This window comes from Gracilinanus agilis, chromosome 3 (assembly GCF_016433145.1).
Source record: "Gracilinanus agilis isolate LMUSP501 chromosome 3, AgileGrace, whole genome shotgun sequence".
Lineage (NCBI taxonomy): Eukaryota > Metazoa > Chordata > Mammalia > Didelphimorphia > Didelphidae > Gracilinanus > Gracilinanus agilis.
The window spans coordinates 417,581,104-417,649,949 of record NC_058132.1 but is presented as its reverse complement, the minus strand read 5'-3'; the positions used below and the strand labels follow the sequence as shown (position 1 = coordinate 417,649,949).

General features: G+C 38.1%; 1 protein-coding gene across 1 annotated transcript; it reads left to right on the top strand.

The window, feature by feature from the left end:
* The first annotated feature begins 12,542 nt into the window (after positions 1–12,542).
* On the top strand, positions 12,543–40,142 carry CHAF1B (chromatin assembly factor 1 subunit B). Its single transcript, XM_044666897.1, has 13 exons — positions 12,543–12,668; positions 13,317–13,449; positions 15,880–15,997; positions 16,354–16,457; positions 22,252–22,348; positions 26,123–26,207; positions 32,324–32,417; positions 33,083–33,152; positions 33,233–33,324; positions 34,464–34,626; positions 36,081–36,515; positions 39,436–39,530; positions 40,030–40,142. The coding sequence occupies exons 1-13, from the start codon at positions 12,543–12,545 to the stop codon at positions 40,140–40,142; spliced, it is 1,725 nt and encodes a 574-aa protein (XP_044522832.1).
* The last annotated feature ends 28,704 nt before the right edge of the window (positions 40,143–68,846 follow it).

Genomic DNA, 68,846 nt, shown 5'->3' with positions numbered 1-68,846 from the left:
TAATGGCTAACTTCAGACACTATTTTAGAAGTGATCTTAACTTTGGACTTTCTGGTGGCTTAATTGAAGTTGGTTAAGGTGGTGAAAGGAGTGTGTTTCAGTTCATGGCTGGTCCACCAAATGCCCTTTGTATCTGGCCTTCTAAATCTATTCCGTCTCTATTGTAGCATCTAGCTGCCTCAATGAGCCTAGGAGGCTACAGGTAAACCACAGTCACTTCATCTGAATCTGTCATTTTTTCCAAACCAAATTGAACAAGGGAGGGGAGGCAGGGAAGAACACAGATGATGGTCCAGATGAATAACAATTTGGAACAATTTGGCTGACTATAAGTTATGACCTCAGTCTATGCATCTTAGGTTTTTTGTTTGGTTTTCTCACTTACTACTATTTTCTGAAGTTTTTGAGCAGCAGCATCATGCAAGGTCTCCTGTAAAACCTGGAGTCAGGCAGCTCTGATTTCATATCCAACATCAGACACCTACTAGGTGTGTGACTCCAGGCAAGTCACTTGTTTGCTTCAGTTTCCTCAACTGTAAAATGGGGATAATAATAGCACCTACCTCCCAGGGTTGTTGTGAGGATAAAATGAGATATTTATAATGTGCTTGGTACAATATAGTATAGTGCCTGGCACAGTAGGCAATATTATCGTTATCATCATCCCAGGAAATCTAACAGCTGCTGAGATGAGGTGTCGTGTTGGAAAATAATTCTTGGTGTTATTTGACTTCTTTTTAGGAGATCTATACCATTTCTTCAACACAGTGAATTTGTTGTATTTGCAAATAGTCCCTACTGCATATTTACAAGATAGCTTTCAGCACTTTCAAATGGGTGATCATTCTCATCTTAACATTTTTCTTCAATCACATTGGCAATAGGCCTTGTGAGAAAAATATTGTGGGAGGTATTTTTAAAAATTGATTATCAGTGTTGGTTATCATTATCAAAAGCAGCCCATTCCCACCTTGCACACAGATAATCACAAATACTATTGCAAATCAGAAAAGCTAATATGACTTTAGTTTAACATAAGGCCCAGGTCTGGGATACTAGTAAACTTCCCATCACCTAAATTCATAATTTCAGATCTATTCTTTATGCTTCTCTCACTCTACTACATATCCACTGTGTTGCTATGTCTTTATCAGTTCCACTTATGCATCTGTGCCTTTCCACTCATGGGGTCATTACCCTAGTTTGTTACTTCTCTTTCTCTCTTTGTCTCAAATCCATCCTCCACAGAGCTGCCAAAGTAATATTCCTAAAGCATAAGTCTGAGTATAGTATTCTCTTGGACAATAAACTATAGTGATTTCTTTGATCCAATACAAATTCCTCTTTGTCCTTTAAATTCCTTAATGACCAGGCACAACAAAGAATTTGAAACTGAGGGGATGTCCATCAGTTAGAGAGTGGCTGAAGTTGTGGTATTTGGTTGTGGTGAAATATTGTGCTATAAGAAATTAGAAGCAGAATGATTGCTGAAAAACCTGGGTAGGCTTATGTGAATTGATGCACAGTGAACTGAATGGAACAATGAGAACATTGTACATAGTAACAGCAATATTGCAAGGATGATCAACTGTGAAAGACTTAACTACTCTGGCCAAGACAGTGATCCAAGACAGTTCCAAAGGACACATGATGAAAAATGCTCTTCACTTCCAGAGAGAACTGATGAACTCTGGGTTATGTCAAAGAAATACTTTAAAATTTTTTATTTGTTTTTCTTGTGTTATGTGTGTGTATTTTATTTTTGAACATGGCTAATATGGAAATATGTTTTGCATGACTTTACATGTATAATTGATATTGCTTTCTCAAAGGATGGGGTAAGGGTGGAAGGAAAGGGAGAATTTGGAACTCAATTTTTAAAACATGAATGTTAATTTTTTTAACATGTAATTGGGAAATATTTAACAAAATTATATTGGTGTGGGGCAGCTGGGTAGCTCAGTGGAGTGAGAGTCAGGCCTAGAGACAGGAGGTCCTAGCTTCAAATCTGGCCTCAGACACTTCCCAGCTGTGTGACCCTGGGCAGGTCACTTGACCTCCCATTGCCCACCCTTACCACTCTTCCACCTATCAGACAATACACCGAAAGTACAAGGGTTTAAAAAAAAATTTATATTGGTGTATATTTATTTATAAAGGGGAAAAAACAACCAGGCCCAAATTTACCTTTCAAGGCTTATGCATAGCATACTCAAAACATTACTGTTTAATTAATGATTACACAGTCAGGAAACATTTAAGTGCCTTCTTTGTGCCAGGAACTATGCGAAATACTGGGGAAACAAAGTATAGAGAAATGTTATTTTAAAAACCTTCTTTTTTAACAACCTTATATTCTAACAGTGTTGTGGAGGGAGAAGATATGCAAGTGACTATTTTAAAGTTTTTTTCTGTCTATCTTCTTCCCCCTCCCCTTCTGTCTATCTGTATGTGTATATGTGTATGCATGATAAATTGTAGATAATCTCAGAGGAAAGGCACTATGGTTAAAGAGGACTGGGAAAGATTTAGTGCATAAGTGGAGACATTAGCTGAGATGTGAAGGAAGGTGAAGAAGCCCAGAGGTGGGAAATGAAGCATGAGAAAATTCTAAGCAGGGTGGATATGGTCAGAATTAGGTGTAATGGTATGTAGGAAAGAGGTCAGTATCTCTAGATTGTAGAGTACATGGAGGGGAGAATAAGGTGTAAAGAGATCAAGATCTGAATGAATTTGAATGCCAAAGAGATGGGTTTGGGTTTTTTTTTTTTTCATCCTGAAATTGGGAGCCATTGAACTTTATTGAATACAAGACTGTAATGGGCAGCTGGGTAGCTCAGTGGATTGAGAGCCAGGCCTAGAGACAGGAGGTCCTAGGTTCAAATATGACCTCAGACACTTCCCAGCTGTATGACCCTGGGCAAGTCACTTGACCTCCACTGCCTACCCTTACTGCTCTTCTGCCTTGGAGCCAATATTGGCTTCTTTCTTGAGTGACTGGGAAGATAAAGGTACCTTAGAGCAGTGATGGGCAAACTACAGCACGGGCCAGATGCGGCCCCCTGAAATGTTATTTCTGGCCACTCTACATTATTCCTAATCTGACGAATACAATGAGTAGGATACAATACATGAAACTTCGAAAGAGTTGCCTTAGAAACAGACTGACAAGTGAGCATTTCCTTTCCTTTGGCCCCCTCTTTAAAAAGTTTGCCCATTACTGCCTTAGAGGATAATTGGGAAGTTAAGAGGGATGGATTTTAGGGAAAACATTATGATTTCAGTGTTGTATGTGTTGCTTTTAAAATGTCTACAAAATATCCAATATATGTGGAGATGAGACTAGAGATCAGATGAGAAAGGTTAAGGGCTGGATGAGAATCATCTAGAGATGATAATTCAATCTGTGGCAGTTGAATTAAGTCACCAGTGGAAATAGTATGGAGTAATAGTTGAAGTGCAGAGTAGACAAAAAGTGCAACAAGCTGATCTCCATTCCCACTCCTTCAGACTGATCTAGAAAAAGCAAATATTGAATCCTTGATTTGGAAATCAGAGATTACAGTAATATATTTTTCCAACCAAAGTTGGCCTAGGAGGGTAGACCCTCTGGACACAGAATAAAATCTGGCAAGGAGTACAGTGTATTCCAACACAGAAATTGATGTACCACAGCAAGAAGAGGTCCCAGATCCAGCACAGAGGGTTCTAAATGAATGTAGAGTGCAAGAATAGGTGCCAACTGGCAACTCTATTTGCTCCCTACCCAGTTCTAAATAATTGATTAAGTAGAGACTCAGGAGGGTTTCTTAGTGGAGGAATGACATTTGAGGGTAAGGAGTGGTCACACATCCAAGATGTAGATTGAGCAAAGATCAAGGTCAGAAGCAGGCAGCACCTTTGTGGATTAGATCCTCTTCTGGAATCCTAGCGACATCTTCTAGCCCAGTCTGAATTGTGTAGAGCAATGATGGGCAAACTTTTTAAAGAGGGGCTCAAAGGAAAGGAAATGCTTATCTCTCAGTCTGTTTCTAGGGCAACTCTTTAGAAGTTTCATTGTATTGTATCCTACTCATTGTATTCATCAGATTAGGAATAGTGTGGAGCTGCTGGATAGAACATTCCAGGGGGCAGCATCTGGCCTTCGGGCTGTAGTTTGCCCATCATTGGGTAAGAGGTATTACTAGGAAGGAAATCGCAAACCAAAAAGGTGAAGCCTGTTTGTCACTGAACCAGCAGAGCTCCCCATCTAGCTGATAGTAACTAGTCCAGCAATGGTCTACTGAAACTCCAAATGGAGTTAAGGTGAATAGGGGTGGTACTCAGACCCCAACTGAGTCACAAAATTGCTTAGCTCTGAGCAGGGGACAATAATCAAACCTTGTCCTGGTCCCCAGCCTGAGCTTACCCTGAGGTTAACTGGAGACCCCAGAATAATGTTCTCCAAGGAAGTAGCAACAGGACCCTCTAGAAGTGTGCAGATCCTGGCCTTAATATCTGAAGTTAGCAGGCTGGAAGAATGAACAATCCAAAATCTAACCTTAAAAAAAAAAAATCCAACCTTAAAAAGTAGTTATGGTGAGAGGGATGTTCAGGACACAAACAGAAAAGAATAACTGCAATACGTTGATAAGAAAAGCTTCAAAGAAGGACTTAGCGTGGGCACAATTAACTTAGAATTCATGGAAGAAATGAAGCATGAGTGTCTTTAAGAACACTAGAGGAAAAATACTGGAAAAGAAACAAAAGCTAGGAAAGAAAGAAATAGGGAATTAATAGCATGGCATAAGAATACAAAACCTACCCAAATTTACAAACGCCCTGAAAATAAAATGGACCAAATAGAGTGTAAGGACTCCATGTGACAATAAAAAAATAAAACCCAGGGGAAATGATAGGGGAACAAAATTATTTCACAGTAAAAAAATTAACTAGAAAACATCGAAGAGAAAAAAAGTTTTAAGAATCACTGACTACCTGAATGCCATGACCCCACCCACCCACCTCCACTCCTAAACATTTTTTAAATTTAATTAATTAATTTAGACTGTTTTTCTATGGTTACATGATTCATGTTCTTTCCCTCCTCCCTCCTGGAGCCAACGAGCGATTCCTCTTAGTTTTACGTGTATCATTTATCAATACCTATTTCCATATTATCAATATTTGCAATAGAGTGATCATTTAAAGTCAACATCCCCAATCATATCCCCATCAAACCATGTGTTCAATCATATGTTTTTCTTCTGTGTTTCTACTCCCACAGTTCTTTCTCTGAATATGGATAGCATTCTTTCTCCTAAGTCCCTCAGAATTGTCCTGGATCATTGCATTGATCCTAGCAGAGAAGTTCATTACTTCTTTACAGTTCAATTGTGTCATAGTGTATCCATCTCTGTGTGTAAGGTTCTCCTAGTTCTGCTCCTTTCACTCTGCATCAATTCCTGGAGGTCGCTCCAGTTCACATGGAATTCCTCCAGTTCTCTCTTCCTTTCAGCACAACCATCCCGCTGCCACTCCTTAAAAAAAAAAAAAGCCTAGACTTCAAATTTAAATATTAAATGTAAGCTGTCCAGATCTCTTCAAATCAGAAAGTAATGTAACTAGAATCAACCAGTCACTGATGCAAGAAAACCAAATTGACAACTCTCAGAAATGTGATTGTCAAAATCAAGAGCGTCCAGGTGAAAGGAAAAAATACTGCCAGCAACATAAAGCATAAATGAACAGAGCTCTTGGAATATGAAAGAATATAGGCTTATAGCAAAGAATAATTTACTCAGCAAAACGATATATTTCTAAATCTTATTTATTTATTTAAATTTAAGTGTTTTCCCATCTTTATGTAATTCATTTTCTTTCCCTCCCCATTTCCTCTCCCCACCCCCCCCAGCCAACAAGCAGTTCCACTGGGTTATACAAATGTCACTTCATACCTATTTTCAGATTATTCCTTTTTTTTTCTATAGAGCAATCTTTTAATGCCTAAACCCCAAATCACATACTCATATATACATGTGATAAGTGATATGTCATATGGTTTTTTTTATGTGTTTCTACTCTCATAGTTCTTTCTCTCAATGTGAATAGCATTCTTTAGCATAAGTCCTTCAGGAGTATCCTAGCTTGTTGCATTGCTCTGAGTCCATTACAGTGAGTTTTTCCACAATGCTTTAATTTCTGTGTACAATGTCTCCTGGTTCTGCTCATTTTACTCTGCATCAGTTCATTGAGGTTCTCCCAGTTCATATGGAAAGCTTCCAGATCATCAATCCTCACAGCACAATAGCATTCCATCACCATCATATACAATTTGTTCAGCCATTCCCCAACTGAGGGAGACCCCCTAATTTTCCAATTTTTCCCCACCCACCAAGAGAATGGCTGTGAATATTTTTGTACAAGTATTTTTCCTTATTATCTCTTTGGGGTACAAGCCTAGCAGTAGTATGTCTAGATCAGGGCATGCATTCTTTTTTTTTTTTTATTGTTTAGAAAATTTTTTTCCACGGTTACATGATTCATGTTCTTAACCTCCCCTCTCCCCAACACCCTCCTCCCCCCACCCATAGCCGAAGCGCATTTCTACTGGTTTCTTCATGTGTCATCAATTAAGACCTATTTCTATATTATTGATAATTGCACTAGGATGGTCATTTAGAGTCTACATCCAAAATCATGACCACAGCAACCCAATGTGTTCAAGGAGTTGTTTTTCTTCTGTGTTTCCACTCTTGCAGTTCTTCCTCTGAATGTGGGTAGCGTTCTTTTCCATGAATCCCTCAGAATTGTCCTGGGTCATTGCATTGCTGCTAGTACAGAATTCCATTACATTCAATTTTACCACAGTGTATCAGTCTCTGTGTACAATGTTCTTCTGGCTCTGCTCCTTTCACTCTGCATCAGTTCCTGGAGGTCGTTCCAGTTCACATGGAACTCCTCCAATTCATTATTCCTTTGAGCACAATAGTATTCCATCACCAACAGATACCACAATTTGTTCAGCCATCCCCCAATTGAAGAGCATAGCCTCGTTTTCCAGTTTTTTGCCACCAGAAAGAGCACGGCTATCAATATTTTTGTACATCTTTTTCAGGGAATGAATTCTTTTAAAGCCCTTTGTTCATAATTCCAAATTGCCTTCCAGAATGGCTGAATTAATTCACAACTCTACCAGCAATGCATTAGTGTCCTCATTTCTTTTTTTTCCCCCCATGGTTACATGATTCATGTTCTTTCCTTCCCCTCTTCTCCCCCAAACACCCCCCTCCCCTGTAGCCAACGAGCAATTCCACTGAGTTTTACATGTCATTGATCAAGTGTCCTGATTTGTAACAAAATTTTATAATCCCTATGGAGCGGGGAGGGAATGGATTTTTCATGAGAGGACTTCCAAATATTTTGAATGAAAGTACTAGAGTTGCAAAGAAATTTTGAGGTGCAATCAGGAGTTGAGAAACAAGAAGATAAACATAATGAACAGTGATGAAGGACTAAACAAGGATGAAAAACTGTTTAAATTCTAATAAGAGGAGGAGATAAGAACTGTATCCTCCTAGGGTCAGAGAGAGAACATAATTAGAAGGCCTGGCATTGGTTCTATTATGCTTTGATGATCTTAAAAGAAACATCAGAAGGATAGGGAAAAGGAAGGTTGGGGGAAATTATCTCAATGATTAATGTATGGTAAAAGGCTTATACAAACACGTTACTGAATTGGTCAAAGGAGAGAAGTAGGTTTTGTGTGTGTGTGTGTGTGTGTGTGTGTGTGTGTGTGTGTACATACAGAAATATATTTCACTCAACAATGAAACAGAAAAGAGCCTAACAGGGAAAGTAGGTTATGTGGAAGATCAATCCTAAGCAAAATAAATTCTGAAGGCCTGTACAAAAATATTGGTAATTGAATTGGAGAGCGAAGGACTACTCATCAATTAGAAGATGGTTGAACAGGTGTGATATGTGATGGAATACTGTTGTGCCATAAGAAATGATGGAGATCATTTCAGAGAAACTTGAGATTTGTATGAACTGATGCAGAGTGAAGTGGACAGAGCCAGAAGAACAATTAATACAGTGACACTATAACAAAGAAAAGTGAATTTGAAAGATTTAGAAACCGATCCCCAGAATGATCAACCATGATTCTAGAAGATTTCAAATGGAACATGGTATGTACTAGAGATGGAGAGGTGAAGGTCTTAGAATGTAAAATGAGACTTTGGGGGAAGATGGTTAACATGGAAATTTATTTTGCTTGACCATATAAGTTTGTAGTGGAGATTTTGTTTTCTCAATTGGGAGTATCTGGGAGGGAGAAGTAGATTTTTGGTCATAGAAAAACATTTTAAGGAAATATAAAGAATAAGAGAAGAGAGCCCAAGACAGAACCTTGGGGAAAATACTTATGGTTAGCACACGTGACTTAGATGTAGATCTAGGAAAAGAGATTGGAGTGGTCAGAGGTAGAAAAGCTAGGAAAGTACTATACTAAAACCTAGAGAAAATAGATTATCAATAAGATAATGCTTGTTAGAGGCTGCAAAATGGTCAAGGAGGAATTTGAAAAGGTTATTAGAGTTGGGTCAAAGATACAACTATTAAGGCAAAGTGGCACAGTTGTTGGGCCCGGAGTCAGGAAGACTTATCTTCCTGAGCTTAAATCTGGCTTCAGATACTTAATAACTATGTGACCCTGGGCAAGTCACTTAACTCCATTTGCCTCAGTTTCCTCAAATTTGAATGAGTTGGAGAAGGAAATGGAGAATCACTCCAGGATCTTTGTCAAGAAAACCCCAAATAGTATCACAAAGGGTCAGACAACACTGAAAAACAATAACAAAATGACTTTGTGTAACTGAGTTTGGGTGGAGGAGTAGGTCATGGGCAAAAACTAAGTTGAGGAATTGGGAGGTTAGGGCATTTAAAGGTGAAGATATTCTTAATATGGGGAAAGAAACTGTAGAAGATTGAAAGGACTGATCCAGGCACTGAACTCCTTAAGGAAGGGAAGAGAGCATCTTTAAGGTCAGCATGATTTTGATTGATAAACTCAAGATTAAATGACCAAATTGGCAACCTCACTGTTCCTCATACACAACATTCATCTCCTGTTTTCTTACCTTTGTGATATAATACTTGTTTTGAAAACATTGGAGAATAGTTTAGCATAGTCCAAATTCACCTTTGCTTATGTGTGATTTTGTTACTGTGCATAAGAAAACTGCATCATGGTGGGGAAGGGCTTTCATGGGGATGGAAGTGAGTTTTATGGAGGGGGGAGGGTTGGAGGAGAAAAGCAGAGATATCTGGCTCCAACTAGGGGGAAAGTGCTACTTGGGTCATCTTCCTAGACCCAGGATTGGGTGAGAGCTACTGGTAGATAGGGTTCATATAACTTATCTTGGGGATGATTGAGAATTGGGATATTCTGAGACAGGCATGAAGGGAAGAGAAGACAGACACTCTCCCCACCCCTCATGCCCTGCAAGGCATACCACCTTCTCCAAGAGCAGACACTTAACAGTGACCCTCTGCCTGCCTCCCAACATGCCTAGGGATAAGCCAGCCTGAGAGTACCTTTAGGGAAGTAGGCCATTGGGGTGAAATTAGGGTTTCAGTGGCTGTCCGCTTCCAACTTCAGGTCTTTATCAAGGTAAAGTGCCATATTTATTGTATATCTTCAGGGGCCCATAAGAGCTGTGAGTGGAGAGAGGCTGGCTCATACCAACACACTCCACCTTCCCTATTTGCTGTGGGAACCAGGATGCAGGTTGAGCCACAGCCTGAGGATCTCTTCATTGTTTATTGAAGTACTTTTGTATTAATAATTTTTATATGTATAATAATTATATAATGACTTTATATATAATTTTGTATTAATAATTATATGTAATATAATTTATATTAATAATTATATATGTAATCATTTTAATTAGGTTTGTATCTTTTTTATTTTTTGGTCACTGACTTTTAGTACCCCAATCCTATTTTCTTCATAAAACATGGGGGTTTTATTTAATGATAATTCACAGCCTCAGGATTTTTAGGAATGAGTATTGCCTGTACTCCATCCTTACCACCTAGTAGAATCCCTTCATTTTTTTCAAAGCTTAGCCAAATCTCCAAATTCTCCAAATGAAGCCTTTCTTGATCCTCTCACAGTTTAGTGCTTACCCCATATAAAAGTACTCTGTGTTCATTTTGTATATTTCGCATGTTCATATTGTCTTTCCCTATCTTTTTTTTTTTTTGAGGGCAAGGACATTTTTGTTTTTGTATTTCAAGCACAGTGGTACAGAGTAGTGCTTAAGTGTTTAGTGATTGATTTTGTAAAGATTTGAACTATCCAAAAATCAAATGTTCTGCCTTGGATGGAAAACAAGCAAAGGCTGAATGCCCATTTGTCAGGTAGGTTGTAGATGGAGTTTCTTTAGACACAGTTTGTCATAAGTCCTGAGATCTGTTTCAATTCTGAGATTATAGGAACATAGATTTAGAGCTGGAAGTGGGTAAGGAGCCATTTATTCTGTCTCATTTTACTGATGTGGAAACTAAAGTCCAGATATGCCCTTTTTTTCCCTAGGTCAAATGGGATTTGAATACAGGCTCTGCTACTTTCTACCTGTTTGACCTAGGGAAAAATTGACTACTTCAGTTTCCACATTTGTAAAAGGAGGAAAAAAGGCTACATTCTTGCTTCTCCTGGAACCTGGCCGTTACCCCCATCCCCAGGAAAATCTCTAACAAGTCAAAAGGGGAAAGCTAGAAATTCATCTTTGGAACTGACAGCCACCTTCTTAATAATGGATAAAACCTGTAGGCACACAAAACTTCTTCCTGAGGCTCTGATGAGCTTTTAACAAATCTCATTTGGACACCAGAGTTTGAGTTTCCTTGCATTATTTTCCCTAGGGGAGATAATAAGTTATCACAAAATTACTCCTTTTGGATTGGCCCTTCTGCCAAATGTAGGAATTGAAAGGAATAGGTGAAAATGATGTCACGTGGGCAATTTCAAAAGTTATTTTTCTTACTATTTTTAAGTCTAACTTTACATTCAATCTTTTATATACTTACTAAAGAAGTAAAATCCAGGACAGAAAAATTCAATAGACAAGGGGTACCCTTCACAAGCTAGGTCATCCTGCCTTTCTGGACTTTACTCACTTATACATTCCAACTAAATTGGCCTACGAACTGTCCCACTAATTAGGCACAGCCTCCTTGCACATGTCTGGAACGCACTCTTCATCTCTACCCATTTTACTTCCTTGAAACCTCAGCTCTGTTGCCCCAAAGGAAGCCTAACCTTGTTTTTTCCTTCCCGCCATTCGTGCCTTTTCCTGTGGAGAACAGGGGTGAAAAAGTCATATTTAGCGGTGAGATGCCCCGACTAGTGCCTAGGGATCGCAAGTTTAACAGAAATATGAGACAAGAGAGTTGACTTCCTATGTCACCAACTTCACTCGCCACTCAAATGCCATGCTTTCTTTTATATAGACCGCATTAATTTGCACCGTGATCCTTAACAAAGAACCTCTAGGCTTCAATTCCCTAAGGCCCCAAACTCCAATTGCTGCACTGTTCGCCAAACTGGGCTGAAACCTTTAAATTTCGGGTAAGTGACGCAAAGAACCATTTGAATGTAAAACTACTACGGACTGGGGCTTGGGATACGCCGATCCTCTTCCTCCCCATCAGCCCGTTTAGGGAAGTGGGCAGTGCGAGGGCCGCCTCTGGCCCCGCCCCTCCGCTCCCGCCATTCGCAGGGCCAGTGGGGCGGGCCACCGACGTGAGCGCGGGAATCTGGTGTTTGTGGCGGCTGCAGTGAAATTTCCCGGTCTCCTGTTTTTTGACTTCGGGGCCTTTCTGTGCCTTCCCAGCTTCCCTCAAGGCAAGGCTGCGATCTGGGGAGCGGAGAAGAACTGAGGTTTGTTTCGCTGAGATGTATGCCTCACAGCGGGAGGAGTTTGGACTCTGGGATGGGTGGGTTTGGTTCCGGCTTCCCTGAAACTAGGTCCTTGGAGGACCGTAGCGGAGTGTGGGCAGGAGGAGGGGCTTCATCCCCCTCAGGGCACACATCGCACCCGACCAGTCTCTGATTTGAAATCTCTCGGGCTAGGGCCGGGGTTGCGGACCAGTGGCCTCCTGGGCCTGAGACTCCCGACCCCATATTCTCAGAGAGAGATCGCATTTGCTCAGTTTCCTCTCACCTGGTCCTCTGCTCCCTTCTCAGCGCCTCAGGTCAGGCCCCCGCCGCTGCTCCTTCCGGTCTCCGTCCCTTCTGACCCTGCTCCTGCTCCTGCGCCTGCTGGTGGGAAAGCCGAGCGGGTCTCTGTGTGGAGAGGCTTGGGGTCCTTTTCAGGGCCGAGCCCCAGGATAGGCAGGTGCTCCCACCCCTTAACTCAATCCCAGGGTAACTGTGGCTGAGCGTACCACCTCTTGAGACCTGTGTATGGTGTATGTGTGTAACCGGGCTTCGGTGTTCTCTGTAGTTCCAAAAAGAACCTGTGGCCAAGGATTTGAGGTTCTAAAGGAGAATGAAGGTGATTACTTGTGAGATAGCATGGCACAACAAAGAACCAGTGTACAGCCTGGATTTCCAGCATGGGACTGATGGGAAAATTCATAGATTGGCTTCTTCAGGAGTAGACACAGCTGTGCGGGTAAGTTCAAAACTTGCAGGAGAAAATGTAAAATGGGGTAATATAAACGAGGAGATCTAGCTCCTGAGGTTGGGATTTTATTAGTTGGAGGGATTTCCTTCCCTCATAATCAGCACCTTAGTCTTAGACCTGGGAGCGCTGCGGAGGCTAATGCCTGGTCCAGGGTCACAATGACATTAGCTATCACAAGTAAGACTGTGTCTCTGAAGCCAAATCTTATTTAGTGCCTATTATAATTTTTATTCATCTAATTAGAATTAGACCCTAGTTTGAGTATGATGAGCCTAGTGATGCTGTCTACTTCACAGTATTTTTAGGATTAAGGGATATAACATTTCTGAAAGTACTTTTTAATCATAATCTAATAGATACATGATCTCTACTTCCAAGTTGTACAGATCCTTACCTATCCATCTTATCCAATTTTTGTCCTTGTTTTTTCCCTAAATCCGACAAAAGTCCACCTGTGGTAGATTCCAAGGGTCTTCTCATTCTTTTGACATTGCATGGATACCTATGTATACCCTAACCATTTTTTCTCATAACACCATAAAAGTCATTCTTATTTCAAAGGGACCTTTATTTTGCAATTTAAAAAGGAAATCTTTTTGTTTCTGACATTAATGATGCCTTTTTTTTAATCAATAGATCTGGAAAGTAGAAAAAGGACCAGATGGGAAAGCCATTGTAGAATTTTTGTCCAATCTTGCTCGCCATACAAAAGCAGTAAATGTTGTTCGGTTTTCTCCTAATGGGGAAATCTTAGCATCTGGGGGAGATGGTGAGTACTGTTACATTTAGCATTTATATCTAGAAACTGTCTACCTCAAGCTTTAAGTAGATGATGGAATTTGGGCTTTTGGCTTGATCTAGTTTTTTAAAAATTCAACATTTCATATAGCAAATATAGGTATCTCTAGACATATTGACTTTTCCTAGCACATTTTTGATATATCATGGGTAGGCATAAGAAATTAAATGGGAATCTTTGGGGAGTTTTGCAGAAGCCATAGACAACGTGCAAAGACCGGCAGATGACACAGGAAAAGTTTAGAAACTCAGAAATGCAGAAAACACATGTATTGTATGACAATAATATATTTTATCTTTTAATACTATAAATATACACAATTTCTTTTTTAAGGTTAAAGAAAGTAAAAAATTAATGTTTACCTTTGAGATATGGAAGGGAAACCTGTACTTAACACAAATTTTACAATCAGGTACTGTAAAAAATCCATAAAAGAAAAAGAAAAATTTATTGCAAAAATTTTTATGCAGATTTCTCATATCACAGAGGTACGTTCCATGCCCCTAATCCCTGAGATGTGGAAGGAATACCTGTATAATCATCTATATAATGGATACTTATGATTTTCTATTAGATGATAAGGATTCAAAAATGAAAAATGACAATACTTTTCTTGAAGAAATTATAGTCTAATAGGGAGAGGACATGATATACTAGATACCTTGGTTCCTTAGAACTTTAAATTATTTGATCTTCTGATAACAGATAGAATGTGATAGGCAAAGAGAGAACATTTAAATTTGGGATGATTGTGAAAAGAAAACATCTAAGCTAAGTCTTAAAAGCAAAAATAGGAGGCAGTTAGGTGACTCAATAGATTGAGAGCCAGGCCTAGAGACTAGAGGTCCTGGATTAAAATCTGTCCTTAGACACTAATTGTGTAACCCAGGGCAAGTCACTTAATCATCATTGCCTAGCCCTTACCCCTCTTCTGCCTTAGAACCAATACTTAGACTTACTTCTGTCTTAGTAAGACAGAAGATAAAGATTAAAAAAAAAAAAAAGATTTCTATAGACCAAGATAAGCAGCTGTATTCCAGACATGGACTTAGTCTTTATGAGTGCTTGGGAGTAGGAAGGTTTAGGTTAAGGTCAGTTAATCTTAAGTAAATTTCAGTGCCTGCTCTGTGCCTGTCACTATGCTAAATGCCAAGGATAAGGAAGAAAGATAAAAGACAGTTCTTGCCCTCAAGCAGTGCACAATCAAAAAGAGAAAGATAACACATAAAGTTAGAACATTTGTTCTGTCTTCTCCTGGGTCATCAATAGACTGAAATTGACAATTGAAAGGATCGGATATATTTTTTTGTGACTTCATTCTCTTTTTTTTTCTGGAGTAGGAGGTAGATATTGATCCTCCTTATCATTCTTTTGGAATTCATAGGCACCCATTCTAAATAGTGAAAAAAAGTACTGAATACATAGTTTCATAATAAGAACTAAATTCCTTGTCTTGGCTGGATAAAGTGGTTTAACACCTTTATCTCTTGAGTTGACCTTTCCCTACTTAAAAGTAGATAACAGATAAACTGATTTTGTATTTTCTATGTGTGCTTAATAGAAATGAAGAGTTTGAAGGTAAATTTAAAAACAATTATCTTCCATTTCCACTAAAAGTTTCTAGTTTTCTCTAAGTGTTTCCAAAATAATTTCTGGTAATAATGTGCATAATGAATAATGAATAATATAGAGATGTGTAGTATGCTGGAGTTGGAAGAGAGACTTAATTAAGTTAAAATTTTATCTCTGAAGTGATCTGAGGGAATCCTTTCACCTGTGTGGGCTTTAGACAGCTTTGTGGCATTTACTTATGTACTGAGGGATACTATCTATAAAGCAAAAAGAGTTTACACTCTGGGAGTTCTTTATGGTTATGTAATGACAGATCTTTTATTTTTTTAAAACATTTATTAATATTCATTTTTTAGTAAAGTTAACATGGTTACATGATTCATGCTCCTACTTTCCCCTTCACCCCTCGACCTCCCCCCACCCCTGGCCGATGCGCATTTTCCCTGGTTTTAACATGTGTCATTGATCAAGACCTATTTCCAAATTGTTGATAGTTGCCTTGGTGTGGTAGTTTCGAATCAAAATCCCCAATCATGTCTGTCTCAACCCATGTGTTCAAGCAGTTGCTTTTCTTCTGTTTCCACTCCTGCAGTTCTTCCTCTGAATGTGGGTAGCGTTCTTTTCCTTAAATCCCTCAGAATTGAATGACAGATCTTTTTTGATGAAATCCCAGATCCTTTCTGAAAGATCTTGTTCTTTTCACATGTGCTAACTATACCAGCTTAGTATTCCTCTCACTTCCCTTCTCCCCAAAAAGTCAGAAAGAAGTAATGTTTGCAGAAATAGTGAATAAAATATGGATCTGTCATTAATTTAAATACCTCATAGATGCTGCCATTTTGTTGTGGAAAGTTAATGATAACAAGGAGCCAGAACAAATTGCATTTCAGGATGAGGATGAGGCACAACTGAATAAGGAGAATTGGGCTGTCATTAAAACATTAAGGTAACATTTTTTTCTCACATTTCTATTTCAACTTAATACATATTTTGGTAAATTATATCTGCTTTAAACATTTGCTTAAATTATGAAGGAACAATTTTTGAATTATAAAAGAAAATAAAATATCCTTATACAAAATTGAATTAAATTTGCTTACTTTTTAAGTTACAAATTTCTTTTAATGTAGCTGACAGTAGCTATGTATATGTAGTCTCTAATCTAGTAGTATTTTATTTAAAGAAATCTTGTTCTAATGTGCTTAATAATTAAAACAACTATGTTTTAAAACAATTTATATATTTAAAACCATGATGCTAAGATAATATGTAATCTATTTTTGCCTCTAATTTGTTTTTCAGAGGGCACTTAGAAGATGTCTATGATATTTGCTGGATGACTGATGGAAATTTAATGGCTTCTGCTTCTGTAGATAACACAGCTATTATATGGGATGTTGGTAAAGGTAACTGATAAATATTTCTTTTGTCATTTCTTTCTTTGGGAATCAAGGTGAATATCAAATAACTACATGGAAATTAAAACACCAAGAAAAGAAATTTAAAAACCCTTTAGTGTTCTTACACAGGTGGTCAACTTTCCACTGGTAAAGATTTTTCATTCTAATGGAAGCTGATGGGTGAGCTAGCAATAAGGGGTTGTCCTCATTATTTGGGCACCAGAATATTGCCAAGAACTCTAAATAACCATTAGTGTATGGAACTAGGTTTCATGAGTATTCCGTGCCTGGGGAATCATTAGATAACTGTTTTGTGGAGACCTTGAACCTCCTTTTACCTACTCTTCTCCCATCTACTGAAGCCATTTGCCAAGAGCTTCCTCTTCTCCCATCCCAGTATCCCTATGGTACTGTCTCTTGTTATCTCCTCTTTTACTCTAATCTTTTGATGTTGAGTTGGTAATTCTTGCCAAGGCTAACCCTATTACGTCTCCCCTAGATCCCATCCTCTCTAGAAGATTACTTGCACTATTGTCCTTTTCTCCCAAACTTCAGTGTCTTGCAAACTGATGATTCGTTCTCTGATGTCTACAAACATACCCAACTCTTCCCATCCAAAGTAACCCTTACTACATCTTACCGTGACCATAACTTGAATATTTGCTCCTCTTTCTCAGACAAATGCCTTTAAAAACTACCTGGACTTGGTGCTTTCTTGGTCCTTGTAAACCTCCTCCTGGCTACTTTCTTATCTCATTTAACTGAAGATGCTCTCTTCATAATTACATAGGATCTCTTGAAAGCCAGATCTAATGACCGTTTCTCAGTCTTCATTCCTGATTTTTCTGCAACATTTTAACACTGACTACTTTCTTCTGCTTATTTTCTCTACTGTGTATTTTCTTGACACTTTTAATGCTGCATGTTCTCCTGTCTCTGAATGTTTCCTTTCAGAGTCCATGTTATGCCCACTGTCCTGTGCCCTCCCCTCTTTACAGTCTATATTTTCTCAGTTGATATCCTCAGCAACTCCCAGGGATTCCATTATCATCAGTTCCCAAATCTCTTTGTGTCTGCTGAGCTACGATCCTGTACAACTAACTGGTCATTGGACATTTCAAAAAGAATGATCTTTAGGATTCTCACATTCAACATTTTCTTTCTCCTCTCCCACCTAAACTCATCTATCTTGTGAACTTTCCTTTTACTATCAAGGGCACAGCCTTCTACCCTGCCACCCTGGTTTGCATTTATTTTTTCATCCCCCATTCTTGTCTCACCCCCTGATCCAGGCTCTCGTCCGGTCTTGCTGCTTCCATCTCCACAGTATCTTTTGGACATGTCCCTTTCTTCTAACTTGCCCCTGTGGCTCAGGCCATCATTACTTCAGGACCAGAGTATTGTCTCCTAAATGGTCTCCCTGCATCCTCTTTTTTCCCTGCAACCCATCCTCTACACATTTTTACAAAATTACAAATTGCAAAATTACAAAAGTAATTTTCCTAAAAGGCAGCTGTAGCCATGCCATTCCCTATTCCAGTGATAGGCCGCCTTTTGAGCTTGGTGTGTCAAAATTTGTCAAAAAACCCAAACATAACTCGGATGGTGTGTCACTTCAAGAAAAAAACCATAATTTTGTGATATTTATAGTTTAAATAACAAAAATGTATGATTGTAAAATATAACTATTTAATAAGCCAAAATAGGTAAATTAATATAGGTAGAATTGTCATCTATAGTGCACAGTGTCTACACTACACTACAGCAAATGTTTCATCCTTGGCATGCGGCCTCACACTTCTCTGTATGTGGCCGCATGTCATCGAAAATGGCTACGTGTGTCAGTGCTGACACGCATGTCATAGGTTTGCTATCACCACCCCTATTCAGTAAGCCTCCAATAGAAGCTTTAATTCTTAGTTAAAGTTCTTCCCATTCTGTCTCCTTATTGTCTTTTCAATCTTGTCCATTCTCTCCTTCTCTAAATACTCTTTAAAATTTTAAAATAACTATATTAGCCAGCTTCTTATTCCAGACACGTGATGCTTTTTCCCTTAGTGTTTTGAATTTATGGAATTTTCCTCCATCACCTGCATCTCTCAAAATCCTTGGCTGCCTTCAAACTTCAATTCAATAATTATCTTGCCCAGGAGGCTGCTCCTGGGCCTCCACCTCCCGTGCTTTCTACTCTGAGATTTCTTTTCTTTTTCTTTTTTCTTTTTTAAATCCTTACGTTCTGTCTTAGAATCAGTACTGTGTATTGGCTCTAAGGCAGAAGAGTGATAAGGGTAGGCAATGGGGGTCAAGTGACTTGCCCAAGGTCACACAGCTGGGAAGTGTCGGAAGCGAGATTTGAACCTAGGACCTCCTATCTCTAGACCTGATTCTCAGTCCACTGAGCTACCCAGCTGCCCCCTGCTATAAATAATTTTGGATATATTAGTCTTTTTTTTTCTTTCGTCCCCTTAATAGTAATTCTATTTTTGGGTGAAAGAGTATGCACAGTTTAGTAAATTTAGGGCCATAGTTCCAAATGCTTTTCAGAATGACTGGAATAACTCACAGCTCCACTAATAGTACATCGGGTTTAATCATCCTCACTGCCTTCCATTGGAAGACCTTCTTTTGAATAAATATCAAGTAAAACAGATCAACACATGGCTGTGTTTAAAAATGTATATTGCATTCTGTACTTTTTATCTATTACTTTTTTCCAAGATATCTTCCTGCTAAGTAAAATAGCCTTCACAATTTCCTTCTTCATAAATCCATTTCCATTTGAACTAAGTAAAACCATGTTAACCTCTGATGCAACTGCCTATTAATAGTGTTTACATGCATATATGTGTATATAGATATATACACAGACATACATAGATATATGGGTTTATGTATAAACACACACACACATAAAATTTGTGTTACAGCTGTCTGTGACTGGTGAACCCAAGTGTTAGAACTGATAAAGCCAAGGTTATATAGATTTATTCCTTGTGGTGAAAACTAATTTCACTGTCCTCTTTGGTCAGAGAGATGACTACTAAGACATTTCATGCTTTTCATCACCTGACTAGGATAAGAATATGGATGGGTCAGCAGAAGCCCTTAACCATCAACTACTTAGTCTGTGTAAAGAATTACATATCTGCCAAGAGATTCATAAGTCAGGGTTTGGTTTTAAACTTGTGGTGTGAATGATAATTATTTTTTATATTCTCTGCTATATTCAGGTTTCATTACAAGAAAATGTTCACTAAGTATGAACTTGCGAAATCCAAAGTATAATGAAAATAGGACTTCTTAGTTAAGATAAATAACTATGTTTACCAGTAGAACTTTATTTATGTATTTATTTATTTGTTGAGGCCCTTACCTTCTATCTTAGAATCAATACTGTGTATTGGTTCTAAGGCAGAAGAGTGGGAAGGGCTAGTCCAGTGATGGGCAAACTTTTTAAAGAGGGGGCCAAAGGAAAGGAAATACTCATCTGTGAGTGTTTCTAAGGCAACTCTTTCGAAGTTTCATTTATTGTATTCGTCAGCATAGGAATAATGTGGCACAGCCCATAGAACATTTCAGGGGACTGCATCTGGCCTGCAGCCTGTAATTTACCCATCACTGAGCTGTCAGTGGGGGTTAAGTGACTTGCCCAGGGTCACACAGCTAGGAAGTGTCTGAGGTCAGATTTGAACCCAGGACCTCTCGTCTCTAGGCCTAGCTAGCTCTCAATCTGCTAAGCCACCCAGCTGCCCCCTCCAGTAGAACTTTAAGTAAATCCCAATTAATTTTGTTATTATTTTTCTTCCTTACATAGCATTATAGAAAATTCTAATTCTAAGTAGAATACAGTTACCACATGAACTCACATATTATTGAGTATTATCCTGTTTCTTTTGCTCCTTTACAGAAGTTTTGTTTTGTGTAAAATCACCCTATGTATCCCAAACTTGTAATTTTTGTTCATTTATGTGTGACAGATGGATAGTGTATCTGGCATAGATTTTCTTCTCCACCTCCCTCCCCTCCAAATACACAAATACATACAAGTTAATATCTGAAACTAGGCACAGACAGCCACTTTTACTGGTTTGGTTTACTCATCCCAAGTTGTCTTCACTCTAGTAAGTCTGGGTTCCCAGAGAAAGGCTTTCTCTAGGTGACTATACCTAGGGGGGATACATTCCCTCTACTTGTCACCATAGTTCTTGAACCTCCAACAGTTTTTTTTACCATTTACATAAAATGAGTCACAATAATTACACTATTAAGTTCTCAACATAAAATTACTTACAATAAGATAAAATCAGTAATATTCAGTACATCATTTATTGTATAAAGCAATGCAGAAATAATAAATACAACAAAATTAACTCATAAACCTGGCTTCCATTGTTCCACTAGTGGACACAATCTCTGTTGGAGATAGTGCAAGAGGCATGGACATTATGTGTCCCTGGGAGGCAACGGAGAACTCAGCCTTGATGCCCTTGGTCCCTTCATGAATAATGTGCATCTCAAGAAGCTGTTTCTCTGCTCTGAGCTCTCTTTCTTATCCTCACTATTCCTGCTGAATAAATCTCTCCTCCTTTCAATTGATGAAGAGGGACAAATTTTTGTAGCTGGCAGTTACCCTGAAGTTGATACTGGGGGGTGGGGAGTGGGATGCAACTTGCTAGCCCATTTCCTGGCCCTTACCATTCTTTGCCTTGGAACTGATACATAGTATTGATTCCAAGATGGTGAGGGTTTAAAAAAAAAGACCTACAGAGGTAGTTACACTATCATGATAATAATAGATAGTTCCTAGTGAATTGTCACTCTCTTCATTTGGACTTTCTAGGCATTGCAGGCAAGCAAGCCCTCTCAGCTCATTTATGAGGATGCAGGTTTGTCCACTCAGCTTCATCTGTTTTTATAGCAAAGCAACTGCAACATCTGGTTTTCTTTCTGCTTTTTCCCTCTGGCCAGAGGGGAGCAGCAGAAGTCAACTGGAAGCTTTTGAGAAAATCACTTCTCAATCTTTAGATAGATTTAAAGGGCAAATAGCTGAAACTACAGCAGAGTTCAGCTCTCTTCTGGTAAGAAGGCTCCCATCATTTCCTCTTGCCAATCCCCAAAATGAAACAGGTTAAAGTCAGCAGCCTCCTAAGTACAATAGCTGAAGCCTGCTTGCCTGGTTTGGTCCTGCTTTGCCACCTTTTTAATCGTGTCTGTCCCTCCTCCTACTCGGTGTTTCATTTTGCTTAGTGGCTCAAGTCAGAGATCCTGGTGCTCAGTAAAAGAAGCTTTTCTTCAAGAAAAATCCCTACTCTTAGTTATGAACCCAACAGCCCTTATTTAGACATCTCATAGTCTCCAAAATTGATTACCACCTTGTGATTTTAACTTCTTGTTCTCTTAAAACCAGATATGTTCAGGTGAGTAAACTACAATGCTGTGTTGTCTCAGTCAGTTCTCTGTCCTTTTCTCTATTTGGTCCTAGCAGTCTTTGGGAAAAACTTTCTTCACACTAGAATTTTATCAGTTTTCCATAAATGTATATTCTTTATCTGCTTCTTTTTGCTACTGGACTCTTCACATACCCTTCACATCTTTATAAATTAGTTTAATTCTTTTTTTCTATACCAAAGTTCCTTTTCTGCTTCAAAATAATACAAGACGAATGACAATTCACGAACAGTAACAAATTTCACAGGCAGAAGAACATGGTTAGTTTCTAGATGAACTCTTCATAGTGAATATTAATTTATGTCATTTAAACTTGAGTAGGGGTTTTATATTATTTTATATGCTTTTCTAGGTCAAAAAGTTTCCATATTTAATGAGCACAAGAGTTATGTACAAGGAGTTACCTGGGATCCTTTGGGCCAATATATTGCTACTCTGAGCTGTGACAGGTGAGTTAGTGTTTTGCACTTGAAATTATTTGTAGTAACATTTCATAATAATTATTTTAAATTTAAGGCTATATGCCATATTTTTGGATGTTATTATCAATATTTTTACCAATATTAATCTTAAAGCTTTAATGCTTCTGTCATTTTATCTTTTTTCTTTAATTTTCAATTTTCTAAATAATCACATTGTTAATATTTTCCTCTGGTAGAACAAAAATTCATTATAAAGCATATAGTAGAGGACAGTGGACAGAACAGGTGCTTAATAAATATTTGTTCAATGAATTCAATAGATGTAGCTTCCTAGCTTTAGTCTTTTTTTAAAATTTGGAATATTTTTCCATGGTTTACATGATTCATGATCCCCCCCCCCCCAAAGCTGACAAGCAATTCGATTGAATTATACATGTATCATTGTTCAAAACCTATTTCCATGTTATTCATATACATGATTGATCATGTTTTGTGGGAAGCCGTTCGATATATTAAAGCCTTTGGAGAAATAGGATCAAATTTAGGGCCTGTTATCTGGATTCCCTACGTGACCAATCCAGACTGAGGCAGTCTTTGTGTTTGGTTCTGGTCACCTGAGCCCCGAAAAGCTCTGGTACCAGCAGGTAAGTTAATCCAAAATCACCTTGATCCCTCCAAGAGGCTATTAGGAGTCATTTAGAGAAACAGAGTCTATAACAGATATTTTATCTGGATCCCATTACAAAATCATCGGCAAGTAAAACTGTGTGTATGATTTTTCTGCACTGCATGTCAGAAATGCAGACAGAATGGGCCATCTAAGATAAAAATCTGAGGCTCCTCTTTTGACTCAGTTTTGATCCCCACCTTTGTTAGAACTCCTATTGGAAAACTTTGAAGTGGCAGACCAGCATCTACTGAGTTAATGATTCCTCTCCTTGATAATTAAGAAACTTGAACCCTAACAAACATTACTTAAGATAAGACTGCATACTTAGATAAGTATGACGCTTTTAGTCATGACTTTATTTGTCCAGGTGCCTATAATCCTGGAAGACAGAACTCAATAAGTGAGCATCTCCATAAAAATATTTCCTCTCCCAGAATTATCCTTACTAATTGATGGTTGGAATTTGGCCATTGTCTTGGTACTTATACCTTTACTCTTTAGACTTTAATGGGTTATGTATGATCTGTTACCCCTTCATAGCTGTGTTCTTTGTTTGAAATCAGTATATAATAAACTCCCAAGCCCACAGACTTTGGAACAGCATGGGCTAACCACTAGTCTAGTTCTCATTTTCTTTCTCCTGCTTTAACCATCCTATGCCACCATGCTGCTCAGGACCCCAAAAAATCATATAGAGGCATGGCTCCCTATAATGTTTTCCTTCTGCGTTTCTGCTCCCATAGCTTTCTCTCTGGATGTGGATAGCATTCTTTCTCATAAGTTCCCTAGATCATTGTATTGCTGCTAGTAGAAAACTCTGTTACATTAAATTGTACCACAGTGTATCCATCTCTGTGTACAATGTTCTCCTGGTTCTGCTCCTTTCACTCTGCATCAATTCCTGGAGGTCGTTCCAGTTCACATGGAATTCCTCCAGTTCATTATTCCTTTCAGCACAATAATATTCCATCACCAACAGATACCACAGTTTGTTCGGCCATTCCCCAATCGATGGACACCCCCTCATTTTCCAATTTTTTGCCACCACAAAGAGTGCGGCTATAAATATTTTTGTACCAATCTTTTTCCTTATTATCTCTTTGGGGTACAAACCAACAGTGGTATGGCTAGGTCAAAGGCCAGGCAGTCATTTTTTTTTTAAACCCTTAACTTCTGTTTATGGGCTCCTAGGTGGAAGAGTGGTAAGGGTGGGCAATGGGGGTCAAGTGACTTGCCCAGGGTCACACAGCTGGGAAGTGTCTGAGGCCGGATTTGAACCTATGACCTCCTGTCTCTAGGCCTGACTCTCAATCCACTGAGCTACCCAGCTACCCCCGGCAGGCAGTCTTTTAAAGCCCTTTGTACATAGCTCCAAATTGCCCTTCAGAATGGTTGGACCAATTAACAACTCTACCAGCAGCGTGTCCCAATTTTGCCACAGCTTCTCCCTAGCTTTAATCTTTATATATTTTGAACATTATATGAGGGGCATTATAAAATAGGGTCTTAGAGCAATTCTTAATATTTTACTTTTTTTTACTGTATTCAGTAAACTTATTATTTTATTGCTATAAAATATAAAATAAAATAAACTCCTTCCAGGAAACATTCTGAACCTATTTATGTCTTCTCAACCTATTCATATCCTCCTGTAAATCATCATGAAGTTTAGTCTCTAGATTTTGGGAATCTTCTTTTAAATCTTTTACATTTATTGGATATCAGTGATATCTATAAGCTTTTCATTAATTAGGCATGTAATACTTATAATTAATGACAAACTTACAAAATCAGGATAGAAATCTTACATAAATGTTTTAGCATATAACAATAATCACCCAAAATAATGAACAACAAACCATTTTTTGCATGCAAAATATTTTTGCTCTTTGGTCCCTTACTTACTACTATGTTTTTGTTTATTTGTTTAATATAGTTGCCAATGAATATATCATTCTAGTCTTGTATTTCTTCTTTTTTTTTACCACTTCATACAGATTATTCCATATTTACCTTTATGTTTTACATTTTCTGTTTCTTGCATTATATAATAGTAATATTAGCATAGCATAAAATGCGAGTATATTAATAATCAATTAATGTATTAATATATACCATGAACAGTCAGTAATACATTAATATAAATTAATATAAAATATGATGTAACATTAATATACCAGAACTTATTTAGTCATCCTCTAATTTTTAAGTGTGTAGATTAATTCCAGCTTTTTGTTTCACTCTGTGTAAAGACATCCCACACATTTTGAAGTTCTCCAAATAAATCAGGTGTGGAAGTTTTTATAAAACTAGGTCCCTATTTTCCTAGTATATTGTATTTTAAAGACAAAGTTCAGTAAAGGAATCATTGAATGACAGATCCTGGAGCTAATAAACTAGAGTTTATTGAGTAGGAGGAGTAACATGGTCAGGCCTGTATTCTGTCATTCAATGCTCTTCAGTACCTAGCCCCTCCTACCTTTCTATCCATCTTACTACTTTCTCCCTGCCATATTCTTTTTTTTTTTTAAACCCTTACCTTCTGTCTTAGAATCAATACTGTGTATAGGTTCCAAGACAGAAGAGTGGTAAGGGCTAGGCAATAGGGATTAAGTGACTTGCCCAGGGTCACATAGCTAAGAAATATCTGAGGCCAGATTTGAACCCAGGACCTCCCATCTCTAGGCCTGGCTCTCAATCCTCTGAACCACCCAGCTGCCCCCACCATATTCTTTTTGATCCACTCACATTGGTCCTCCTGGCCTGTTCCAAGAATAAGACAATCTTATCTCTTGGCTTATCTCTGTTTGATCATAATGTGAACCAGGGAGCTAGAAAGGACCCATGGCTTCTACTGCTATGGCCATATCCTCCTGGTCAGACCCCCTTCTAGAGCTCACAGACTTCTGTTCTTTGCCCCAAGTCCTCTTGGTTGCCGTGACTCCTTTTTTTGCCTTTCTCTGATCAGAATTCAGTCTGGCACGTTTGGAAGATTTTTTTCAAGATCTTTTGTTAGGGAGAGCCAGACTTTCTCTCCCTCTTCCATCTTGGTGCTTTTAAGTTCTTTTTAATGAAGCAAGAAACGGCTCATTGGTGAGAATAGATAAAGCTAATACCTGTCATTCTTTTAGGGTATTGCGTGTATACAGCACACAGAAGAAACGTGTTGCTTTCAATGTTACAAAGATGTTATCTGGTGTAGGAGCTGAAGGCGAGGTAATTATTTTTTAAATTTCCATTTTGACATTTTACATGGTACATTTAGGAGCTCATTGAGCTTAGAAGTTTTCCTTCTGGTTATATTAGATTCAGAAATAGGACATCAAAACTCATAATATTTTATCTCTGATTCTTGGCCAGATTAAAGGGAAAAATTAAATATAGGCATGGTTAATCTTCTGTTCCCATTGAAGTTTATAAGTTTATTATTTATGGGGGCAGCTGGGTAGCTCAGTGGATTGAGAGCCAGGCCTAGAGACGGGAGGTCCTAGGTTCAAATCTGGCCTCAGACACTTCCCAGCTGTGTGATCCTGGGCAAGTCACTTGACCCCCATTGCCTACCCTTACCACTCTTCTGTCTTGGAGCCAACAGAAGGTAGAGGTTTAAAAGAAAAAAAGATTTATTATTTATTGTAAGAATTTGTTCATCATAATTAGATATCACAGAGCAAAATCTTTTTTTTTTAAACTTTTTACACTTTTTAAAAATGGAAACTTGCATCAGTACCAGCAGAATGGGGATGAGAACTACTGTTTTTTGATTCCTTATCCAGCATTTTTTCTACTTCATCACAACATTCAATGTGAGGGAATTCTTGTGAATCCTATGGCTCATTATTCCAGTTTAGGGAGCTCCCTTAGAGAAAAGTAGACTATGAACTCTGCTATCTAACACCCAAATTAAGCAATTTGGATAAGGTCACAAAGGTAGTATTGGACATGGATTATAAATGGACAATATTTTCTCCAAAACTTTTCCCCAGCATCCAAGAATCATCAAGATACTGTTTCCTACTTCCTTAACTACTATCTGCTCAAGGAATGTCTACTAACTTACAACCAAATGGCATACACTGCCATAAGAAAAGAATATGTTAGCAATTTTTAAAGTACCGATAACTTGTTTTTATCCTTGTGCTTCATCATACCTTGTTTTTGTTTTTGTTTTTTGACTACAGAGGGCAGGTCCTTAGGATTGACAGGAGTATATGCTATCCCAAAGCATCTCTCAGCTCTGAATATCTCACAGCTGTTGGAATGTTACAGAACTCAAACTTAACACTTTGGTCCAATACTGTGACAACCCTTATCTAAATTATTAGATGTTTGCCATCCTTACTTTTCCTCTTTCAGGAATCTTTATAGTATTTCCTTAAAACTGACAACCCATTTACTAGAAATGATGATGGGGTGGAGTGGGGCGGTTTGGTAGCCCAGTGGATAGAGTGCCAGGCAGGAGTTGGGAGGACTTGAGGTCAAATCTGGCCTCAGACACTTCCTAGTTTTTTGACCCTTGGAAAGTCATTTAATTCTAATTGTCTAGCCCTCTATTTTCTGTCTTAGAATTGATACTAAGAAAGAAAGCAAGGATTAAAAAAAAGAAAGAATTAGAGAAAGAAAGGAAGGAAGAAAGACACCAAAGACTCTCCAAGAAAGAAAGAGACCAGAGACCCCCAAAGATTCCAGAAATCTGTGCCTTCGAGGCCATCAGTCACTGGTTTTTAAGATATCAGATCAGGGGGTAGCTGGGTGGCTCAGTGGATGGAGAGCCAGACCCAGAGATGAGAGGTCCTGGGTTCAAATGTGGTCTCAGACACTTCCTAGCTGTGGGATCTGGGACAAGTCACTTAACTCCCATTGCCTAGCCCTTAACACTCTTCTTAGTATTGATTCTAAGATGGAAGGTAAGGTTTAAAAGAAATCAGTTCAATTCTGCAAACATACAAGCCTTTAAAGCCACCTTGAAGGAAGAGCCAATGTTGATTTACTTTTCAAAATTTAAAAAAAAATACTAGAATTCTGTTTATTTTGACTAGACCTATGATTTGATCAGTGTAGGCAGTTCTTTGAGATACTTCCTTTATTCGTGCAGATCAATATTTTCTTTGTAACTGACAGTCTAAGAGGTTTTTTTTTTAGTTTCTTGAAAGATAGGTTGTTCACAAGAAGCAGAACCTGAATTCAGATCTTTTATCTTTGTGACCAACACTATGCCAAGTTATCTTTTCTTTCTTATTAAAAAAAATTTTTTTTTCAATTATCAAGCATTTATTTCCTCTCAATCTCCCCACACTTACTGAGGGGGGGGGGGGATTGGGAAGAAGAAAAAATTGTAATATATATATGCATAGTCAATTAAAACAAATTCCTATTCCATCCCTTCTCTGTGAGATTGCCTCCTCTCTTATCCCCATTCTCTTACTAATCTTCAGTCTTTCCATATCTATCAGCTGCTTCTCTCTGGCCCACAGACATGCCCATGTTTCTCTGATCCTCAATAAAACTTCATTTGATCTGTCCATCCCCCCTTAGCAGTTTTTTCCTTAATCTCCTTCCTTTTGTGGCTAAATTATATGAAAGGCTGCCCCTCTTACAGGTGCTTCCCCTTTGTTTCTTCTCACCCTTTTCTTAATTTCTTCTGTCTAGCTCATTCAACTGAAACTGCTCCCCTCCAGTTACCAGTCCTCTCTTAATTGCCAAGTCTAATGGCTTTTCTCAATCCTCATCCTTCTTGACCTTTTCTCAGCCTTTGACATTATCAAGCACCCTTTTCTCCTTCATACTCTTTTCTTACTATCTTACCACTCCCAGGTTTCTTTTCCTGCGTCTTCATCCAGCCCATTCCTCTTAATTGTTGCGGCCCCCCAGGGTCCATCCTCAGTCCTCTGTATGGCTTTGCCTGGTGATCTCCTCAGCACCCATGCATTCTATGATCCTTTCTATACAAACGATTCTCAGCTTTTTATCTAGCTCTTACTTCTCTGGTAGCTAGTCTTGTTTCCGATGTACCAAACTGGGCTTCCTATAGTTAATCAGTCAAGTAAACATTTATTAAATGCCTGCTAAAGCACTGAGGATACAAAAAGAAGCAAAAGATAGCCCTAGTCCCTTAAGAGCTCCCAAAACGAATGGGGCAAGATGACAAGCTATATACAGGACAAATAGAAAATAATGAAAAGAGAAAAGATATTAGAATTAAGAGTGGTCAAGAAAAGCTTTCTATAGAAGACAGGATTTTAGTTGTGACTTAGGGAAAGCCAGGAAAGCCAGGAGATGGAGATGAGAAGGGAAAGCATTCCAGGAATGGGGACAGAGAGAAAATGCCCAGCACTGAGAGAGAATATCTCATGTTTTAGAACAACCAGGAGACATGGCAGAGGGAGTAAGCTCTAAGAAGACTGGAAAGCTAGGAGAGGGCTTTGTCCACTAAACAGAACATTTTGTATTGGGGCCTGGAGATAGTAGGGAGCCACTGGTGTTTCTTGAGTATAGAGGTAGCATCATACTTTAGAGAAATTATCAGAGACATCTTAACTCAATCTGTCTAAAACTGAACTCATCTTTATCTCCAAATCCCTTCTTTTTCTAAATTCCCTGTGCCTGTCAAGGGTGGCATCATCCTCCCAGGCACTCAATCCAGGCTCAGAATTTATAGACTCCTTATTCTTTCTCATGCCCCACATGCGTTCCTTTGCTGAGGCCTAATGTTTGATGGCGTCTCTCATGCACTCTTTTTCTCCTCTGACCCTGCTATCACCCCATTTCAGGTCCTCACTTTACACTTATCCTCTTGCAGTAGTCTTTTGGTTATTCTTCCCTCAAGCCTCTCTCCATTTTAGTTTATCTTTCTGTAAAGCCCTCCTCTCACCCTCTCTCCAATCCCCCTTCAATAAACCAGCGTTTCTTTATACCCTCCAGGAACAAATAGAAAAATCCTCTTTGGCTTTTAAAACTTCTCAACCTGACTCCCTCTTCCTTTTTTCCAATCTTCTTACACCTTTCTCCCCTCCATGGATTCTGATTTTTATTCCTTGCTGCACCTTTGCCCAGCTGTGGGCATTTCATGGGCTGACCTTCGTGCCTGGTACTCTCTCCATCCTTGTTTCTGCCTCTTGACTTTCCTGCCTTCCTTCAGATCTCAGTTAACATCCTGCCATCTGTAGGAGACCTTTCCTGGGCCCCCTTAAAGCTAGTGCCTTCCCCCTGGGATCATCTCCCATTTATCCCTTGGAACATTGGGTTAGTGCATAGTGGCCCAGAGCATCATCTACCTCATTAATTAGACTGTAAGCTCTTTGAGAACAAGAACTATTTTTGTCTTTCTGGGTATCCCCAGGGTTTAGCATGGTCCCTGGCACAGAGTAGGTGCTCAACAAATGCTTCTTTACTTGATTCCCAGGTTGGCCATATCAAAAAAATGTTTCTTGTTCTACATTTTTAGTCCCTCACCTCTCTGCTAGGGGATGGGAGTATTCTTTATCAGTCTTCTAGAATCATGGTGGACCAGTACAGTGGTATTAACTTTTTTTTAAACTTTGCATATCTGCCCAGGTATATTTTATTTTAATAACAAATTTCCACATAAGTTTTCTGAAGTTATACGATCCATATTGTCTCCCTCCCTTCTTCCCTCCCCCCCCACAGCAGACAGGCAATTTAATCTGGGTTATACATGTATAACCACACAAAACATTTCCATGTTGTTCATTTTTTTTATAACTTTTTTTTAAATTTTTTTTAAACCCTTAACTTCTGTGTATTGGCTCCTAGGTGGAAGAGTGGTAAGGATGGGCAATGGGGGTTAAGTGATTTGCCCAGGGTCACACAGCTGGGAAGTGACTGAGGCCAGATTTGAACCTAGGACCTCCCATCTCTAGGCCTGACTCTCAATCCACTGAGCTACCCAGCTGTCCCTCCATGTTGTTCATTTTTGTAAGTGAATAATTTTATAAAACCAAAACCCCAAAACATATAGGGTTCTTAACTTTTGCAAAATTGTTTGTTTTTACAATTAAAAAAAATGTAGGGTCAACTAGGTGACTTAATGGATAGAGAACCAGGCCTGGGTTCAAATTATACTTCTGACTGTGTGACTCTGGGCAAGTCACTTAATCCCAATTGCCTGATCTGTACCACTTTTCTGCCTTGGAGCAGATTCTTAGTATCAATTCTGAGGTAGAAGGTAAAGGTTTAAAAAAAAATGTAAATCTTCTTCTGATTCTGTTCATTTCATTGCATAAGTTCATACAAATCTTTCTGAATTTCTCTGAAACTTCTCATAGCATACTCATAGTATTCTTTGACATTCATATACTATAGTTTGTTCATCCATTTCCAATCGAACTAAGGGTATTCCCCTTAGTTCCTAGCTCTTTGCCACTATAAAAACAGTTGCTATAAATATTTTGGTACATAGAGTAACTCTTTCTTTGATCTTTCTGTATCAAAGGACATGCACACAGTTTAGTAACTTTTGGGGAATAATTCTGATTGCTTTCTGGAATGGTTGGACCAGTTCTCATCTCCAATCCAGGGATCTTGGTCAAAGGACATGCATAGTTGAGTGACTTTTTGGGCATAATCCCAAAATGATTTACATATTGACAATTTACAGCGCCACCAATATGCTTTAATGTGTCTATTTTCTTAAAGCTCCTCTCTTTGTCATTTTCCTTTTTTTGTTTATTTTGCCATCTGAATGAGTATATAGAGAGCCTCAGAGTTATTTTTATTTGAACATTATTTTTCTTTGTGGCTATTGATAACTTAGATTTTGTCTTTTGGAAATCTTATTCATTTTACCGTTTGTCAATTGTGAAATGTTGTAAAGAGCTCTTAACCCACATACATATCATCATCAGAAACATTATGCATTTGTTAAAATATAGGTAGAGGAAGTATATAGTGGCAAGAGCCCTGGATTTGGAGTCAGAAGACCATCTTGATCATTATTAAACTATTTGAGTGTCAGAGAGTTACCTAGCCTGAAAGAGTCTCCATTTCTTCATCTATGAAATGAAAATCAAAATATTTGTACTACCTTTCTTAACATGGTCCCTGTGAGAGAAGCACTTTATCACTGTATATGTTGAATGATCTGACTTGAATTTACCTGGGCCTCTGCATCCAGTGGGTGTTTAATAAATGTTCATTAAGTCAAGTTCGATTTTCAGAATGTGCTAAAGTCTAGAAAAACTCAGGAGGAAGAACAAAGACACCTATAAAGAAAGGCAATGTAATCAGAATGAGTAGGTCAGCATAGCATTCTTATATTACTTATATTCATGTAATTCAAATTGGTAGTACTATTTTAAATTCTCTTTGTTTTGTAGGCAAGAAGCTACCGAATGTTTCATGATGACAGCATGAAATCATTCTTTCGTAGACTTAGTTTTACTCCTGATGGATCTTTGCTTCTCACACCAGGTAATGAAAGAATAATCTTTGCCCTTTTGTATTCACTCCAGGAGTTCTTAAGAAATCTTAATTTAGAATTGTGGTTCCTATTTGGACTAATAGTGTATATAGAAATTATATTAACAAAACTAAAGCTATGAGACAAGGTCATCCTAATGCTCTTCAGTAATGAAAGGCATATTTGTGTTCATAGAAACACACGCTACCCACCCACTAATGCACAGAACATTACTCTAGAATTTGTGTGGCAAAAGGCATAGAAGTGAGGGTAGTTAGGGGGCTCAGTGGATAGAGCCAGGCTTGGAGACAGGATATCCTGGGTTCAAATCTAGCCTCAGACACTTCCTAGCTCTGTGTGACTCTGGATAAGTCTCTCCATTTGCCTAACCCTTGCCCTTCTGTTTTAGAGTTGTTACTAAGACAGAAACCAAGGGTTTAAAAAAGAAAAAGAATATTTAAGTGAAGTTGAGGAATAAAGGGAAAGGAAAAAAGACCCACAGTCACAGATAAAATCTCAGGCACAAGAATCTTGTTCAAGAGCATAAAGCATCTTTAGGGGGAAAAAAAACCAACTTTTTTAAAACAAAGAAAGGAGAATACTATTGTTTTGAAGTGAGTGTAGTAATGTTGAATTTTTTTTTCTAAAATCTTTTCTCCTTTTTCCATTAATTTAGCAGGTTGTGTTGAGTCTGGTGAAAATGTAACAAATACAACCTATGTTTTCTCTAGAAAGAATCTTAAAAGGTATGATATATAGAAAAACATTAAAAAAAATTTTATGTGGTAATTGTTGCTCTTTTCTAAAATTATGATGGTTTCTTTAGGCCTATCGCTCATCTCCCCTGCCCTGGAAAAGCAACCCTTGCTGTCCGTTGTTGCCCAGTCTACTTTGAATTGAGGCCAGTAGGTAATACAGGTAGTATAATAACACAAGTAACTGAGGTGTATCATGAAAAGCAACCATATGTGGTCTCTTTGTTATTAGAAAAGAGGAGTTTCTGGGGTTGGCTTAATCACAGTCTTGACTGGAGGCCAAGATTGAATGATTTCCAAGTTCTAAGAGCCTGTTTTGTAGGCAACATTCAAGTTACTTTGCGATTTTTTTTCTTTCCAAACAATGGATATTGGGACTGTAGTACCAAGTACTAGAAGATCTCTCTTTAGTTATTTTAGGTTTCCTGTATTTAACAAGAATAGCTTTTTATCTATTTATTTATTAGTGTTTCCTTTTTGTTTTTCTAAGTTACAGAAATCTTACTTGAGTTATTTTCATCAACCTTTAAAATTGACATGAATAAATGTTAAATAATTTGTCTGGGCACTAAAATGTCACTCAAAATGTAAGCTTCTTGAGGAAAGGAATTGTTCCATTTAAAAAATTTGTGTTCTCCATATCTGGCACATAGTAAGTTATTTACTTATTGATTGAGCCTTACTCTAATTTCTCTATTTCAAGGAGGCTCTCATTCTTCTTGTTATATTCTGACTTGCTAAGTATTAAAAAATGCATGAGTACATAAATTAATAATTAAAATGTTTGAAACCAACTTTCAATTAATTTATGCTAGATGAAACTCCTCATCTGAGGTTTCAGTTTTGGTAACTTGTCTTCTCATTTATTTTTTTAAACTTTAGCTTCTGTCTTAAAATCAATACTAAGAATTGGTTCCAAGGCAGAAGAGTGGCAAGTGCCTAGACCAGTGATGGGCAAACTATTCCCCGAGGGCCAGATCCAGGCAGTAGTTTGCCCATCACTGCCTTAAGCAATTCCCTAATCACTATATCTGGATGTGGGGGCGTGGTGATAAGGAAATTGCTTAAGGCAGTGATGGGCAAACTACTGCCTGGATCTGGCCCTCGGGGAGTAATTTGCCCATCACTGGCCTAGACCATTGGGGTCCCACAGCAAGGAAGCTTCTGAGGCCAAATTTGAACCCAGGTCCTCCCTTCTCCAGGCCTGGCTTTCTATCCACAGAGCTACTTCACTGCCCCAACCTATCATTTCCTTTAAAGGTTTTAAATTTCCTTTTCCTTGTGATTTTTCTTCTCCTTTAGATAAAGCTGCACAGGAATCAGGATCGGAAATCATTCACTTGCCCTACCGGTTGGTGTTTGCTGTGGCTTCCGAAGATTCTGTGCTTTTCTATGACACTCAGCAGTCCTTTCCTTTTGGTTATGTATCCAACATACATTATCACACACTGAGCGATATTTCATGGTGAGTTAGTTGGGGAGGGATAGGATAAATGTAAATGCATGGTCCCAGTCTATCTTGGCCCTTCTCCGTGTTTGCCTTCTAAGGAGTCCGTCACGGCCATTTCTAGAATTATATTAAAAGTAGATTAAAAAAAGCAGAGATAAGACATGACACGCACCTTGCCAAGGTAGCAACCTAAGTTTGGTGTTTGCCTACCTGATCTTTGCAGTCACTTTTGATCAATGATGAAGGTTGACACAGAGTGTCCCAAAGGTCTTAGTGCAGCCTTAAGCTATCATTTATTATTATTATCTGTAAGCTATTAAATTTGTTCATTAAAATTATACTATTGCAGAGGGCAGCTGGGTAGCTCAGTGGATTGAGAGCCAGGCCTAGAGACAGGAGGTCCTAGGTTCAAATCCGGCCTCAGACACTTCCCAGCTGTGTGACCCTGGGCAAGTCACTTGACCCCCATTGCCTACCCTTACCAATCTTCCACCTATAAGTCAATACACAGAAGTTAAGGGTTTAAAATTTAAATATATATATATATATATAAATTATACTATTGCACTTAAGCTATTAAAGCTGCTCTAAGACTTTTGAGACACTTGTAAACTTTAAACTGCTATATAATTGTTTATTGTTATTATTATCATTATTTGTACAGGGAGAAGTCCTTGGGGATAAGAGTGTTTTATCTGATGATGAAAGATGTGTTTTTTCCCCTACTCATTCTTGATTTTTTTCTTAAACCCTTACCTTCTGTCTTAAAATCAATATTATGTATTGGTTCCAAGGCAAAAGAGAGGTAAAGGCTAGGCAATGGGAGGGAAGGGGGGTTTAATTGACTTGCCCAGGGTCATACAGCTAGGAAATGTCTGAGGCCAGATCTGAACCTTCTGACTCTCAATCCTGCCCCCTTGATTTTTTTAAGGAGCTGATTTTTAATAAGGAAGCTACTATATTGTTTGCCTTCCATCACACTATTAGGAAGTGAACAGATAAGACTAAATAAATTAATATTACTTATGATAACTTCTCTTTCTAACACTTTTGAGATTTACAAATTACTTTCTTTATAGCAACCCCATGCATTAAAGAGTACAAGTATTATCTCCATCTTTATAGATAAAGAAACAGGCATGTAGAGGTTAAATGAATTATTCAGGATTATACAGGATTAAAACTTAGTTCTTGTTGTTGGAAGACCAGTGCTCTTTTCATCCAGTTAAACTTTAATGAGGAACACATTTAGATCCTGTTTTCAAGATATAGCCATGATTTTCCTAGTTATCTGCTTAATTATCTAGGTGAAATCTGATAACATAAAGAAAGCTTTATAGGGTACAGATCTATCCTTGGTAAATAGACTAAGTTGTATCTTGGTTTTTAGTTTTATTTTTAACTTCTTGACAAGTGGAACAACAATCTCCATAAAACATTGCTTTGTTTTCTTCTCTTTGAAAAAAAAGGTCCAGTGATGGGGCTTTCCTGGCCATTTCTTCCACAGATGGGTATTGCTCCTTTGTGACCTTTGAGAAGGATGAACTTGGAGTGCCATTAAAGGAGAAACCCATTTTAAATGTGAGAACTCCTAATACAGCAGAGAAGAAAGTCAAGAATCAGACACACCGAGTGACTTCTCCAAGCCCCAGGCCGGTGGAAGGAACCCCTACCAGCAGAAATCAAGACCCAAACCCTTCTGTCACACCCCTCCAGGCCAGGCAATCTCCAGCCCAAGCCATGAACAAAGACTCTCCCATGAGTCCTCTTGGGGTTAGAAGCTCCCCAAATCTGTCCTCAGAAGAGAAGAAAACTCCACAGGCTTGTAGTCAGAACACAAAGTTGAGCCAGCCCCGGAGAATTACTCTGAATACCTTACAAGCCTGGAGTAAGACAACTCCCCGGTAAGAAAAACATTAGCCGAGTTAGAAAATTGTGATTTAAAAAAACCCAAAAAACATTGAGGAGAGGGGGAAAAGACTCATGTTAGCACAAAATGACAACAAATATTACTGAAAACAATAAGAGGTTTGGGGGGTAGGTAGGTGGCTCAGTGAATAGAGAGCCAGGCCTAGAGATGGGAGGTTCTGAGTTCAGATTTGGTCTCTGGCACATCCTAGCTGTGTGATCCTGGACAAGTCATTTATCCTCTTGTGTCTAGCCCTTACTGCTCTTCTGCCTTGGAACCAATACTAGTATTGATTCTAAAAAGGTATAAGTTCAAAAAAAAGGAATTTCTATAATGAAGATATCTGTGTTTCAATACATAGCAATATATATAAATTTTTTAAATTTAGTAACAAATTTCCACCTAAGTTTTCCAAAGTCATATGTTCCATATTATCTCCCTCCCTCCTTCCCTTCCCTCTCCTGGAGCTGACAAACAATTCAATCTGGCTTATACATGTATGATCACACAAAACATTTTCCATATTGTTCATTTTTGTAAGCAAATAATCTTATAAAACCAAAATCCCCAAATATATACCCAAATAAACCAGTAATAAGTCATGTATTTTCACCTGAGAGCACTATTTTGTGATCTAAATAACAATTTAGCTATGACAACTAGTCCTTATTTACCCTTCGCTTTCATTTGACTCTGTATTATAGTCTTTGTGGCTGCTGTCTGTGCTGTAGACAGGAGAACCACTTAATTGACCTTGAGTTCCTCATAAGGTTTCTCTCTTCAAATAGCAATTCCTCTTCCTCCTTTCTTGGCTCAGATATACTTCAATATAATCTCGCTCATGTGGGTATTCCTTCTGGTGCTTCAAAAACTTGAAAGCTTTTCACTTTCTTACTCAAGAGATGACATCCCCCCTCTGCAGGAAAAAAGCCCTTCAAACAATCAAGCAATGGATTTCCAGATCAGAGTTAAAAGTAAACCAAAAAAAAAAGATTTGAGAATTGAAAGAAGAAAAACAGTCCTAGTGGTAACTGCACTCCATTTTCAAAATTCCTACTCTCCTTTAAAGCAGCTTCTTTTACACAGAGAATAAATAATTGTTAGGAAGTGGGAGCCTTTCTCCTTTTCTCCCCTTTCTTCTTCTTCTTCCTTGCATGGCACCTCACTTTGACAAACGGGGCTGCGCAGAGCAATTCTAAACTTCCTCCCATCTGACAGTTCATAAGTATTTGGACGTGGCTCTTGTGGCCATCTGTTTTTGACCCCCCACGCCCCGATTCCCCCCATCTCTTCCCCAGACTTCTGGGTGACACGGTCTCGAGGCCTCTTGGCCCAGCCCCTCTTCCCCAAGCCTTTTAGCTCGCCGATGAGGCCCTTTAGAAGAGTCTTCCCACTGGTAGCAGTGTCCGTCGCCCTCTGGTGGTCCCCATATTTTGCCTCTCCATGCTGAGTATTCCCTTTCTTTGGCCATGCCTTGTCACCCTGTTGATTGGTTTTAAGCTTGCCGTTCAACAAAACCTCCAGTTTGTGGTTTTTGGTTTTTACACAAATGGTTGTCTCCTTGTTCTTCTGGCCTGTTGAGATCCTTGTAGATCCCTCATGGCTATATGTCTGCCAGGTTTGTGGCATTTTCCAGTTTGGTAAACATGCCATTTATACCTGCAAGTCACCGAGAGTCATCTTGAACACAGATCCCCATTGGCATCCGCTAGCGTCCTCTCTCCAGATTGCCAATAAAGGAGTAGATTACAATTTAGGTTTGTTGGGATGATGATAATGGATAAAAGGCAGAAACTATTTGATTCTGATGATGATGATGATGCCTCAGAATGATATTTGGCTATGGCAGCTGGATGGCGTATGGAGAGAGTCCTAGTCTCGGAGTCAGAAAGTTTTAAGTTTGAATCCTGCTCTAAACATTTAATAGCTATATGATTCTGATAAGTCACTTACTTCCTCTTACCTCAGCTCCCTCACTAGGATAAACTTCATAGGATTATTGTGAAGTTCAAATGAGATAATAGCTATAAGTCACTTTGCAAACTTAAAGTGATATATCAAGATTAGCTATTATAGGAATGGACATAAAAAAAAAGAATATTGAATCCTAAGTACATGAGAATTAAGAAAACACAGTCTTGTTTTCAGTAAGTTTAAATTACCAGTCTTTTTTGTTGATATTTGTCACCAACCTCAACTCATTTTGAGGTTTAGAATTCCTAACGCTGTCCCTTCTTCATTATTTGAATTGTTTCTTTGTATGAATTCATGATTTCATCCTGGAGAGAACTTCTGGCCCATTTGGACAGATTTTTCCTTATAAAATTTTAAGTAAAGGGATTTTTCTTAGCCTTTCTTGGAATCCTTTAAAATCTTCAAAAGCCTAGCATTCATGTTCCTTCTATCACAAATTCTAGGATGGTGTGGTCACAGAGCCTCCAATTTCCCCATAATTTCTGCTACTTTGTCAGGATAAGGACTACTTCTCTTCATTGCTCTCTCCATTTCTTGAAGAATGAAATTAATTAAGGCAAGGCAGCAATTTATGCTTTTTTATTGTGTTTATATAAACTTATATTTTAGGTACTTATATATTTATATTTGAATTATTTAAATATACTTTTAACCTAGAGACAAGTCCAGCAGATTTCTGTACAGCTGAATTCCTCATCACTAATAAATTTCTGTTTTTCTGTGTTCTTTTTCCTAAACTCTTTATTCAATTTTAAGAATACTTATATAATTATCAGCTACAATGTAATTATTTATTGTAATATCTACTTCTTAAAATTAAAAAATAGCTATGTTATTTCCTAAAAAAATTTTTTAATGTGAACTTGATTATCATATATGAATAGAAAGAATGTCTATTCTTTATTCAACTGTGTTTTCTGTCATTTTGTTTTTTAATCTAGGAGAATAAACTTAACATCCTTAAAGTCAGATGCTCAGACGAGCAATGCACAAGTTAGCACAGTTTCGGTCCCATCTGTGGAAGTATGTCAGACAGGTAAGTAAATTTTAGTTGCTTAACTGAACCAGAGACATTTTTAATTCTCTTAGTTGGTTTGAAAGTTAATATCTCTTGTTATTTTTTTCAGGTCATTTCTCAGTGACTGAAAGTATAACTTCTTAAAATGGTCATGCTTGTTAGTACTCACTAGTTCTCTACAAATTAGCTCAGAATCCTGATCATGGATGGAATTATCTCAGAGACTAACCTGTCCTCCTAGCCCCTGGGACAATTAGTGTTAGATGGGGTGAATTCCATATTTATCAAGATGGGATTCCTCCACACAATTCGCCTCTTAGAACAATATCGAATTTGTTTCTGTTAAAGTAAATTACATCTGACTTTTTTAAGTCCTTAGTTTCTACTCAATAGATAATGTATTATCTTTCTGTGTGCAAAGCATCATGCAAAAATTAAATAGTCTTAATCTCTCAAGGACCTTACATTCTAGTAATGGACTTTCATAATCACTGTCTTCTGCTTCTCAATATTGTAGAGATACCTGAAGACACTCTTTGCAATTCTCCAGAAACAAAACGTCTCCGGTTCAGTGAAACACCTACCTCACCATTTTCAGAAAATGAAAAGAGCCGTGGCTTGAGCAGCTGAAAATCTGGAAGGCTGAATTCTTGATGAACTTTCATTATCTAGCCATAGTATGACCAAAGTAGGGAAAGCCTTTGGTTCCAAAAGGAATCTTATCTTGTGGAGTATGGGACTTATTCAGCCTTCAGCCAAGATGCCACAAGCACTTGAAGTATGATTCTGGTAGTAGAAGGTACTGGCTTGTACTGCCTTTTCAGCAAATGCCTATTCTTTCTATTTATCATATGTTTAACTCGAGAATACAAGTATTTAACCTTAAATATTGACATTGTACTCCTAAAAGATGGAACTCTAACCTCTTTAGCCATTTGGAAATGTTTAAATTATTGTGAATTTTGCCCCTTATTCTAAAACATTTTCTTAATGATGAGACTTTTCTTCCGTGATTAGATCTAGAAAAAAAAGGAGAAAATGTAATCTCTTCTATGTTTGATCTTTTGGATTTTAGAATGGTTGAAGTGATTGGCAATTTAAATGATAGTTTTTCACTTTGCCCAAAAGTTTTTTTCATAATTGCTTTATTTGCATTTCAAAAATAACTTTAAGTATCATGTATCTTGGATTTGCTCACCTCCATCCTTACGAGTAACAAAAATAAAATTTTTTAAAAACCTAAGTTTCTTTCTTAATTAAATAGCATTAGAATTAGAAAGGCTATTTGATGTCTAATCTGGTCCACATTTTTTTTTAAAGATGTTTTATTGTTTTGTTTTTACATTACAAACATTAACAGATTTCTCCCATTCATGAAAAGTCTTTCGTAACAAACTAAAAAATATAAGTAAAATGAAGAATATAGTGAGTTCATCTTAAAATGTGTACATTTCTGCTCTGTTGCAATTTCCACTTCCTCTCTATCACCTCACTAAGAAAAAAATAGAAAAGAAAAATAAATTTCTATTAACAAATATATGTAGTCATTCTAATTCCAAAACTGCTCTGTAACAGAGGGTATGTTTCATCCTTAGTGAATGGTCATTGTATTGTACACGGTCACTTCATCTTTAAAGATGAGGAAATTGAGACCCAAAGATAGAAGTAACTTTCATGCTAATATGGGGAAAACATTCCCAAGTTCTGCTGATAAGGAATTCGTGCTGACATGCAGAGATCTCAGAGGTTAAAACTTAATGTTTTATTGTTCTTAAGCATAGGTTCAGAGCTCAGGAAAAATAACAAACCTAATCAGAGTTTTCAGAAGGCTTCTATAGTTTTTGTTTTTTTTTAAGCCCTTACCTTCCGTCTTAGAATCAATACTGTGTATTGGCTCCAAGGCAGAAGAGTGGTAAGGGTAGGGGGTTAAGTGACTTGCCCAGGGTCACACAGCTAGGAAGTGTCTGAGGCCAGATTTGAACCTAGGACCTCCCATTTCTAGGCCTGACTCTCAATCCACTGAGCCACCCAGATGCCTCCATATAGTTTTTTTTTTTCCAGTTTTCTCCATGATTTTATTTAATCTTCAACTTTAATTCACATCATAGTTTTGCTTAGATAAATGTCTAATGTTTTTTGTACCTACCTTAGTTTTTTTTTAATTTCTTTAATATTATTTTTTTAGAAACATTTTCCATGGTTACATGATTCTTTTTACTTTCCCCTTTTAACCCTTCTGCACATCCAACTCGAATTTCCACTGGTTTTAACAGGTGTGATCAATCAAGACTTATTTACATATTAATAGTTACATTGTGTGTAAATGGAATTAGCTCATCCTCATTCATTATTAGACTCTAGCCATCAGAAATAATGTCACCCCACCCAACTTAGAATTAAGTGGGGAGGGGAAGATCAGTTACCCACATATGACAAAAGTAACAAATCAAAAACAAGGGACTGCCCTTTGGCAGTCCAAAACAGTGTTGAGGCTGCCGTTTGTCCACTTGAAATTGGGTGGATGCAGGAAGTGACGAAAGATGCTATCTTTTAAATATGATGGTAACTTCCTGTGGAGGCAGTTGGTGCTTTGAACTTGGTGTAAAAGGATCTCTGGCTGAGACTTCAGACGGCTTCCCTCTGAATTGTCATGTGGGTAAGTTAGGCTGATTTCCTTTCTCCTCCCTTGGTGTTTCTGGAGTCTATACCCTCAAGGAGGCCTCTCTAATCTTAAAAGGCCTTGTGGCTAGATGTCTTGTTTAATTAACCTCTGTGCTCCTCTGCTGGGGCCTCTAAATTCTTTTTTTTTCCTTTCCTTTTTTTTTTTTAACCCCTTAACTTCTGTGTATTGGCTCCTAGGCAGAAGAGTGGTAAGGGTAGGCAATGGGGGTCAAGTGACTTGCCCAGGGTCACACAGCTGGGAAGTGTCTGAGGCCAGATTTCAACCTAGGACCTCCCGTCTCTAGGCCTGACTCTCAATCCACTGAGCTACCCAGCTGCCCCCGAGCCTCTAAATTCTTATCTGGTCTGGGCCAGAGTTTCTCTCTCTCAATTTCCCTACCTTCAACCTTCCTAATTGTAAATAAACTTCTACAAAAGCCATCCCGAATTGGGTCTATTTTCATTTGAAATCGAGTTAATCTGATTTCTGGCGACCATACCTTGAATATCTAGATTCCCCTCTTACAATTGGTGTGGTCATTTAGTGTCTACATCCCCATTCATGCCTGCATCAACCCATGTGTTCAAGTGGTTGTTTTTCTTCTGTGTTTCCACTCCTGTAGTTCTTCCTCTGAATGTGGGTAGCCTTTTCCATAAATCCCTCAGAATTGTCCTGGGTCATTGCATTGTTGCTAGCAGAGAAGTCCATTACATTCAATTTTACTATGGTGTATCAGTCTCTGTATACAATGTTCTTCTGGCTCTGCTCCTTTCACTCTGCATCAATTCCTGGAGGTCATTCCAGTTTACATGGAATTCCTCCAGTTTAATTATTCCTTTGAGCACAATAGTATTCCATCACCAACATATACCACAATTTGTTTAGCCATTCCCCAATTGAAGGGCATCCCTTTGTTTCCAGTTTTTTGCCACCACAAAAAGCTCAGCTATAAATATTTTTGTACAAGTCTGTTTATCTATGATCTCTTTGCCCTATATAGTTTTAATTTATATAAGAGAGTCAAAAGAATGGATGGACAGAATGTCACATGTTACCCATGGAAAGAAGAAACAGTTTTACTGAAATAAACTAAGAGAATTTGATTTCAAAGCTAGTCTTGTGAGAGTCCACTTCAAGACTACATTTGAGAAGTTTACCAATGAGAGGAGAGATGTATATGCCAAAAGATGTCTGCTAGAGTCACTGAGTTTGTTAATTTATCACCTATTTCAGAGTTGTTTAGAATACATTATATTTTCTCTTCCTGGTTTCTTTCCTAGATATAAATAAATAAATAAATGAAATGAGTATTGTTATCAAAAAGGTGGGTAATCTAGGCAGGTGTCAAACAATTTGGGTAGTGAGGAGGGATAAAGGTGATGAGGTGATTTGGAAGGGGAATGAAGGAGATAGCTGAGTGTAGGGAAGGATGAGGTGGTATATAGGAAGGTAGGGGAATGACAGGGAGTATACAGGAGGACAGCTTAAACAGGCTTATTCACTGAGGCTAGAGACAGAGGATACTAAGGAAATAAACTGAGTCCTGAGGTATCTCTAATGTACAATAGGAGTTGGGCCATTCAGAAATGTTTTATATCTGACTGGAGGATTTCTCTTGCTAATTTCTAAGTCTCTTGAGGGAGGAGACAAAAGGGCTCCTCCCTGCCAGTGAAACTGATGGTTGCAGGAAGTCTCGGGTAGGTACTTCCTGCCAAGATGGATGCCTGCGGTTCCCTCAAGAAATAAAAAGAAATAATTCCTTCCCTCTTCAGCCCTTGCTTTAATCTTCGATACAATGATTCACCAGAAGGCAATGAAGGGGATTTATTAATGTCAGGGATAATCAGAAGGAGAGAGGGGTTTAGGGTTTTGTAACAGGCGCTAGAGAGAAAGCTGATGAAGGGGGAAGGGTCACAGGAGGGGGTTAGACTGAGAGAGCCTGCTCTCTTAGTCAGAAAGGTTTGACTGTCTTAAAGTAAAGTATTTACTAAATCAATAAAATAAGGGATAGCTTGATTTAACAATGTCCTACTTGCCTACAGAAAACTAAAACCAAGATGTCTAACCACCAAGCCCACCCTTCCTCCCATGGCCAGAAATTCAGGGAAATAGCAGGGGTGTAATGGAGAGATCAGGGAGAGGTTCAAATTTCCCCAAGACAAAATAAGCACAGGCTAAGCCCAAGCCCAAAAGTAGAAGCCCCCAGGCAAAGTAAGAGCCAGAAGGCTCTGTCAGTTGGACTTCAGCCCTATTTATAGCCTCAGGCTCCAACTGACTTTCTGAAGAATCTAAGACCTCCAACTGTCTGTGACCATTTGAAATTGCAGAAGCAAAAAGCTTCTGCTAGTAATCTTGCATTACAGTATCTAACCTGATTTAAACAGACTTTGCCTTGATTAAAACCTTCCAAACAAAAGTTGCAGTTTTGAATCCCAAAGAATAAAAAGAATCCCCCCCCTCAAATTTTGATAACATGGAAGATTTTATAGTTATAGTGAGTATCCAGAATCTGAAACAATTGTGTGGTTGGAAAATGCAAAGCAAAAATTTGTTTTTGGCAATCATGAATATCGATTACCTTCTTAGCTCAGGTAGATAGCAGTAAATTGACTGACTGGATATAAAGCAATAAAATCATGTGTTTGATTTTGCCTCAGTATAATAGAGTAGAAATACTCTTTTTTTAGATGCTAGAAGAGTCAGCTAGGTAGCTTAGTGGCTTGAGAGCCAGGCCCATAGATGGGAGGTCCTGGCCTCAGATACTTCTTAGCTGTGACCTTGGGCAAGTCACTTAACCCCCAATGCCTAGCCCTTACTACCCTTGGAACCAATACAGTAGAGGGTACTCTTGATCCTAAGACAGAAGGTAAGGATTTTTTTTTTTAGACATTTATTAATATTCGTTTTTAACCTAGAAGGTAAGGATTTTAAAAAATGTTGGATACTGACACCAACATGATTGAAACTAGATGGAAAATAATGTATCTGGAAAAAAAGAATAAATACTTATAAAAACAAATACAAAAACAAAATACAGAAATAAATAGTTGATCGATTAAGTGTCCTTTATTTGAAATTTTTCTTTATCTTGTACTTCAGGAAACAATGGATTTATAAGTTTCAAAACCTAGCAAAACAAAAAGTAAAGCCTATTCAAATAGATATATGCAGGCGATGACTTAATTTTGTGAGTTATTAAGCATGACTGTGAGTATACTTATTCATATCCACATATATATGAATATGTAAAGTTTTAATCTAGAATGCCAATGTGTATACTCCATATTTAATGAGGAGAGACTTATGTTGTTAAAATACATATAATATATACTCATAAAATTCCTTTTTATATTAGCGATATGATTAGGGCAGCTTTGGTTTAAGAAAAGTCAGTCATTGAAATGAGGAAATGTGGACAATCTCTTATTACCAAAGGAAAAAGCATAATTTTAAAATATATTTAGAGGTGGAAAGTCAACCAATTTCTGCATTTTACAGTCTCTCTGAATTGTTTGAAGGGGAAGGAAAGATATTCCAGTGAATGTTTTTATTCCTAGTATTCCCTAGCTTGTGGGGCAGTAGTGGAAAGAAATCTGACTTTTTGAGTCAAGAACACCTTTGACATATTGGCTGTGTAATCTTGGACAAGTCATTGTTAATTGCAGAATACTGAAGGATCTGCATTGATAGAGGAAATTTCTCCCAGGGATCTCCTGGTCCCACAGCTTTCAAACATGGCTGACCATATTAGCTGGTTTATGAAACCCAGCTTACCTCTAGCAAAGTTGGCCAGAATGGTCATTTTAATCTGGACCTACCTGGCTTAGTTTCCCTTTTGTAAGTCTAGTTATCCTTGATTATCCTTGATTGTGCAAAGGAACAAGGGTAACCCTTTTGGTAGCATGGGCTGGCTCAAGTTGGTATCTCTTTATAGGTGAAACAGAGAGGAACAGCAAGAATGTGATGACATTCCTCAGATAGAATAGAGAGGTTTCTCTAAAAGCTAGACTGAAAGATAAGGGTTCAGAAAAAGAAATATATTTTAATAATAAAAGGATAAAGCATTAAAATGAAATATTCTCATAGCAATTTCTTCTTATAAAAGTCTCATCCAAGATATATAAGAACTGATTCAAATTTATGAATGAGTCATTTCCTCAGTTGGTAAATGATCAAAGGATATGTACAAGTAATTTTCAAAAAGAAATATAAACCAACATCCCTTTGGAAAATGCTCTAAATCATTAATAATCAGAGAAATAGAAATTAAAACAGTTTTGACTGTCTATGCCCATCAGATTGGAAAAGATGACAAAAAGGAAAAATTACAATTTTGGATGGTGCTAGAAAAAAACAGACACACTAATGCACTGTAGGTATAGCTCTGAATTGATCCAGTAATTCTAGAAAAAAAACTTGGAACCATTCCTCAAAAATTATCAGAGCAGGGGCAGCTGGGTAGCTCAGTGGAGTGAGAGTCAGGCCTAGAGACAGGAAGTCTTAGGTTCAAACCCGGCCTCAGCCACTTCCCAGCTGTGTGACCCTGGGCAAGTCACTTGACCCCCATTGCCCACCCTTACCAATCTTCCACCTATGAGACAATACACCGAAGTACAAGGGTTTAAAAAAAAAAAATTATCAGAGCACACTCATACATTTTTTTTTATTTTAAACCCTTAACTTCTGTGTATTGACTTATAGGTGGAAGAGTGGTAAGGGTAGGCAATGGGGGTCAAGTGACTTGCCCAGGGTCACACAGCTGGGAAGTGTCTGAGGCCAGATTTGAACCTAGGACCTCCCGTCTCTAGGCCTGGCTCTCAATTCACTGAGCAACCCAGCTGCCCAACACACTCATACATTTTGATCTGGCTATAATACTTCTGGACCTATACTCTAGAGAAATCATAGAAAGAGGAAAAAGATCTATTTGTATGAAACTCTTTGTGCATTTAGAAACTGAGCAAGCATTCTATTGGGAAATAGCTAAACAAATTATGGTACATGAGTTTAATATAATAATATAGTACCATTAGCTATGATAAAATGGATAATTTCAGAGAAAATGGGAATATTGAAAATTGAAAAAAAAATTGCAAATTGATACTGAGAGAAGAGCAGAACCAGAACAATTTACACAATGATAAGCAATGTTACAGAAAAAAAGATAGAAAGAATTTTAGAGCTCTGATCAATGGTCCAAAAGAATGAAGGTGAAACACACCATTCACCTCTTGACAGTAATGAGCTTAAAATGCAGAGACACATTTTTTGGACATGGCTAATGCAGGAATTTGCTTTAGGTTGATTATGTAGCTATGCATTGAGGGCTTTATTTTTCCAAGTGTGTATGTGTGTGGTTTTAAAATTTGCTCAGTTTTGGGGAGATAGGGGAGGTCTAATGGGATTCATTTTTTAAATGTTTGTTAATTTAAAAAATTGAAATTGAAAAAAATTCCAAAAATAAAATAATGAATTTTAAAAAAATAAAGTAATCATGAATCAAAGACAAACAGATGAACAGAAGGAATTCAGAAAAACAAAGCAGGGCAGCATATTGTATACTTTGAAGTATACAAAAAACCAATTGTACCTCTTGAAGATAGTGCTATATGCATTCCTTGTTTCCAGTTTACTTAAGGAAGTATTCATGTTAATGTTTGTCAAGTTAACATTAATAAAAAGGAACATTTTAAAAAGAAATATATTCTGAATGCTTATTTTATAATTACTTGCCAGTCACTCCTTAATTCTCTTATCTCCTTTCCCTCAAATTCCTTTCTCTTTTTCCCTACATTGTGTATAGTTGGAAAAATCTTGAACCCCTGAAACTACATTACCCAAACTTCCTTTCTGCATTACCCACAATTCCTTTTGCCTTGCATATACCTGTAAGGTCTGTATTTAATTTGGGTTTGCTCTGCCACACCTTCTCTCTTGCACGTGGATGGAGTGGTGAGCAGTCCTGGTGGCTCCAGGCTCTCTCTTCCACGTGAGGTGAGTGGGAAAGGTTCCCTGCATTTCTCTAGCTCTCTAATTTAATATTAATAAATCCTTACAAATATCATACTTTGGAGGCACTGAATATTAATTTTAAAATCTACAATTGCTAATAACACTGGCATCCTCTGTGCCTCAGTGCAGTTCTTCTTTCTACCAAATGTATAAACTGTTTTCATGTTATGGAGTCAAAAGATTAGGGTAGGTATAACCGTGGTGCTAAAGCCACTTGGTGTCTAACTCCTGACGAGTGGCAATCAGTGCTCCAGGCTTATGTGAGAGAAGGAACAGAGTGTATGAGAACAAGAGAGAGTCAAAATCTCCAGTTTTCAAGTCTTCCCTCAAGTTTCTTTAGGCTTCAGGCTTCCAGCTTCCAAAGAGAAGTCAGAAGAGGTCAACCCTGCTTCAAGTCGCTGAAAAAAAAGATTGTGGGAAGAAGCCAACATAAGAAGAGCTGGCAGTCTCTCTTCTGTCCCTCTCCCCAGCTCCCTATGCTGGAGGCTTCAGGGAATGTACCCTCAGATGAGTTGTTGTTACCCTGCTCCCAATGGGAGACCTCCTTCACTCTGTACTGTCAGTATATATTCTTCTAGGTATACTTTCTTCAATTGCTGTTAATTTATTTAAAAAAAATGTTTTTTTAAACCCTTAACTTCTGTATATTGGCTCCTAGGTGGAAGAGTGGTAAGGGTGGGCAGTGGGGGTCAAGTGACTTGCCCAGGGTCACACAGCTGGGAAGTGTCTGAGGCCAGATTAGGACCTCCCATCTCTAGGCCTGACTCTCAATCCACTGAGCTACCCAGCTGCCCCCCGCTGTTAATTTATTTGAAGTAGATAAATGGGCTTTCTTAAGCCTTTTTGCTGTGGGTGTTCATTGTGGCATTCATGGGATTGTGCGTTTCTAGTTGGAAGAATAGAGAATACCTAGACCAACCTTGTTATATATGTAGAATTGAGACCCAGAGAGATTAGAAGACTTCTCAAGTTCAGGTGAGTCACAATATAGCCTTTAAGAAGAATGGTGGACCCAGCTGTGTGACCCTGGGCAAGTCACTTGACCCCCATTGCCCACCCTTACCAATCTTCCACCTATGAGACAATACACCAAAGTACAAGGGTTAAAAATAAAAAAAATAAAAAAAAAAGAAGAAGAATGGTGGAAAGCTTTCAAGAACTTCCCTATGCATTGACTCAGTAATACATAGTAACAAAAAATAATAAATTAGGTTTATTTTCTAAGGTGATCATGGAAAGGAAAAGAAATTATATGTTCTAAAATGTTTATAGTAGCCCTTTTTGTGGTAGCAAAGAACTGGAAACCAAAGGGATGTTCATTCACTGGGGAATGGCTGAACAAGTTGTGGCATATGATTGTAATGAAATACTATCATACCATTAGAAATGATGAACAAAATGATCACAAAAAGACCTGGGAAAACTTATATGAAGTGATGCAAAATGAAGTGAACAGAACAAGGAAAACATTGTACACAGAAATAACAATAACGCATGAAGATTAACTATGAATGACAACTTATCAACAAAGGTGAGGATTTAGGACAACTCCAAGGGACTCATGACAAAAAAGATATCCACTACCACAGAAGGAACATAGATGGAAACATGCCATTCTTCAATAAGCAATATGTGTCTTGTTTCACAACACGATGAACAGGAAATTATGTATTATATGATAATATATGTACAACTTACATTAACTGCCTTCTTGGGGAAGAGTAGGAGAGAGGAGAAAGGAGTGGGAGGGAAGGGGGTAAAATGATAGATTTTTGGACATAGCTTAATGTGAGAATTTGTATTTCTTGGATAAGTTGTTATATGGGGATTAATCTAGTAGGGTAATAAACTGGTCGTAATAGGGAAATTAAGGCTGGAGGTAAGGTTGTAATAGGGTATAAGGCAGGTAAGAGACTAAAGGTAGTGTGAATAGGGGATAAGGCACTGTGGATAGGGTTTGTGGATCCCTAAGGCAGTAAAGTGGATAAGGAAGGTACAATGGTGAAGGTAAATTGAGGTGGTAGAAGTAAGGGAATGACTGAGTTTAGGGCATATAAACACGGAGGTATAAAGAGTTGCAAGGGAGAGGATGAGATATTTTGGGCAAGCAGCTACAGCCTGGGAGACAAAGACTGGGACACAGGTTTGAGACAGAGACACTAAAGGGAAACAGACTGAGCCCTTCAAGTAGGAAGGGCACTTCTACAGACAAAGGTTAGGGCCAGCCAAGAATGGCTTGAAACTGACTAGAGGGCTTTCTAGTCAGTTTCTCAGGTTCACAAAGGAAGAATTCAGAGGAAGTATTGAGATTACACTTCCTCCAAAATGTACGCCTCCAATTCCCTTCAGGACTCAGAGACAATATTATTCCTTTCTCCCCTTCTCCCTCTCTTATCAATCAACTAATGAACTAGCCAAAGGTTTGATTAAGTGGCAAACAGGGTTTATTGAGTTTTAGGGTTGATTGGAAGGGACGGAGGGATACAAGGTAACTCTAACAGCCGCCTAGAGAAAGCTTCAGGTGGGGGAGGGAGACAGGAATGTGAGACTGAGAAAGGACCTGCCTAACTCAGCCTGGAGAGGTTTTTGTAGCCTATAGGGTTAGGAAAGTTGGATATAATGATTCAAGAGATAATTTGTAACAAAGGTAAGCCCTATTTGACTACAGGGAAACTAAATCTACCAAGTTTGAAAGCTACCACCCAGATCCACCCTCCTTTCAAAAATTCACAGAAATTCAGGAAGGGAAAATGTTAGATTGGGAATAGTGGAGGTTAGGGAGATCCAAAGGAAATAGTTAAGCTAACAAATTTTAAGAGAAAAGTTGCAGAATATAGGCCAGGTTTTCAGTCCAAAGATAGAGCTCAGTTGACCATCCTGCTCCCATCGAGTCTCCAGGGTCAATTGTTACTGCTCAGGATTCTAAACACTTTTCAACTGTCAGAAACTCTGCAGTAAGGCTTTGCAGGGCTACTATGCACCCTTCTGCACTACAAAGAATATCATAAATTTATCACATTTATAGCAAATCACATGTATTCAGTGTTCTGTTGTATATTATATATAAGCAAATAAAAATGTTAACAACATAAAAATGAAGATCCCTATGTAATCTTCAAGCAATGGCTTTAGTGCTTTAGAATCTTCCTTGAAAAAGGGACTTTTGCTATAATTTTTGTGATTCAGTGCATATTACTTGTGATTCAACACAACTCAGTGAACTGTAGTCATTTCATAAAAAGCAAGGAAATTTACCGTGGGCATTCAAGAACCTTTTCCCAATGGAACCATCACAAGTCTATTTTTATTGAGGATCACATTCTTGAAAAAGATAAGCACATTTGGGTAGGAATAAAGGAATTGACACAGAACTCAATGGTTTCATTCCAATTGGAATAAGGAATTTCTATACCACAGACAATATTAGAACTACAAGGACAGATGGAACAGGAGACCTCTTGTTGTAGGACCTTTTAAATTTGTCCTGATTTAAAAAAAGAAACTATTTGTGGATACAAGGAGGATCTATTTGGAATGAAACAAGCCATTCAATGGATAAACTTGAATTTTATCAAGCCTCATTCTTTTCTTGAAGTCAGTATATTACAATAGGCCTAGACTCCCAGTTTGAGTATTTGGGGAATAATTTAAAAGTTTTCTCTCTTAGTTAATAGGCAGCATAGATTTCCTATAATGATATTGTGAATAAAAAATTTAAAAAGAAAACGTCTTAAGTTTGAAGTAAATTTTGATTTCTTTGATCTCAGGGAATTTGGTAGTCCTAAAGGGGTACTCAAATCTAGGGATTCACAAGTTTAGATAAATCATAAAGGATTAAAAACATCTGAGCTCCCCAAGAAATATAGACACATTTTCTCAATCAACATGTTAATGAGTGCCATGTAATCCTATGTAAAAGAAAATTCTTTTTCTGCTCTGTTCCTGGCTATGATATCCTATGAATAATGTGAAACTTTGCTACAAGATTAGCCACTAACTATGACTTTTTACCTGGAAACAAATGAGCTAAGGAAGTTTTTCCCTTTATGCTTATATTAGCCAGTCTGTGTTTTTGAAGGGACAATCTTGATATTATTATAAAAGTCCCTTTTTATCCCTTCAATAGAATAATGAATGTATCTACGAGTTACTATACCAATATCTTTAATCTGAATTTGTGGTCTACTCCATATCCTAAGTAATTAGATAAAATGAGTTCTTAGGCTTGCCATCAATAAGATTAGGTATCTTATTCTTTAAGTATGATATGAAGATAATATATATCCTCAAAAGAGGAGGATAGATTAAAGATGTAAAAGTTTATAAGACTTTTTTTGAAACCTTACCTTCCATCTTAGAATCATTACTGTGTATTGGTTCCAAGGCAGAAGAGTGGTAAGAGCGAGGCAATGGGGGTTAAGTGACTTGCCCAGGGACACACCGTTAGAAAATGTCTGAGGCCAAACTAGAGCCTAAGACCTCCCATTTCTAGTTTTGGATTTCAGTTCTCTAGTTGCCCTCAAAGTTGTACATTTTTAATGGAACAGTAAACTTAACTTTGAGAAAGTTCCAAGATTAGACTTCTTTAAGAACTAGGATTTATACGTGTGTGTGCATAACATAACATATATGGTTGACTTCCAAATGCTTCTAATGGAATATTAACAGGGTTTGAATATATTTTAGAACTAAGTTCTCAAAATTGGGTTTTACATGTAAAATTGCATTAATATTTGTAAAAAAAAATTTAGGCATGTTTTTCCTATTTTGAAGCCTCTGATAATATTAAGATTATTGAAGGGCTCGTTTTATAAGTGAGACCTTCATGGAGCTTTTCTAGAATCTTCCTACTGTTAATGGATTGTCTATATCAGGTATAGTGTTCAAGAAAGATAGAATAAGTGGTTATGTACAAACTGAAATTCTCTTTATTTTTATGCTTAATGTTCTTCTTATAGCTCTGATGTTAATAGGATTAGTTCCATAATGTTTGAGCTGGTTTTGAACACTTAAATTAGTTACTGGAAAACTAAATTTAAGAGGTTGTACTAAATTATATTGTTGTTACTGAAAATTAAATAGGGAATCTCTACAAGTGACCTGCAACCAGAGACATGGATCTTTTAGGAGGAATATTCTTGAAAGCTGCCCTAAATATGAGACCATTCCAGAATTTTCAAGGGAAGGTGATTCCAGAGCCCAGATGACTACATGTAATATCTAGAACTTAAAATATAGCTTCTGATTAAATAGATATTAGGAATGGGTTACTAAGAATGATTCCTCTATGTTACTTAATATTTATGATTATTATTGTATTACTTTGACTTTTTGTTTCATGGTGTTTATGTTTGTCCATAAGAGGAGTATGCCAAAATTCCTTATTTGTTGTTCAATTATCAGGGACATTTCTCTTGTAATATTTTGTCAAGTCAAAGCCTGCATTATGTTTTAATGAATTTCCCCTTAGTTATGGAATACTAATGTTACTATTTGGCAAAGGGAAGTCTGAGCTTCCTAAAATGACTGTTATTTGTCAACCGCCCTAACTAACTGATGAAAAATAAATCTCCCCTCACAATGAATCCTTTATGAACCCTCCAAATGGAGTTCCATCTGTAACCTTATTTAGTTTACCTATAAAGTCTGTTTAATGAAGTTTGTTTCTTTTAAGGAGTGTCTGAGATCTTGACTCTGTATAACTAAGTCTATGATATTAAAGGAAGCATAGGATTATGATTTTTTGATACTCATGGCCACATTGTACTTGTTTCTGAGTGCAAGTGTAAGTCTTTTGACTATAATTCCTGATTTATTCAAATTTATCCCTCTGCCTATGAGACACTGGGAAAAGTTTGTTTCCATTTTGGCCCCTACCTCTCCTTAAAAATATTTCTAACAAACTCCATATGAGAAAGGTAGTGAAGAGTATGCCATTCAGTTGGTTTTTTTTTTTTAACAAACCTGCCTTGAAATCATAACTCAGCTTTTTTACTTCTGAAATTCTGTTTTCACTACTATGATGTGGATTTTAAAATTAATATTCAATATCTCCAAAGTATAATATTTATAAAGATTTATTAGTATTTAACTAGAGAGCTAGAGAACACAGGGAACTTTCCCCACTCACCTCACATGGAAGAGTGTAAGAGTGAAATTTGGGAGATGCCATCTTTTAGTATATATATGTATTTTCTATGGACATGTGGAAATTATCAAACTACGTTTCCCGTGGTCCAACGGGTTTCCGGTTCCGGTTCCTTGGGCGTGGGGACATCTACGTCTCCACGCAGAGGACAGTTTAAATCTCCTGGGGTGAGGAGGAACTTCCTCTTCTTTAGCTACCACCTCTTAGCCAGAAGACTCAGGAAGAGACGGGAGGTAACAATAATGGCTGGGGCTGCAGTTTTGAATTCTTACAAGCACGTGGTCTAATGACTTTATCTATCAGCATGGCTTTAATTAAAATACTAATTTATATATTTATCTCAGCCTTTATTATTTTTAATCTTTAAAGAGAGAGCACGAGGGGCGTTACCCAAAACTTATATACAATCATGCAAGATGCATGATAACAGAAAGGAAAAGGGAAAAGCATTCTGGGTAATACAGAAAGGAATTTTCTTCAAATGCAGTTCCAAGGGTTCAAGATTTTCCAACTATACATTCACCTCCTGTGATCCTTTGGGAGACCATTCTCCCCAATGGATCATGGAAACAGAAGTAACTTAAAACTTTTAACTAGAGGTATATACAAATATCACAGTTGGTTTTTTTTTTTTAATTTTAAACCCTTAACTTCTGTGTATTGACTTATAGGTGGAAGAGTGGTAAGGGTAGGCAATGGGGGTCAAGTGACTTTCCCAGGGTCACACAGCTGGGAAGTGTCTGAGGCCGGATTTGAACCTAGGACCTCCCGTCTCTAGGCCTGGCTCTCAATCCATTGAGCTACCCAGCTGCCCCCATATCACAGTTTTTTAAAGGGAAATTACAATAATTTGGGGAAAAGAGGAAAATAAAAGAGAAAAAGAACAAAATCAATATTAGGGGCATTAACAAAAAACCATTTGGGGGTAGTCCCCTTTTTGGCATGAGTGTCCATTCAAAATAAATGCATCCTGGGGCAGCTGGGTGGCTCAGTGGATTGAGAGCTGTGTGACCCTGGGCAAGTCACTTGACCCCCATTGCCTACCCTTACCAATCTTCCACCTATAAGTCAATACACAGAAGTAAAGGGTTTAAAATTAAAAAACAAAAAAACAAAAAAAACAAAAACAAAAACAAAAACAAAAACAAAATAAATGCATCCAACTCCCCCAAAGTTCAAATTCACCATATTTTGAAGTTCACTCTAGATCTTCTGGTGCAGTATGTGGTCTCTGCAGGCATCTTCATGGCGCCTTCCGGATTCTGGGAGGTAGTCTTCTGTTCTAAATTAGGCCCAAATTCAAATAAAATTCACAGCAATAACATGGTCCTCCCTGAGGAGAATAATATCACATTCACCCCTGAGGAGGATACAAGGATACACAGAAGAATTACACAGAGATACATGGTCAAGGCATAAGATATATGAATAAATTATCAAAAATATCAAAGAATCCAAAGAAATAAAAAATAACCTCTGAGGGAAATATAGAATATCAAAAACATGAAAAAAAAAAGATTCTAGGAAAAAATTCACAAATCACAACAGGTTCTTGTAGCAATCCATGTCCTGTAAGCTTTGCAATGACAATCATTCACTAACCCAATTTAGCAGCCTGGACTACAGTAAATTGTCACACCATAAAAGAAATAGGAAAAGAGACTAGATCTCAAAATAAATGGGAAATAGCATTTCCTGGGTTGACTCTTTTCTTCACTTTTCTGGATAATGGAGCCAGAGCAATCGATGTTGTGCTGATTTCCTCTTTAACTTACCATGATCTGCAGTGTGAGTGCAAATGAGATAGATAAAGCAATGAAGTACAAATGAGGTAGATAAAGCAATATTACATTCAAGAAAATACAGAAAGAATCACAAAAGGCACAAAATGTTACAAAAGGCACATCAAATCAATATAGGTTACTAATACAGATATTCTATTGTGCGGTAGTATATGTATCATTCACGTACAAGGATTAACCAAATAAAGTGCAACAAAATAGTACAAATCCAGCAATAGGGAAGTCTTAACACAATCAATAGTCAAATACAATCAATAGTCAAATATAATAAGTATAGGCAATTATACATTATCTATAGAGGGTACTTGTTTTACATGACTACAATGAATCCATGAGTACCTCTCCCCAATTTTAATAGCTGTTGGTGTGGTCAATAGGACTTGGAACAGTCATAAGCAGGTTCAGTCGACCCAGTATGTTTGAAATTCTTTATGTATACACTATCACCTGGGTTTAAATCATGAAGTGAGAAGTCTGTGGGGCCTGCCTGAACAGCAGCTCCAGAGTCGTGGAGTTCTCACAGTTTTGTTTGTAATTGTCTGATATAAGTGGCAATGGTTGTATCCCTTCCTAACTATGACGTATAGGTAGGGGTAAATGATTTGTGCCTGAATAGGTGGATGTCCAAATAGTATCTCAAATGGTGAGATGTGTAAATCACCTCTGGGTCTGCTTCTGAGGTAAAATAGGGCCAGAGAAAGAATTTTAGGCCATTTAAAATGAGTCTCTGTGCACAATTTGCCAATCATAGTTTTAAGTTCTTTATTCATTCTTTCAACTTGGCTAAAGCTCTGGGGATGATAAGGTGTATGAAATTTAGGAGTTATCCCCAAACATGAATAAATTTGTGATAAGATCAAATCAATAAAATGAGTTCCTTTATCTGAATCAATATGTGCTGGCAGGCCAAAATGAGGAATAATTTCAAAAGGACTTTGGCAACAAAAGTTGCTTTGGTCTGAGCAGTAGGAAATGCTTCAGGTCACCTGGTCAGCTGATCAACTATGACAAGACAAAGTTTATACTGTCCAGCTTTTGGCATAGAGATAAAATCAATTTGTAATTGCTCAAATGGTGTGTAAACAAGAGGATGTCCACCAAAGGTTTTTCCACGAAAGGCGTGTTGATTAAAGGCCTGCCAGGTAGGACAATTTGCACCGATTTTGGAGGCAATTATAGTTATTCCAGGTGCTATCCATACTCTTTTAACAGAGTCTACAATGCCTTGGGTGCTGAAATGGCCATGTTTAAGGATGGAGTGACAAATTTAGTTATAGAAGCTCTAGGGAGCAGGGGTTTGCCTTCAGATGACACCCATACTCCATTTATCTGTTTAGCTTTAAATTTTTGCTTCCATTTTCCCACATCCTTGTCATTATAGGAAAGGGAGAGATTAAAATCATCAGTAATTGTTAGTGGCATAATTAATTCAGGTCCTTCTAAGGCTGCTGGTTTGGCTATGATGTCTGCTTGATCATTTCCCCTGTAAATTTCCAGTGTAAATTGTGACCCTTTTGTCCTTTGCAATGGTACAGGCATGTTTCAAAGCTGTGAGTTCTGCACCTTGTGTGATTATGTGTGAGTGTAAGGAAGCTGACCATAGAGTATCCAATTCAGTAACTACTGCAGCTCCTGTATAGCACATGTCATCTCTCATAAAGGAAGAACCATCTGTAAATAATATTAAATCCAAATTATCCAGAAAGGTGCCCAGTAAATCATTATAAGGTTTATCAGCAATGGACACTAAAGATGTACAATTGTGTAAAGGTTCTCTGGAAGTTAGCAAATTGGGGAGCAAAGTTGCAGGATTAAGAACTCCATAGTGTTTTAGTGTGATATGTTCATTATTCAATAGGGTTATCTCATATCTTGTAATCCTTTGATCAGTAAATGCCTGAGTCCTATGTCTTAATAACAATGCCTTGACCTTGTGTGGGCACATTATGGTCAGAGGGCATCCTAATACTAGATCAGCAGATTTGGTTACAAATAAAGCTGTGGCAGCTACTCCTCTAAGGCATGGTGGTGCTCCTGAAGCTACTGGGTCCAGCTGGGTAGAATAATAGGCTACCAGGCATCGAGCAGGTCCCAAAAGTTGAATTAGAACACCTGAAGCTACCCTTTTCTGTTCATGGACATATAAGGTAAATGGTTTGTCATAATCTGGGATGGCTAGAGCAGGGGCAGACAGGAGAACCTGTTTTAAATTTGAAAGAGCTGTTCGGTGTTCCTTTTCCAATTTAAGTGGTTCAGGGACTGAGTTTTCTGTGAGTAGTACAAGGGGCTTAGTGATTTCCCCATAGCAAGGGATCCACTGTCGACAAAATCCTGTTGCTTTGAGAATCACCCTCAATTGTTTTTTAGTGGTAGGAGCACTTAATTTTTGGATGCTTTTGATACATTTCAGAGAAATTAAATGAGACCCAGCAGTTGAAATGAAACCTAAATATTGTACACTGAACTTTGTCTTTGGAGACCTTGTGGCCTCTCTCATGTAACTCCAAAAGGAGATGTTTGCTATTCTCCTGGCATGCTTCAGCATTTGGTAAAGTAAATCATCCATATATTGGATTAAATGTCTATATTTAAATTTAATGGCATCTGTCTCAACAATTAAGAGTTGTGTGAATAATGTAGGGCTGTCCACAAAACCTTGAGACATACGAGTCTAGGCTCACTTAGAACCTTTCCAGGTGAAAGCAAAGATATGCCTGGAATCCTCATGTAGGTATGGAAAAGAAGGCTGAACACAAGTCTACTACTGTAAAGTATGTAGCTGTGCTAGGAATAGAAGAAATAATAGTATTTATGTTGGCAACTACAGGGTGTCTCTTTATAACGTGATTGTTCACGACCCTCAAATACTGGATGAATTGATAGAGATACTTGCCATCAGACCCCAATTTTGGCTTTTTAACAGGCAGGATGGTCATATTATATTTAGATTTACAGGGAATTATGATGGCTTGGTCAATTAGTGAATTTATTATTGGGGTAATGCCCTCATTTGCCTCCTTTGAGAGAGGTTACTGAGGAATGGAAGGAGGTGGGCTAGATTTAGTTTTAATTTGGACAGGGACAGCTTATTTAAGTAGGCCAACATCAGAAGATGATGTGGTCCAGAGAGACTCAGGTATATCAGTAGAGATTTCAAAAGTGGGAGACTCCTTCATCTCATGGCTATCTGAAAGAAGTACAGGGAGCAAAGTCAAGGATTCCTCAGGCAATTCCAGTGACATAGAGGCATTTGGAGAGCAAGTTATTCTGGTTCTAAACTTGTAAAAAAGATCTCTCCCTATAAAATTTATAGGGGAGCCAGGCATCAAGAGAAAAGAATGCTCCACATTCAGGGGAAAGCTTTGGAACCTTTTGGGATATCCTCTATACCCCCACTACATTTATTGATCCTATGGAATTGCAATCTGAGTCAGGCATACTCTTCAATATAGACTTGGAAGCTCCAGTGTCCAAAAGACAATGATAATAGGTGTTATCAACCTTTAATGTTACATGAGGATCATCAGTATGAGGGGGCAGTGGATAGGGAAAATGGGCAGTAAGACATCAGGGTCTGGAAAATCAAAAGTTGTATCCTCTGATTCCTGTGCCCCAACCCCTCTCCCTGTACACCTTCATAATCTTTGGGTAGTTCCTTGGGCTCCCCCTTGAGGGGCAGTAGCACCCTGGGTGGTTCAGGGACAAGATCCACTCAAGATATACTGTTGCAGAGTCATTTGGTATGAATTATCAATTGCCTGATCCATATTCCTAGAACTGTTTTATCAGTCCTAAAGTTGCTATTCCTGAAATCATTATTGTAATTATTATTTCCATAATTGTTATTATTTTGAAAGTTGTAATTTCTGAAGTTATTATTTCTAATTGCTTGTTTCCAATTCCTACAATTCATCATTATGTGACCCCTTTTTGCACAGAAGTGGCATATAAAGGACTGATAGATTCTTGAAAAGGGGCAAGTGCCATCAGTTGAGTATCATGCCCTTTTTGTTGTTTATCAATTTTACACTTAAAGAGTCTAGTTTCTTCTGAAACATTTCCATTATATTATTACTCTCTTCCTGTTTTTCTTTATGGCCTTTAGAGACATAAACAGTAGTTTTTCTCAACTCGTCCAGATCCGTCTCAGGCCACCTTGGGCAATGCATTTTTAAAAAATCTCAGACCACTTTGAAACTGTTGTTGACAAAGTGTCATCTTATTTGTCTAGATCAAGATCAAGATATCTGGCCCCAAGCTCAATGAGCCTATCCATGAATGGGGGAGAGGGGTTTTTATCATCGGATTGTTTAAAGCTGTCAAATTTGGTTCATGCATCCATATTTTCAGAGCATGCTCATATTGCATTTATAATGGCCTCCCTACAATGATATAATTGCAAATGCTCCTTAGATTTATTATAGTCCCATTTAGGATCCTGAGATGGCCAGTGTGCTGCATTGCGCCCTCAGACTTTATTAATATGAGAAATTATCTTATTTTTCTCACATTCTGTTAGAAAAGCCTCGAGCAAATTTTTAACATCTTTATAAGATGGATTATGTGGGAAAAATATGTTGCCCATCTTTTTTGTTACCAGATATGTTTCTTTTTCAAAAGTGGGAGCATTAGAAGTCAATTCTTTTATATCTTGAGGTGTGAAAGTTGTATGTTGTCTTAGGTTTATCACATCTCCATTGTGTCCTATTGTGAGCACTTCCCTTAAGGGGAAAGGCTTTCATAGGAATCATTCAATGGTTGTGGTTTCTGAGAAGTTGACTATGGGGATACCGAGGCAGCTTGGATAGGAACAGGTATAGTAGGAGGACAAGATTTCCTTGGGGCTGTGATTGATTGTGGGGTAGGAGAAACAGGAGGATGGGCCATTGGGAGAAGAATCAGGGGAGGTGAGGTTAGCCAAGAGTTGCAGAGCATGAGAGATGTGGTTCAGAATATGAGAGAGGAGGTTCTGCACCTGAGATATAGTAGAGGGGCCTTCCATTTCTATTTCAGGAGAAATAGGATTTTCCTCTCTTAGTGGTTCAGAAACAGGTTTGCAAAAATCAGACGTGTCAGAGAAAATCTTCCTTTGCCATTTGACCATGGAAGTAATGCATGAAATTGTCCAATTGAATTTCCATGTTGGGCTGCATTCTCCATTCGGAAGCTTGTTGTGACTTAACAGAAAAGAATTGAAAAAGGAAAATTCCAAGCTACATAAGGAGAAGGAGGCAATCTGGAACTTTATAGGTTTCTAATTGGGCAAAAGCCAGAAGAGTTTCATGCAGAAAAGCATTCATACTGCTGAACATTGTAATCAAAAGGGTAGATTAAAGGAAAGTAGAAAAGAGAATAATTTTCAATGTGTATATTTATTTGTATATGTATATACATATATGTATTTTTATTTTTACATTTTGTATTTTTTAAAACTTTTTATTTGGGTTAGTGGCAGGGTAAGGGGCATTTTGTCTTATTTTAAAGTTATATGATTTTGTTGGATTTTACTTGCAAAAAAATATTTTTTTATTTATTTGTAATGTTTTCATTTATTCATTTATTTATTTATTGGGTGTTACTGCCCTCTGAGGCAGAAAATAGCCACTACAGCTCAGCAGGAAAAGGTGGAGGGGAAATTGAGCGCTCAATACTGGTGTCTGGTGGCTAAGAGGCAACACTGCAACAGGGCTGGGTAAGGGGTGTGGTTAGGGTAGGGGGTGTGTTTAGGGTGGTGATTGTATCTGTCAGAAATCAAAATGGAGGCTATGACTACAAAACAAGGAGTGTTTGCTGCTCAGGGGTCTAAAAGGGTCTAAAAACTGCCGCAGCTGGAAACTGGGAGTTGAAGAGGTTACTTTGGTTTTTGAAACCCAAGCTGGGGCAGGGAAGGTTATGGGGATCTTACCTTTTCAGCAGGACCAAAGAAAGTGCTTCCAAACAGCTCTCAGATCTTCCAGTCAATGCAGAAGCAGGGAGAAAGCAGGGAGCAGGGAGCCCAGGGAATGCCAGGGCAGGAGGGATGAAGTTGCAGGGAGGTAGAGAGCCTTGGAGTGGAGAGGTTCAGCCAGGGGGCCAGGCAGGAAGGGAGAAAGAGGAAAAGAGCAACAGTAGGAAGAAGCAGGAGGTCTAGATCTGGCCAAGGAAGAAGAAGGAGAGGAAGGAGGATAGCAGGAAAGCAAGGAGAGGAGGGGTCTTTTAAGCTTACCAGTCACGGAAGAAGTGGCAGAAGCAGGGACATTCGCTGCAGCAGAAGCCCCGCCAAATGGTGGGCTAGCATGGGCTAGCAGTGGCTGAAGACACTGCCTTGAGGAGGCAGATGCTGGAGGCAGCAGGGAAGCCCTGAGCTAGGTGCGGCTGCTGGGTGCACTCACAAAGGCTTGAGGCAGCGGGGGAGGGGGGAAAATCAGCAAAAAAGTGGCAGAAGCAGGGAGCTTCCGGATTTGGCCAGAAAGAGCCCACTGGAGGACTCAGTGGGGGAGTTGGGAAGCTTATTTCCTCAGGGGATCTAGAGGGAAGGAGGAGGTAGAGGAAAGGAAGGAGAGAGAAGAAGGGAGAACAGGATGGATGAGGGGGACAAGGGATCAAAAGGCAGTAAATGGAATGGAAGCCAATAGCTGGCTTACCACCTCTTGCATGGGCAGGAAGCCCTGGAAACTCTGGGGATGGGAGGTTTCCTATTTACCTGTAGTTTAAGTTCTGGGGTCCCTTTGTAGGTGGCCAAAATGTGGATTTTAAAATTAATATTCAATATCTCCAAAGTATAATATTTATAAAGATTTATTAATATTTAATTAGAGAGCTAGAGAACACAGGGAAGGTCCCCTCATGTGGAAGAGAGAGCTTGAGGAGCATTACCCAAAACTTATATACAATCACACAAAAGACACATGTAAACAAAAAGAAAAAGGGAAAAGCATTCTGGGTAATACAGAAAGGAATTTTGGGCAATGCAGTTCCAGGGGTTCAAGATTTTCCAACTATACAGTGAGAATACTGGGTTTCAGACCCAAAGAGAAGATTATATTATTTGGAAATTAATTATTAATCATTTTATTTTAATCCAATTTTATGTGATTAGAGATTGTTTAAACCTTGAATGTCACCCTGATTTCAGTTACTCTTCAAGAATGCTAGCAAAGGCTATAAGGAATTATGGATCCCTCCAAGTCCTGGATTCACCCAAAACATTATACCCAGATCCACCCAAACGTGTGTTTAATTTTGCCCAAACTTTACTGAACATTTACGTATATTAATATCTGCCTCAAACAACCTTTTTTAGAAGTTATCTTTAATAACTTTAATAATAATAATCTTTAATAAAATTGCTGAACTTATAATTCTTATATACAGAAACCCTTGTCAAAATCCTATATAATGTAAATCTACCAAAGTTTGGATGAGAGTGAGTTGATCTCTTTTCTGGTTCACTCTTTACCAAAGGACATAGTTAATTTCTTTCAAAAAGTATTTCAGGAATAAATACATCCATGTTAATATTTCTCAGACCAAAATAATCTAATAGAAAGGAAATGGTGTTCAGAGTCAGAAAACTTAGATTTCAAAAATCTATCTTTCCCTCTTCTAGCTAATATAACATTTGGGAGAAGATCTCCTCAACCTTTGTCCTCTACTTACTTTATCACTTGCCTCTACACTTTGATGGGGAGGTGGGGGTAGGGTCATGAATTCTAAAACCTCCATTTAAGGAAAGCTTCCACTCACCCATGTCATTTCTCACCTATCTCCACTACTTGGAGACATCAACATTCTCCCCTCATTGTATAGTTATGGCGAGTACTGTTGTGAGGACGATTATTTAGTTATTAGTTAGGAGACCTAACAGGAAGGACTGGAGAATTCCAAATGGAACGGGGAAGCAGGAAGTGTGTTTGCTCTCTGAGACAGACTCCATGATGGTTGGGACAAGTTGTAACTGACCCTGGGAGACCTCAGAGCTAGTGGAGCTGTACCCTTATTCCCTGGGATCCTGGAGAGCGGTGAAGGTTGAAAGCAGAGGACATCAATCCTGCAAGTCAACACTGAGTAGGAAGTAGCCTGTGATCTGGTGGACAGCTTGCAGACTTCACTCCCTACCTGGCTACTTTGGATCATCAGCCCTGGAGGAGTTGGCTCCTGGCATCCTGTAACATCTCTGGACTCTGCTGTGAGGATTCCCACTCCAGTCCTGCTATTCTCTGGGTCCTGTCTGGCTTAGGTCTCAGTTGAGTGCAGGAAAGTCCCTCCCCTAACCCTGTGGTTTGCCCTTAGTCTGAAAGGGTAGAAACCCCTATTCCCATCCTTTGCCATAGTTTCCTTAATTAAAATTGTTATAAATTCTTGCCATTTGCCTGCTAGCTTCCATAGGCCCCTTGCCTAGAAGGTGCAGAGTGACAGTTAGGGCCTAACTGCCACTTCTGTTAACAGATACCTCCTTAGCAGTCTCCCTACCTTGTTTGGTCCTGCCTTCTGTCATTCCTGTCTCCCTCACACCCACTGAGCCCACAAAACAATATTTTAGTTAACTCCCCTGGTTTTCCCCATTGTAGTACCCAGTAACTATTCATTTCCAGCTTCCTTTTGTGTATTGTCTTCTATTAGCTTGTAATCTCCTTGAGGCATGGACGATCTTTCTTTTATGATTATGTATTTCTAACACTTAGCACAGTATCTGATACATAGGAGGTTCTTAAAATTTTGGGATTTGTTTTTGTGACCAAGAAGGACATTAAAATTATAAATTAATTTAGTCAGTGTTTTAATTTTTATCACATTAGCACAGCTTAGCCATGAGCAGTGAATATTCCTCTAGCTATTTAAGTTGTTCTTTAAGGACCACTTTGTAATTGAATCTATATTCAACTATAGTAATTGAAATCTTTTGTGTACTTTAGTAACTTGGACCTCAGATATTTTATGCTTTTTTAGTTATTTGGAAAGGTATTTCCCTTTCTATTTTTACTTCTTGGATTTTGTCATTACTATATGGAAATGTAGTTGATTTTTAAGAGTTTATTTCATATCCTTCAACTCTGCCAGAGGTATTATCTTGATTAGTGCCTTGACTGATTTTTTTGGATTTTCCAAGGATACCATTATATGAAATAGGGAGAGTTTTGTCTCCTTTTTGCCTTTTATGATTTCTTTCTCTTGTCTTTGCTATTGCAGAGACTTGTTTAGACCTAGTTTATTCCTTTGATTAATTGATTGGATCAAAAGAAGTATGTAGACCTTATTCACACCTAGTTTAGACCTTCTGTTGACTGATTCCATATTTCAATGAAGGAGACATTCTCACCTGAAGAATACTAATTTCTAGATTTGATTATGTTACATGGAATTTTCTTGAGATTAGTGTAATTATGTAACAGGAGACTCCTTTTTTACTGTCTTAATTATGTAACATGAGACTCCTTTTTTACCTTCTTCTCCCAGTTTATCATTTACATTATCCTCCACAAATCAACCAGATTGCTATCAACAATCCCAAATCTTGAATATTTCTCCAGGAAGTGGACAGATTCCTTTTCAGTGTCTTATGTAAGGAATCTCAAGAAAATTCCATGTAGCATAATCATATCTAGAAATTAGTATTCTTTCTTATTTCCAAATACATGGTGAGAAAACTTAACAAACATATATCATTATACAAAATTCTCATGCTACTGTCAATCTTGGTGCTTGTAAAAGGCTTTTGTCATCCTCTAAACAGTAAAGGAAAAAAAAAAGGAAATCACACTTTCCTTTTCAGAAGGAAATCTTGGTCCTTACATAGCTCGAAGAGCCAGTGAGTCTTTCCTCACAGAGATTAAAGCTTTATGATAAACTAAAAGTCACTCTTTCTCTCCAGATCAGAAACCAAACCATTTGGAGATCATCCATGATTCCCTCTTATTAGTTTATCATTTTTCTCTGCTTTAAGGTAATAGCTTTTATGATTAAAATTCACTGGAGACCGTATCTTAATTATACTTCTTTATTAAATAATAAAAATTGGCCCAGAGAAGGAAAAAGTACCAGCCACACATGGCCAATTGCTCTTTTAGCTGCTTTTCTTCACAAGCTGGCTTCACCAGCCCTGAAACAGACCATGTGCCTCCTCAGTCTGTGATTCCAAGGGAATTGAGTGATTTCCTTTCTTCTCCACCATTTTATGCTTTCCCAAGCATCTTTGATTGGAGAACTCTGACCTCAGTCCAGACAAGAGGTAGGTCTTCCAGATGCCCGGAGTCACCACCATATTTAGAGTGGCCACACAGCTCACACACATTCTTCTCCACCTGGCTCTGCCTAGCTCATTAAACTTAATAATTAAATTAATTAGTAATTAATTAGTAATTAAATATCACCACCTAAGAGCCTTGTTTACAGATGAATAAAGAACTTGTCTCCACTCTACTTCAGCAAAGGGTTTTGGGAGAAGTAATTTTATAGCTTCAGTCTTAAAATGAAACTTTTTTCTCCTTTAAAATCCAAAGGTTGTGTTGGGATGCCAAAAAGAGGTACAGTTTACTATTAACTTTTCACATAGCTATTGTATAAAGTTTGGGATAACCTTTTGAGTTGTGAATTTTCATTTCTTATCACTGGTCTTGCCTGTACACAGTTCAAAACAAACATGCTTTGCCATACAAGATACTTTCCATTCTTCCAATAGTATGAGTACAGCCTCCACAACACTGCTTGAGGGGTTTTTGTTTTTAAAACTCCATAAGGAGCAGCAGCAGAAGTTATTTTAAAAAGCTTAAAAATCAGAGCTGGATTGGGAGAGCTGTGGAATGGGAAAAAAAGAAAGCTTTTCTCAGGACTCCAGGAAGATACACTTCCAACAGAGAGGAATGAGTAAATCAGTGGGAAGAATCAGGTCAATCTATGTTCCATGTGCAAGTACATAGTAGTGACACTCAGGTCTGATCCTTGGAAAACAGAAAAATAGATAAAATTTGTCTCTTCAAATCCTATCCTCCCCTATCCTATAATTTCTTTCTCCCTCCTCTCCCAACCACAAGCAGCAGTCCCCACCTCCAAAACTCACCTTTTCTATTCCCAAATCCACTCAGATAATTTGCAGCAAGGTATAAATGACTTTTAACCACATAAAATATTACCTTTCTCAGTGTTGTTTTGCATTTTAACAAAGATCAAAAATTCAAACTAAATAGGCAGAAGAATTCCACTGATATACAAAGTAGGAAATCTCATTTTTACAACTATGCCTTGCTTATAAAAAATAATAAACAGGACAGTTTGAAAAAATGTCTCTAATGTAATCGGTAGCATTGGTTCCAAACACTTACTAGCTATGCAACTTTAATTTCCCTATTTGAAAAATGTAAATAAAAATCCTTGTGACACCTATTGTGAGGAAATCATTAAAATACTATGAGAATAAGAGTTATTGTTCTTATCCATTGATAGTGGGCAGAGACTGGGCAGGAAAGGGTCAGGCATTTTCCAGCTCACCCTGGAACTTGGAAATGACTTCAGTTCCATATCTGAATGGCACCCACGACTTTCACCATTGTTATTCATTGGAATATGGATTGAAGAGGGGAAGATTGGGGTCTTCCGCCTCACTAGGCCCAAACTGGCTTCTCTGCTATTTCTGCCTTTTGTACCCCCTCAAACCCCACTGACTCCCCGCCTCCAGCGCCCAATACTGTAGTCTCCATTCAGATACCAGATTCTGCATCTCTGTAAAAGTCTGTTGATGAAGTGATCTTCTGTGCCGTGTTTTGTTAGGAATTTTATCCACCATCTCCATCTGTCTCTTAGCTTTTATCTTATAGAAATGCTTCTACAGCCATTGTCTCCAAAGTGAATGCTTCAGAGTGTCTTAATCCTCTAAGACTTTGGTCCTCATGCACCATTCTGAGTTTGTTGTTTAATATTTGTACTGCTCAGGGTGGGGGAGAAAAAGTAGGCAGCTCAAATGCAAAGGCGAAGTGAAGAGGGGGATTATTCTGTCAATGTGTTCTTTTCTCACAGGGAAAGTGTGAGAGATATTGAATGAGACTGACATGCATTAGCAAGCCTGCTCAGCTGAGCCTGAAATGCAGGCCGAGGAACAAGAACCGTCCCAAGATGTGGGTTCCGAAGCACTGCCAGTCTGGACGTGATCAATAATAGTCACGGACTGCTCAAACTGAAGCTGCTTTTGGAATAGGCAGAAAGGAGAAATCCTATGTAAGCTTCTCAATTGATGCTCAATTATTTTTTTTAAACCCTTACCTTCTGTCTTAAAATAAATACTAAGTATTGGTAAGGGGTAGGCAATTGGGGTTAAGTATCTGAGGTCAAATTTGAATCCAGGTCCTCCCATCTCCAGGTCTGGCTCTCAATACACTGAACCACCTTGCTGCCCTCCTCCTCCTTCATTTATTTATTTATTCATTCATTTATTTATTTGTTCATTCTTTCATTCATTTATTTATTTATTATTCATCTTATTTATCTTATCTTATTTATTTATATTTATATATATTTTTTTATTCTTCCATGCTATCTTTGCACATGACACTCTCTGGATTCCATTCCTTTTCACTGGTTGTCCCTCATGCTTGGAATTCTCTCTTTCCATTTCTACCTCCTGTTTTCCTCAGTCTCCTTTGTGATTCAGTTCAAATCTCAGCTTCCAGTCCTTTCCACTGCTGGCATCTTCCCTCTGAGATTACCTTCCATTTCTTTAGTATATATCTTTTTTTTTTTTT

Excerpts from the sequence above, each read along its gene's own strand:
- CHAF1B (XM_044666897.1), top strand. The coding sequence starts at position 12,543 with ATGAAGGTGATTACTTGTGAGATAGCATGGCACAACAAAGAACCAGTG. Across the intron at positions 33,153-33,232 it reads TCTAGAAAGAATCTTAAAAG|GCCTATCGCTCATCTCCCCT; the intron begins GTATGATATATA and ends TGGTTTCTTTAG. Across the intron at positions 36,516-39,435 it reads TGGAGTAAGACAACTCCCCG|GAGAATAAACTTAACATCCT; the intron begins GTAAGAAAAACA and ends TTTTTAATCTAG.